The sequence below is a fragment of the Nerophis ophidion genome, linkage group LG05 (genome assembly GCF_033978795.1).
Source record: "Nerophis ophidion isolate RoL-2023_Sa linkage group LG05, RoL_Noph_v1.0, whole genome shotgun sequence".
Taxonomy (NCBI): Eukaryota; Metazoa; Chordata; class Actinopteri; order Syngnathiformes; family Syngnathidae; genus Nerophis; species Nerophis ophidion.
In genome coordinates, this window is record NC_084615.1 from 77,522,629 (window position 1) to 77,594,717 (window position 72,089).

Below are 72,089 nucleotides of genomic sequence, written 5' to 3' on the forward strand. Positions count from 1 at the left end.
CAAGAGATGAGAAACAAATTGGATGATATATAATTGTTTTTAGTGTATTTTACAGCTGATTTAAGACATGGGTCAAAACCGACCCGTTAACATAAGAGATGGTAACAGAAAGCTAACACAAGAGGAAGGTTAAACTGTTGGACAATTTCAACATTCATTTGTTCACAAAATAGTGACCCTCGCCCCATCCTTGTTTGTGAATGACTGAGCATTTCATGGAAGCTGCTTTTATGCCCAATCATGGCTCCCACCTGTTCCCAAATAGTTTGTTCACCTGTGGGATGTTACAAATAAGTGTTTGATGAGCATTCCTCAACTTTCTGAGTCGTTTTGCCACTTGTGCCAGCTTTCATGTTGGTGGCATCAAAGTCCAAATGAGCTAATGTTTGCAAAAAATTAAGTTTTCCAGTTCAAACGTTAAGTAGCTTGTCTTTGCAGTCTATTCGATTGAATATAGGTTGAAAAGGATCGGTAAATCATTGTATTCTGTTTTTATTCATGATTTATACAACGTGCCAACCTCACTGTTTTATTTTTTATTTTTATTTTTTTAACTTGGTGCCATGCGTTTAAAACCACTTTGCAGTTTCGGCCTCAGCAATGGTCCTTGAAAGAAAAGTCCTTGACTGTGTGGGTTTAAAGAGCCCGAGTACAAGAAAGGCTTGTTCAGTGCCCAGGCCTACGTCCTACGGGACCCTCAAGCCCCGTTGTGCCATAGTGGAGTCCCACTCAACTTTGTGCCAACAGAAGTAATCACGCGTGCTCTGTTTATGTTTGATCACATCCCCGGCGAGGGCTCTGCATTACAACAGCCATGTTTAACATGTGACTCCCACGCGGATCACTGGAGATGGGCTGCGATACATGCAAATCCTCAGTGAGGTCAACACGCAGCAATGATACCAAGGTAGGGGGGGGGGGGGTGTGTTTATACACTCCTTTGAGGCACACACTAAAAAGGCACACATTAAAAGCGTTACTAAAACGGCCTTCTTTCATCTCCGTGATATCGCTAAAATTCGCTCCATTTGTTCACTAAAGACGCTGAGATCATTATCCATGCGTTTGTTACGTCTCGTCTCGATTACTGTAACGTATTATTTTCGGGTCTCCCCATGTCTAGCATTAAAAGATTACAGTTGGTACAAAATGCGGCTGCTAGACTTTTGACAAGAACAAGAAAGTTTGATCATATTACGCCTGTACTGTATATACCTTTATATACATATATACATACATATATACCTATACTGTATATACCTTTATATACATATATACATACATATATACCTATACTGTATATACCTTTATATACATATATACATACATATATACCTATACTGTATATACCTTTATATACATATATACATACATATATACCTATACTGGCTCACCTGCACTGGCTTCCTGTGCACTTAAGATGTGACTTTAAGGTTTTACTACTTACGTATAAAATACTACACGGTCTAGCTCCATCCTATCTTGCCGATTGTATTGTACCCTATGTCCCGGCAAGAAATCTGCGTTCAAAGGACTCCGGCTTATTAGTGATTCCCAAAGCCCCAAAAAAGTCTGCGGGCTATAGAGCTTTTTCATTTCGGGCTCCAGTACTCTGGAATGCCCTCCCGGTAACAGTTCGAGATGCCACCTCAGTAGAAGCATTTAAGTCTCACCTTAAAACTCATTTGTATACTCTAGCCTTTAAATAGACTCCCTTTTTAGACCAGTTGATCTGCCGTTTCTTTTCTTTTTCTCCTATGTCCCACTCTCCCTTGTGGAGGGGGTCCGGTCCGATCCGGTGGCCATGTACTGCTTGCCTGTGTATCGGCTGGGGACATCTCTGCGCTGCTGATCCGCCTCCGCTTGGGACGGTTTCCTGCTGGCTCCGCTGTGAACGGGACTCTCGTTGCTGTGTTGGATCCGCTTTGGACTGGACTCTCGCGACTGTGTTGGATCCATTATGGATTGAACTTTCACAGTATCATGTTAGACCCGCTCGACATCCATTGCTTTCCTCCTCTCCAAGGTTCTCATAGTCATCATTGTCACCGACGTCCCACTGGGTGTGAGTTTTCCTTGCCCTTATGTGGGCCTACCGAGGATGTCGTAGTGGTTTGTGCAGCCCTTTGAGACACTAGTGGTTTAGGGCTATATAAGTAAACATTGATTGATTGATATATCTTCTCACCAATTGGATAAATACCAAACCCACAAATCCATTTACTGTCCTTTAATAGCAGTTTTATTACCGATACATGACCAAGTAAGATACCATTGTTCCAGCACACACACTTTTGTGTGTTTCACAAGGAAATTTGGTGAATTGGCACAAAAAGACAAAACTCAGTGGACAATACTACTTAAAGCTGAAAAAAGTATTAATAAATATTCAAGTGTGGCATGAAGGCCACATAAAAATGCAAAATAAAGAGGAATTCTTCTCATGAGATGTTCCAGCAGTAGGCCTGTGAGGACCTTTCAGTCCATGTGGGTGAAAAGACGCAGTGGTGTGTATTAGTGTCTTTGTAAAAAGGAGGAACGAACAACAAAAATAAGTCAAACCATTAAAACTCGAGACGTAGTCGTGAAAATGCTGCATGAGTAAACAGATGAAAGCCCGGAGAATAAGGCAAGCAAGCTCGCGTTGTATTTACACTTTTGCTACTATTTACAGTCTTCACCTTTGCCAGCAGTTGAGGTGGACTTTGTCTCCCTCTAGTGGTTTAAAGAAGCGTTACATGCTCACACAAGTGAACCCAATAAGACCATGGGCCAAACTCTCTAGCCAGACAGGAAAGAACAAAGGAGGAGGGGAAATTAAAAATGCAGTCACATCTGTGCAGTAGGAATTATTACCATGTAGTTCTCCACAAGGCAAATAAGAAATAAGAAGGGAAATCAAGCTTCAGAGCCTGCAATTAGATAAGCGCTGCAACTACAGGAGGCACACAAGTAGTTGAGAGAAGATCCTGCTCAGGACCGAACCAGAACTTTGCCCAGTTGGACTCCCTTAGCGGCTTAAAATGCATTAAAATTAAAGTAAACAGAGATGATTTTTTTTTTTAAGTCCTCTCAGTGACAGGATGATCAGGTTACTTCCTATAATACTAAAGATAAACTAAGAAATATTGGGAACGCCGACTGCACAGAGTAAGAGCTAAGCTAAATCTGAATCCAGACCGTGTGTGTGTGTGTGTGTGTGTTGACAGACTGTGAGAGGAGAGAGAGAGTCCAGGTCCAAGCGGACATGGACATAAACCTTCACGGCGGCATCTCCGCACTCGATGTGGTCTTTTTCTTTGGTGGCTTCTTCACCGTTTTGGACTGAGTCTTCTCAAGAGAGGAGCGGGACAGGAAATGTAAGAAATAAAAACAAGTGAAGAGGAACTGGTGAGGCAGAGAGACAATACAGCATATTGCGGTTTTTCTTTAGCACCATCTGCAGGTAAGACGTATAATACATCTAATCTATTTTTTTTTTTTTGCCATCAAGTTTCCCTTCTTTGTTCCTATTTTTCAAGGAACACATCTGGTCCTTACGGGCTACCTGGTGCCTGCGGGCACTGCGTTGGTGACCCCTGTGCTAGAAATACAAACCCCATTTCCATATGAGTTGGGAAATTGTGTTAGATGTAAATATAAACGGAATACAATGATTTGCAAATCCTTTTCAACCCATATCAGTTGAATGCACTACAAAGACAACATATTTGATGTTCAAACTCATAAACTTTATTTTTTTTTTTTGCAAATAATAATTAACTTTCATGGCTGCAACACGTGCCAAAGTAGTTGGGAAAGGGCATGTTCACCACTGTGTTACATCACCTTTTCTTTTAACAACACTCAATAAACGTTTGGGAACTGAGGAAACTAATTGTTGAAGCTTTGAAAGTGGAATTCTTTCCCATTCTTGTTTTATGTAGAGCTTCAGTCCTTCAACAGGGTCTCCGCTGTCGTATTTTACGCTTCATAATGCGCTTCACATTTTCCATGGGAGACAGGTCTGGACTGCAGGCGGATCAGGAAAGTACAGATTCTCTGAACCTTTTGATGATATTATGGAGCGTAGATGTTGAAATCCCTCAATTTCTTGCAACTGCACTTTGAGAAAGGTTGTTCTTAAACTGTTGGACTATTTGCTCACGCAGTTGTGGACAAAGGGGTGTACCTCGCCCCATCCTTTCTTGTGAAAGACTGAGCATTTTTTGGGGAGCTCCTTTTATACCCAATCATGGCACCCACCTGTTCCCAATTAGCCTGCACACCTGTGGGATGTTCCAAATAAGTGTTTGATGAGCATTGTTCAACTTTATCAGTATTTATTGCCACATTTCCCAACTTTCACAAACAAGGATGGGGCGAGGGTCACCAATTTGTGAACAAATGCGTGAGCAAATTGTCCAACAGTCTAAGAAAAATATTTCTCAACAAGCTATTGCAAGGAATTTAGGGATTTCCCCATCTATTTTCCGTAATATCATCAAAAGGTTCAGAGAATCAGGAGAAATCACAACACGTAACTTTGAATACCCGTTACCTTCTAACCCACAGGCAGTGATGCATCAAAAAGCAACAACAGTGTGTAAAGGATATCACCACATGGGCTCAGGAATACTTAAAACAATTACTGTCAGTAACTACAGTTTGTCGCTCCATCTGTAATAATATCATCAAAAGGTTCAGAGAATCAGGAGAAATCACAATACGTAACTTTGAATACCAGTTACCTTCTAACCCGCAGGCAGTGATGCATCAAAAAGCAACAACCGTGTGTAAAGGATATCACCACATGGGCTCAGGAACACTTAAAACAACTACTGTCAGTAACTACAGTTTGTCGCTACATCTGTAAGTGCAAGTTAAACCTCTACTATGCAAAGCGAAAGCCAATTATCAACAACACCCAGAAAAGTGTTGTGCATTATGAAGCGTAAAATATGACATCGAGGCCCCGGACTGTTGAACAACTTGAGCTGTACATCAAGCAAGAATGGGAAAGAATTCCACCTAACCCAAAAATTGGTCTCCTTAGGTCCCAAACGTTAACTGAGTGTTGTGAAAAGGAAAGGCCATGTAACACTTTGTCACGTGTTGCTGGCATCAAATTCTAAAGTTAATAATTATTTGAAAAAAAAAAATGTTTATCAGCTTGAACATCAAATATGTTGTCTTTGTAGCATATTCAACTGAATATGGGTTGAAAAGGATTTGCAAATCATTGTATTCTGTTTATATTTACATCTAACACAATTTCCAAACTCATATGGAAACGGGGTTTGTACATAAGTGTCATTATTTAAAAATATAACATTGTATAACACTGCAAAAATACAAATAAATAGTATCAAATGATTATAGTTTATTACTTCTAAATATCAAATTCCCAAAGCAGAATAAGCCTGTTAGAAATGATCCAGTAACAAACGTGTCCGCATCCTTCAATTTACTGCGCCATTCAATGAATTATTGTGCTCAAATGAATTACGGTTAGGGTTTTTCAGACCTACATTTGTTCTCTGACTAATTTCACTTGATTTAAAATAAATAAAAAAAAACATTCCACTCATGCCAACATTGTATCGATTTAATATCAGAATCAGCTTAAGACTACAATATTGGTATCGTACCGAAAGTAAACAAGTTGTATCAGGACACCTATATTTATTTGTTAAATATATCCTCTTAAATCTCCTGTCACTTTTTGGTGGCTTGAGGAGGTGATATTGGGAGCTGATTTGCAGGAAAACCTACTTAAACAACAACAATTTATGTCAGTAAACAGCTGGACAAGGATTTAAGTTCTTTTTAAACATTATTTTTAGGAAATGGCAGCCCAGTAGAGACGATGTTTAATACGGCGCTAATGTTGTGGTCAATTTAGCAGCAAACAGCATCAGAGGATATCAGAAACACCTTCATTACGTGAGTCTAAGACAGAGGTTCTTAACCTTGTTGGAGGTAGCGAACCCCTCCAGTTTCATATGCGGATTCACCGAACCCTTAGTGAAAAATAAAATGGTTTTTTTTTTTTTTTCAAATTCAAGACAAAGTTATATTTTTGGTAACTTTTTAGTATGGGGAACATATTCTAAGTAACGAAGACTTAATTTAGAGTTATTTGGTTAGAGAGTTAGGGTCAGGGTTAGAGGGTTAGGGTAAGGGTTAGAGGGTTAGGGTTATAATAAAGCCATGCCGAATAAGGCCTTAATAAGTACTTAATAATGACTAGTTAAGAGCCAATGTGTTAGTAATTTGCATGTTAACAAGCAAATAATTAATGGTGAATATGTTCCCCATATTAAAGTGTTACCATGTTTTTTTACTGGGGCACAAAATGAACCGTGCATGAACATCACCTTGTTCAAACAACAAAACCAAAACTCACAACAAATTACACACCTGCAAATCAGTGTGACTTCTGCTGTTGCCGTATCTGTAATACGCCGATAGGGAGAAGTTTTTATTTGCACGATGAGTCGGGCGTGTCTTGACCTCCGCGGAACCCCTGAGGCTGACTTACCCCTAGGGTTCCATCGAACCCAGGTTAAGAACCACTGGTCTAAGAGGAGCATTAGCATTTCATCCATCCATCCATCCATTTTCTACCGCTTATTCCCTTTCGGGGTCGCGGGGGGCGCTGGCGCCTATCTCAGCTACAATCGGGCGGAAGGCGGGGTACACCCTGGACAAGTCGCCACCTCATCACAGGGCCAACACAGATAGACAGACAACATTCACACTCACATTCACACACTAGGGACCATTTAGTGTTGCCAATCAACCTATCCCCAGGTGCATGTCTTTGGAGGTGGGAGGAAGCCGGAGTACCCGGAGGGAACCCACGCATTCACGGGGAGAACATGCAAACTCCACACAGAAAGATCCCGAGCCTGGATTTGAACCCAGGACTGCAGGACCTTCGTATTGTGAGGCAGACGCACTAACCCCTCTGCCACCGTGAAGCCCATCAGCATTTCAATATATGTGAAATCTCTGGAAAATTGGTAAAAATATGGGATTTTTGTACATCACAATAAAATAACAATATTACAGTAGTTTATGGATTTTAATAGTAATTTTTGATGGACGGCGTGGCGCAGTGGGAGAGTGGCCGTGTGCAACCCGAGGGTCCCTGGTTCAAATCCCACCTAGTACCGACCTCGTCACGTCCGTTGTGTCCTGAGCAAGACACTTCACCCTTGCTCCTGATGGTTGCTGGTTGGCGCCTTGCATGGCAGCTCCCTCCATCAGTGTGTGAATGTGTGTGTGAATGGGTAAATGTGGAAGTAGTGTCAAAGCGCTTTGAGTACCTTGAAGGTAGAACAGCGCTATACAAGTACAACCCATTTATCATTTATTTAATACATTGCAAGGCACCCGAGAACAGTGGTTCTCAAATGGGGGTATGCGTACCCCTGGGGGTACTTGAAGGTATGCCAAGGGGTATGTGAGATTTTTTTTAAATATTCTAAAAATAGCAACAATTCAAAAATTATTTATAAATATATTTATTGAATAATACTTCAACAAAATATGAATGTAAGTTCATAAAGTGTGAAAAGAAATGCAATAATGCAATATTCATTGTTGACAGCTAGATTTTTTTGTGGACATGTTCCATAAATATTGATGTTTAAGATGTCTTTTTTTGTGAAGAAATGTTTAGAGCTAATTTGATGAATCCAGATGGATCTCTATTACAATCCCCAAAGAGGGCACTTTAAGTTGATGATTACTTCTATGTGTAGAAATATTTATTTATAATTGAATCACTTGTTTATTTTTAGTTATTTTTATATATTTTTTCCCAAATAGTTCAAGAAAAACCACTAGAAATGAGCAATATTTTGCACTGTTATACAATTTAATAAATCAGAAACTGATGACATAGTGCTGTATTTTACTTCTTTATCTCTTTTTTTCAACCAAAAATGCTTTGCTCTGATTAGGGGGTACTTGAATTAAAACAAATGTTCATCACTGAAAAATGGTTGAGAACCACTGCTCTGGAATATTGGTTGGTAGGTTGAAGTTTATTCTGTGTACATGTATAGAGTTTCAATATGATACATCACTCTTATTTTTTTTTTAATCCTTTACAACATGTCCAAAAAGGAGTTGGGAAAAGCTACCCATTTCCCATTAGTGACACATGTCTTTATTTTTTTTGTCCTCAATTTGTAACGCAAATGTTTGCCATATGATTTATGAAGTAAATAAATGATAAATGGGTTGTACTTGTATAGCGCTTTTCTACCTTCAAGGTACTCAAAGCGCTTTGACACTACTTCCACATTCACCCATTCACACACACATTCACACACTGATGGAGGGAGCTGCCATGCAAGGCGCTAACCAGCACCCATCAGGAGCAAGGGTGAAGTGTTTTGCTCAAGGACACAACAGACGTGATGAGGTGGGGATTGAACCAGGGACCCTCACCATGAAAGCACTAAAACATACCGGTGTAGTGAGTTTACATTATTCACCCAAGGAACTTTAGTTATAAGAGAGTTCCGGTTGGACGGTTTTTCACGGGTGTTGTTGAATGCGGCATACATTTAAATACAATTAATTGTGGAATCCTTAATGTAAAAAAAATAAATTATTGCCCGATACCGATAAAAGAAAGAGGATATTGATATGTCAAAATGACAAACATCGGCACTGATTATCGGTCAACTCTTAGTCACAACAATACAATGACATAGAATAAAGCAATTTGGATGGCAAACAGTGTTGTGAATATGGTGAGTATCATAAAATAGAGCGTTAACAAAAATATAGCATCCTAATCCATTACTCTCTCCTGTTTCAGAAGTGAATACTCTTAGATGCACACACTCTCTCACACACACACACACACACACACACACACACACACACACACACACACACACACACGGGACCAGCCCCTCCTTAACCTGACACAAACAGCTCCTCAAACACCTATTTCCGTCTCCTATACCAGTATTGCTGAGGTTTGCTAGACGTTGGTGGTGTTCTTACATATTTTGGTTAAAAACATTTTTCAGGGCTATGTTCTGTATACATAAATGCATGCATACCTCCGTCTTCGCCGCAGCTTTCTTGGTCGTCTTGACAGTGGTGCTGCGCTTGGGGGCCCTTTCTACCCCGTCCTCATCCGAGTGTTCGGTCCTCGTGTCTGACTGGTCCGAGCTGTGTTGGGACAATGTCTCGTCTGCAAGGGACGCAGCTGCCGAAGAGCGAGCTGCGGATTCGGATAGAAAATTAAGAACAATAAAATTGGCTGATTTGATTTAGGTTTGAACGCATCGCACTAGACCAGGGGTGCCCATTACATCGATCGCGAGCTACCAGTCGATCGCGAGCTACCAGTCGATCTCCAGCCAGGCTTTTAAAAAAAATAGACCTAAAAATGAGTGATCATCAGTCTTCACCAAGACGTCACTTAAATGACATTCACGGTACCGGAGGGTCTTGTGAGATGACGCTAGCTGCTGCAAGATCATTATTATGAAAATATGACCGAGAGGAATGCGAGAAACACTTTTTATTTCAACAGACTCTCGCGCCGTACCTTCCGTCAAAACTCTAAAGGCCTACTGCACATTTCCTATCTTCACATTAAAAGCCCTGCTTCATGCGCTAACTAAATACAGAGTCTCGGAAAACTGGCGTGCACAAGCGATCCCTCAGAAAGCTGAGACTCTTTCCGAGACTCTTATTTTGTTAGCGCAGGAAGCATGAAGCAGGGCTTTTATTGTGAAGATAGGAAATGTGCAGTCGGCCTTTAGAGTTTTGACGGAAGGGACGGCGCGAAAGTCTGTTGAAATAAAAAGTGTTTCTCGCCTTCCTCTGTCATTTTTTCATAATAATGAACTGGCAGCAGCCAGCGTCATCTCACAAGACCCTCGGGTGCCGTGAATGTCAATCAAGCAAGCTACGGAATTTGCCGCCAATGTTTTTCTTGTAAAGTGTATGGAAGCTGGATGAATTAGATGCCAAAAACCAACCACTTTCATGTGGTATTGTACAGAAAGGACAACTTTTTTTCTCCTCCATTTGAAAATGTGGGCGTTATCATCATTACTGTCTGATTCCAATCAATGCAAGTCATCAGAATCAGGTAATACACCAACTTATATTCTTGTCTTTGTGAAAGAAAGACATCTATATGTGTTACACATGCTTGTATTATCATTAAACACATTTAACTTGTTTACAAAAATGTCTCTTTCATAAATAAATAAATATAAATGATATATATAAATGAGGTAGATCCCCTCGAGTTGGTCAATTGAAAAGTAGCTCGCCTGCAGAAAAAGTGTGGGCACCCCTGCACTAGATTAACTGCTTTGTGTGTATTAAAGCTACAACACACTCGCAGTACAGGGGAACCACGATTTATGAACCCTTATTGTACCAACTTGTCGTTTCACAATCCACAGGCTGAATAAAAATATGCTTTGGTGTACAAACTTTGTCTCTGTGCACGCTCTTTTACCCCCCCAGTGTGTGCCCGCCAGCACATTTCTAGTCAACGGGCTGTTAGGTACTGTGCTAATCCACTGGGCCAGAGTGACATCTGTCCAGCTTTAAAATTGGGTCTAATGCTTGACATACAGCGCGATTCTAATGACTTATTCTCACGCAGATGTGTATAGTTGCAAGAGCGGAGGCCATGTGTCTTACTCTGCCGTGCAGCGGTGCTCTTGGCCCGAGGCAGCGTGCTGGCCCCCGAGCTCATGTCGTCCACAGACTCCCGCCTCATGCGCCCGTCTGAAGAGTGCAGAGACAGCTCATCCTCTGCGTTGATGAGGGTCAGGTCTTGCATGCTAAAACTGCGCAGCTTGTCCGACAGCACACCCTGCCCCTGCACAGCACAGCAACAAACAAAGCACGCATGTTACATGTGTAGGGATGGGTGCCTTTCACACTTTAACGAAGAGGAATCAAAAGCGGTACTCAACGGTACCAATTTTACACTTTTCTGTGTGTAAATAAATGTTAGTTGTGTAATAATAAAATCTGTCTGTGAATGCTCTCATTCATCCCGTCATTGTAATCACAGGACATTAGATCGATCGCAACTGGACTGTTTGGTTTGTCTTAGAAGACGTTTCGCCTCTCATCCGAGTCGGCTTCATAAGTTCATGCTCATAGACTTAGATCGGTCAGATGTAGTCTAACGGCTGATACCAAAACCTCAAATATTTATACTCCAAAATAGAGATGTCCGATATTATCAGACAATAAATGCTTTAAAATGTAATATCAGAAATTATCAGTATCGGTTTCAAAAAGTTAAATTTATGAGTTTTTAAAACACCGCTGTAGAGAGCGCCATAATCCTTAAAGGCACTGCCTTTGCGTGCCGGCCCAATCACATAATATCTACGGCTTTTCATACACACAAGTGAATGCAAGGCTTACTTGGTCAACAGCCATACAGGTCACACTGAGGGTGGCCATATAAACAACTATAAAACTGTTGCAAATATGCACCGCACTGTGAAACCACACCAAACAAGAATGACAAACACATTTCGGGAGAACATCCGCACCGTAACACAACATAAACACCACAGAACAAATACCCAGAACACTACCTTTACCTTTACGTCTTACCTTTACTTATAAATGAAGTCTATGCGCAGCTCCTTCTGATCAAAAGCATCGATAACTTGTTTATAGAAGTCTTCCTTATCTTTCTTCAGTTTTAAAAGACTCTGTCTCAATGGAGATCTTCCTTTAGAAAACTGTTTTATTTTAGATATGTAATCCTCCATGTTAAAAGTGCAAGCGAGAGGAAAAAACAAACGATCGCTGCTCACTCTTGCTGCTTGTTGTCACTTCTTCTGCAGCCGAGTAGTTGCAAGAAGGACCACTAGCGCCCTCTACCACCAGGAGGCGGGAGTCTTTTAATGACTCATATTTGACACACGCAGCTACGGTATAATGAAACATAGCTGCTTACTGTTATTTTTAGCATATTCAATAGCTTGGACCTTAAATCCTATTGAATAACTTTTAATCTTCTTCCCTGAATGCAATTTCAAATTCTTGAAATCAGCCTCCTTCATTTTTAAAATGCTGACAGGTGAAGTGTCACTCGTGACGTGACGAGTTTGACCCTGCGGAAATTCTAGGCATATGCTAATTATTTGGCGAAACGAGTTTGACCCGGTGTTAATCCTGAGCCGACGGTAATGCTAAGCATGCGCTAATTATTTTGCAAAACGAGTTTAAACCGGCAGGCGCATACTATATACCCGGCGGCAATTCAAGGAAATACGGTATGCTGTTTTGTCCAACTCCTAGCTATGGTAATAAAATAATCTCTTAGCATTATAAGTATATCGCCAAATAAGCAGCTTTCTAACTGAATATTTCTAAATCCATACTTTTTTATGCTAGTATTAAATCTCATGAGATTGTAAGTGTGAACAGATGCAGTAGTTAGTGTGTGTACAAAATGCAAGTCTGTGCGGAGCAGACCTCACCTTGGTGGCTGCAGTGACCGCAGCGTTAGCAGCCAAGTTGAGACCCCTCTTTCCAAACCGCATCATGGTCTCATAGCTTCTGTCCTTGGCCTGTGCGATGTATTCATCGATCTCCTGCAAGAAGACAGGCAAAGAGAGGAAGCAAAAATGAGCCAGAAGGCAAAAAATGTGTGGAAACATCCTGTGAGACGCACCTTTTCCTTGTTGGACAGGGTTGGGTGGACAAATTTGCGATAGAGAACACTGGAGCCCTTGGTGTACGGAGACAGGAGCCAGATGACAAAAGCGATCTTCAGCTCAAAGTAAAAAGGAAACCTGTGCAATTTAAACATAAAAAGGCCTCAACAGCAGCACATGAGCATTTAAAAAGAGGATACAGTCTTCTAAAGGGGAACATTATCACCACACCTATGTAGGCCTCAATATTAGGGATGCACCGAAATGAAAATTTGTGGCCGAAGCCAAAGCCGAATAAAATTTAAATGCTTGGCCGAAGGCCGAATACCGAATAATGTTTTTATCATATAATGTTTTTATCTTTTAACCTTTTTGAACAAGTCGTGCATGATTTTATTTCAAGTGGCCTGGACTACTGCAATACACTTTATGCTGGCATTAGCCAAAAAGCTTTCTCCCGGTTGCAGTTAGTCCAGAACGCGGCAGCAGGACTTTTAACAGAGGCCAGGAAACGCCAGCATATAACCCCAATTCTTCAGAGTTTGCACTGGCTCCCTGTTCATTTTAGAATTGAATTTAAAACATTGCTGTTTGTTTTTAAATCTTTACATGGACTGGCACCTCAATATATCTCGGACCTCATCCAAATTTACATTCCTGCGCGCGCTCTGAGGTCCGAGAGCCAGCTCCAGCTCGTGGTGCCCAAGACCAGACTTAAGACCAGGGGAGACAGGACCTTCTCTGTGGTCGGCCCTAAGCTCTGGAACACTCTGCCCTTCCATGTTCAAACTGCTTCCACAGTGGAGTGTTTTAAGTCTCGTCTTAAGACCCACTTTTATTCTTTGGCTTTTAACACTACGTGAGTTGTGTGGTCCTCTGTGTTTTTTATACACTTTTATTTTTATTATACTGTTTTAATTGATTTTACCTTTTAAAATAGTTTTTAATCATATTTGTTTTATATTGTTTTTATTGGTTTTATTTTGTATTCATTTTTTGTTTTATTCAGTCATTGGTGGAGCATAATATTGTTTTTAACATGGCTGTGCAGCACTTTGGAAACTTTATTGTTGTTTAAATGTGCTATATAAATAAAGTGGATTGGATTGGATAATGAATGCAGTTTTTCACAATTTTTTTTACATTGCATAAATAGCCTAGAATAAATATTTAGACATGTTTTTCAAATAAAGTGTTTTTTTTAATATTCCAGTAGCCTTTGCTTTTCAAAAAAAGCACAAAGTTTTTCATTTATATTAGGCCTTCAAACAAAACATGCATTCCAAAAAAAAATAAAGTGCATTAAAGTGGATAAACCCACAACAAATTAATTATTGTCCTTTTGGCAAAAGTCTGCTTAGCCACAGTAGATATGCTAATAATGTAAACAGAAGGCTCAAGTAAATCTCAATTAGTGTGTGCTTGTAACCTCATACACTTATACAGGTACACAACATATCCCAACGTCACCGCGTCAAAAAACTCAATCCACCGAAGGCCGAATGTGGCTTTTTTTGCCATATTCGGCCGAATATATTCGGTTACAGATTAATCGGTGCATCCCTACTCAATATATATATTTATGTTGCAGAAAAAAGACCATATGTTTTATTAACCGATTTCCAAACTCTAAAAGGGTGAATTTGGCGATTTAAACGCCTTTCAATTGTTCGCCTGTCGGAGTGATGACTTTTTACCCGTGACGTCACATCGTGAAGCGACCCACCATTTTCTCAAACACATTACACACACCAAGTCAAATCAGCTCTGTTATTTTTCCATTTTTTCGACTGTTTTCCGGTACCTTGGAGACATCATGCCTCGTCGGTGTGTTGTCGGAGGGTGTAACAACACCAACAGAGACGGATTTAAGTTGCAACAGTGATCAAAAGATGCGAAAGTCCCTCGTTTGTTCTGCACACTTTACCGACGACAGCTATGCTACGACAGAGAAGGCAAGAATGTGTGGATATCCTGCGACACTCAAAGCAGATGCATTTCCAACGATAAAGTCAACGAAATCACAAAGGTGAGTTTTGTTGATGTTATTGACTTATGTGCTAATCAGACATATTTGGTCATGGCATGACTGCAAGCTAATCGATGCTAACATGCTATTTAGGCTAGTTGTATGTACATATTGCATCAGTATGCCTCATTTGTAGCTATATTTGCATCAAGCTTTTCCCTCCACCCACATTTAATGCCAAACAAACACATACCAATCGTTGGTTAGAAGGCGATCGCCGAATTCGTCCGCGCTTCCTCCCGTGCCGCTATAATATGTAACTATACCTATGTGATACTTGTTTATATAGACACATTTTGCATTTTAGACAGCAATATTGTTAAATTAAGTGCACTTTTTACATATGTCTTGCTTGTGTACTATTGCGTGCTTAGCAGTTGTGTAGCTCCTTGCTCCTAGTGGCCCACCGTGTTAACCTTCCGCAAATTACTATCACTACAATACAATATCAACCTTGTGTGCTTAAAGGTGAATAGTAGGGAAATAACGATAAACGGTACTAATGATATACAGCAGTACAACTCCCAACTAATTAGGTTTTGAATTGAAATAATCGTTAAACTGGTATTTATAAAAGCTACTTTATAAACTTACGGACCAGCGATGCTGCCCATTTACTGCAGAAGCAAGCGAACAAGACAATGGCAGGCGTGGCGCAGTGGGAGAGTGGCTGTGCACAACCCGAGGGTCTTCTTTAATTTCGTTTTCGGTACCTGCCTCTACAATCCAACCATCCGTTTCAATACATGCGTAATCTGTTGAATCGATTACGGCGCTGAAATCCGAGTCTGAATCCGAGCTACTATGCTATACCTTTCTGCGCTATCCGCCATGTTCGTTTCTGGTGGCTTCACACAGTGACGTCACAGGACAATAGACGGGTGGATACAGCGATGGTGTAAATCAGGCACTTTGAAGCCGTTTTTCGGGATATTGCGTGATGGGTAAAATTTTAAGAAAAACTTCGAAAAATACAATAAGCCACTGGGAATTGATTTTTATTGGTTTTAACCATTCAGAAATTGTGATAATGTTCCCCTTTAACAGTGCTACAAATATCCAGAAATCTAGGCAATGGAAACACACGTCAGTTAATATTATATAAGCGTTATTTATTTAAAGTGGACTGAGAATGTTGATGGGACCAACCTCGAGCGTCTCCTGACTCACCATGATAGGAACAAGTCTGTGGCCGTCTCTGCTGTAGAGAACAAGGCAAACACTATCCAGTACATCATCCACTTCACCTGAGTGCGAGGAAACACACACATATTACAAAATGCAACATACAAATGCTCACAGCAGCCAGTGAAACTGGTGCGGAGACACATTGAGATTAATAGGACGAGCGCGCACTAAATGCCACGTATGCTAGTCGTGCCAGTGTGCATCGGTACGCATGGTTTCACCTCCCAGGGACACAAAGGGAATGTAGGGCATCATTGCCAGACAACACAATGTAGTTAAATCAAGACAATAACAAATTAGCCTAAAACAAGACTAACATCATCAGTCTTTAGGAATGACAAATGGCACAAATTATCAGAATGCTCAGGCTAACCAGCAATATTAAGAAATAACGTGTCAGAGTTAGTTTGTGACGAACCCCAAGAAGCAGAGAAGGAGGCAGGCATTGAATGAGAAAACATGATTTAATCTAACACTAAAACACTAAGCGAGAACAAACAAAAGGGGTACAACAAAAGGCGCGCACGAGGCGGATAACAATCAAAAAGGCCTAGCGTGGAAGCTAGCAGAAAAACAGAAGTCGTTACTTGTTGCGTGAAAACAAATTGGAAGCAGGGAACAAAAAAACAGTAAGATACCGAAATACAGCTTACCGCTACGCTGCAATGACACGACACGACGGGAGCAACAATACAACGACAATAATCCAGCATTGTCTGGAGGAGAATACAGGTCTAAATAGGAGCAAGCTGATTGACACCAGGTGTGGCCAGGTGCCAATCTGCCGCAGCTGAGAGGAAAACGCGTTCAGGGAGAAAGACAGGAAACAGACAAAATAAGAGCGCTGACAGGAAATACTACACACACAGAGGAAACAAAGACAAATGCAGAGGAAAAAACTAAAACAAACCCAAACTGTCAGGGATAAGCCTGACACAATGACCTACATGTAGGTGTGTAAAAGTACGTGTATTTGTATTGAACCGTTTCGGTACGAGGGTGTACCGAACGAGTTTCTAATCTAAAGTCTTAACAAGCTGCTTTGCTTCTTCTGCCTCGGTCTCAGCACCCAGCATTGTCCCACCCACACAACCATCTGATTGGTTACATATATAGCGGTAACAGCCAATCAGCAGTGCGTATTCAGAGTGCATGTAGTAAATGCTTCAGGGTCGAGCAGATAGGTGTTTAGCAGGTGAGCATAAGGCAGCGTACTCTCCCCAAATGATAATAAACACCTCCCAGTCAACTACTACTAACATCACTATGAGCCCGTTGACCTTCTAGAAACTTTAACTGCAGCTCAGCTCGCTCGCAGTTCTGGCTTGAGGTGAAGGCTAATTAGCCTTTAGCGTAACAATAGCTCATTTTGCGGTGTGTGTGTGTTTGTGTTTTACGGACAGAAAAGCTTTGAATGGCAGGGTCCAAGCTATCACATGTTGATAAAAATATAACATTTACATAATACAAATAAACTACAGGCTTCCCAAATGCTGTAATAAATCAAGCATGATGAGTTGACTTGAAACTGTTTAATGTTGCACTTTTTATATGTAGAAGAAAAGTTTTGTCATTTTATTTATTCTGAGGAACAATTTGAGGCAGTTTAATGTGGATTAATGTGGGCAGAATTATTATAGTGTTCCCAATGTTAGAAGGATAAAGCCATTGTTTACAAATTTGGTAAATAAATAACGGAAAAATGTATATTTTGTTGTTTTCTTACTGTACCGAAAATGAACCGAATTGTGACCTCTGAACCGAGGTACGTACCGGACCGAAATTTTTGTGTAGCGTTACACCCCTACCTACATGTAGTTAAAATAACTATAAATTCAGTGAATAGGACACAGAACAAGATCGACCCGAAATAAAAACATCGGATCTAAAAATGGTGTCAGGCACACGTTCCTTCTGTTGCCGTCTGCTTGAGTAGAGCCGAGAAGGGGTTGCTATGGTAACCTGCCAGGAAGGATGACATTGTTTTCTCGTGCAAATCCAGGCGCCAAGCCAGGCAGAGAGCTGCTGCTCCAACCCCCCCTCGCTCCTTACTTATTCTCATCCTGTGCAGTGATGAGGTAAGCAGGGAGGACCCCATTTGTTTACGATTCTCAACTACATTCACCGAGCATTTGAACTTCTCTGCAGCACTGGTCGCCTAGGGAAGGTGCATATGGCCTAAAATCTACATTGTGATATATATTGCAGCCTCCTGCGATAATGATATATATTATTAAGTATGTAAATAAAGCCGCTGCCTGACCAGGGCTCAGAAAATCTGCAAAGACTCCTCCTACCCCCACCAAGGACTATTTTCACTGCTGGACTCTAGGAAGAGGTTCCGCAGACTCCGTAGCAGAACCTCCAGGTTCTGTAACAGCTTCTTCCCTCAGGCCGTAAGACTATTGAACGCATCATAATTAAATTATCCCCTTTAACTCCCCCCAAAATGGATTAACTCGCTGGAATAAAAAAGACAATATAACATACAACCATAAACATGGACGCATGTGGAAAAAGTGCAATGTATGTATCTGTACAGTAATCTATTAATTTATATCTGCACCTTATTGCTTTTTTTTAATTTTTTATCCTGCACTACCAAGAGCCAATGCAACGAAATTTCGTTCTTATTTGTACTGTAAAGTTCAAATTTGAATGACAATAAAAAGGAAGTCTAAGTGTAATAGAACATTTTCAAAACGGGTTAAAAGGCTCCTCATTTCAGATTAGGTATAACATGTGGAACATGCTATATGTTTAGAAAACAATCTGTCACTCTTAATTACTAAATCCGATGAAATCTTATACGTCTAGTCTCTTACATGAATGATCTACATAATATTCTTTGATATTTTACGGTAATGTGTTAATAACTTCACACATAAGTCGCGCCTGACTATAAGTCGCACCCCCTGTCAAACTATGAAAAAAACTGCGGTTTATAGTCCGAAAAATACGGTATTTGTATTCTGGAGTCATTTTACTGCTTTTCAGCACTTTGCGCATTTAAAAAAAAAAGTGCTATACAAATAAAGTTGCCTTGGCTGGGCTATAATACACTCAATTACCTTCATATTTTTGAAAAAGTGTAAAGATGAATACAATAGCAATTGTTATTTATTAGCTTGACAAGAACAGAATACAAAAAAGTGTTTTTTAAATTAGTATTAATTGAATTAAAAGCTCTCCATCAGTGTCTAAGCACGATTAAAGTTAAAATGTGGTCAGGTCAGGTGTACCTAAAGTTCTGTCTGAAGGTTTACATAATAGCTGATGTCTGTGGAAGTTTCCATTTAGTTCCAATGGAACTTGCTGAGCGGACATTTCCCAACACTGAGGGCGTGCAGATTCTAAGCACAAGTCTTTGTGGTATCGGGAGCTTACGTCATTTTAATACATTTCATATTGGTCTGAAGGCCCACACCCACTTGGACACAACATCTGTGGCCCTGTAGATTTGCTGGGAAAAAGGCCAACACAAGCCAGTGGTAAACACAGTCGACAGCATCCTGGGGCAAAACATACCCCGCCCCCAAAAAAAATAGAACAGCAGAGAAGGGTGAGGATGACGTGTTTGGATTTGGTGACCAGGGGTGATACTCACATATTCCTTCACATTCTTCGTTTTGACAGCCTTGTATGACGCGTACGCTGGGTAGAGCGTCCCGAAGGAGAGGCTGCGAAAAAACAAAACAAAAAAAAACCCCATCAAAATCAAGGGGAGCCTGGTTCAGTCAGGGGACCAGAAGAAATAAGAGCATAGCTTCTGGGTGTGGACTTTGAGAGTCAAACAAATGACTTCCTGCTTAACAAGTGAGTGAGCCATACCTTATCAGTACTACAAACACAAGTATCTTTCTATACTATCAGACTATTGTGCGGAGGTGGTGGCCAGCGGCTCGTAAAAACACACAGAGGCCTGATGCATGGAGACAGGAAGTGAGATTAGCCCTGTTGATTGGGAACATGCGGCGATTTTCGTGGTGTGCTTTCGAGCTCCGAGCGGTGATGAGACCGAGGCAGACGGACGAGTACGGGACAGCAGACAAACCAGTGCGACTCCAAGCTTGTCTGAGTCCTTTTTTCCACTGGATGATGACATACCATATTTCCTTGAATTACTGCCGGGTCACTTTAATCACTTTATATTCTCTACTGCTCACTAGTGTTACATATCTGAGTTACTGTGTAGAAATATGGGGAAATAATTACAAAAGTACATTTCATTCACTAACAGTGTTACAAAAAAGATCAGTTAGAATAATACATCATGTTGGGTATAGAGAACATACAAACCCTTTATTTATTGATTCAAATATACTGAAATTCCACGATTTAGTGGAATTGCAAACAGCTAAGATTATACACAAAGCAAACTATAACCTGCTTCCCAGGAATATACAACAATTCTTCTCAACAAAAGAAGAGAAATATAATCTTAGAGAAAAATGTAATTCAAAACATTTGTATGCACGTACAACACTTAAGACCTTCAGTATATCAGGATGTGGAATTAAATGATGGAATGGATTAAGCAAAGCAATCAAACAATGTACTAATATGATCCACTTCAAGAAACTCTTCAAACTGGAAGTGTTTACAAAGTACAAAAAAGAAGAACCATGATAAACATTCTTATTTTATTCACCCATTCATTCTCAAAATAATCCGATTTATCTCATCCTACCGAATAAAACTTACTTAAGCAATTATTTATTTATTTATTTATTTGTATGGTGATTACTTATTACTTATGGAGTATACATTGTGAATACATTGAGAACAGGAAGTGAACAAAAGTTTTAGCAAGTGTTATGTAAAGAAAAGGGGTAGGATTAAATAAGCTCTGCTTCTCCCTACTCCTTTTCGAACATGTTGAAAAGAGAAACTGGAAATTGTGATGTTGTATGCTTGCATGTTCCAAATAAACTCAAACTCAACTCAACTCAACTCAAACTCGCTTCGCAAAAATAGTTAGCTCATGCTTAGTATTACCGCCGGGTCAAACTCGTCACGTCACGAGTGACACTTGCCCTGTCATGATTTTCTAAATGGAGGAGGCTGATTTCAATACCGGTAATTTGAAATTGAATAAGGGGAAGAAGATGAATAGTTATTCTAATACCGGTATGCTAAAAAGAACAGTAAGCAGCTATGTTTTATTAATATACCGTAGCTGCGTGTGTCAAATATGAGTCATTAAATGACTCCCCTCACCTGGTGGTAGAGGGCGCTAGTGGTCCTTCTTGCGACTATTCGGCTGCAGAAGAAGTGACAACGAGTGACGTGATATGTGCTGGGAACGGTTAAGACACAGGGGGTGCACGACGGACCTTTTAGAATGTAACACCACTACTCCTATGCTGGCTATGTAAACAACCGGGCTGAAATAAAGCATGTTTCAGTCCTAAATAATCCAAATAACACTTCATGGTGGCAGCGGTGGGATAAAGAGATCGCCCACAGAGCAGAACGGGAGGGGGAGTTGTCCGAGGATAATTCTGTCGTCACCCGCACGTGAGGAGCCGAGCTAACTGATAGCAACGGTCTGATAGCAGTTTTCTAAACTGGACTTTCAATGGAAGCAGGAGGTAATAAAGGAAGATCTCCATCGAGACAGAGATACTTTTAAAATTGAAGAAAGATAAGGAAGACTTCTATAAACAAGTTATCGATACATTTGATCAGAAGGAGCTGGCATGGACTTCATTTATAAGTAAAGGTAAGACCAGAATAAGTTTTTTTTTATTAAATGTGCTTTTCATGATGGTATCCTTACATCACACTCAAATTTTTACTGCATGCCTTTGGTAAGTGCCGGAGTGAGAAGAGGTTTTAAAATAATTAGCGCATGCTTGCCTTTACCGCATGCCTTTGGCAAACACTGGAGTGAGAAGAGGTTTTAAATTGATTAGCACCCCGGCGGCAATTCAAGGAAACACGGTACTCTACTTGCTGTATTTGATGCATTTCCATTAGGAAAAGCAGGCACTACGAGGGTCTATTTCTAGTGGCGCCGATACTTGGCATTTTGACGTATATCATTATCGCCTTCTTTTATCGGTATTGGAGATATTTGTTTAAATATTTATAACTACAACAGAAAGAGCAGATGTTATGTAATAAGGGCGCAATATGTAATGCGATCAACGTTCACCTCGGGAAAGTGGGTGTTGCCTGGCTAGGATATTGCTAAAATGTTCAAGTAGGCTGGGCGATATATATCAATATACTAGATATATCGCGGGTTTGTCTCCGTGCAATATAGAAAATGACTATATCGTGATGTTCGAGTATATGTTCTCACACAGTTGCTTTTAAGCTGCGGGCATTACACTGCATGCGTCTCCCACTCTTTCTTGTCTCTCCTTCTCACAGAGACGTAAACAAGCGCACCTTCTTACAAACGTCACGCGTGCAACGTCACACACCCTCCTCGAGCATTGACGTAGCTACATGGGTAACATTAGCTGTGATGCTAACGGTGAGTTGCGAGTGGTAATACGAGAGAGAGAAGGTGCGAATCTGGTAACAAATGGAGGAAGAATTAATTCCCAAGAAAAACAGCACGGGATCCATCGTCTGGTGGTTGTTTGGCTTCAAGCGGGAAGATGTTGAACAATTATGCGGAAAAAGCGCTGCAACAAAAAGTAGCAGCACTGCTAATTTGTAGCATCATTTGAAAAGTTACCCGCTAGAGAATGAAGAGTGCTTAAAATTGCATGTCAACATCTCCGTTCGATGCCACACCAACAAAATGCCGAAGCAACAATTTCCAGATCAACACCGTATGAAAAAAAAAAAAATCAACAACAGAATGAGATAACGTCCGCAGGAACCTACCACAGAATGAAGGACAAACACTGTTTGATTTCCTATTATACAGCTCATTTTTATTTGACAGTTTTTGAAATATCTTGTGTGACATCATCCACAAAAGTGCACTTTATATGTTTTTAACTATTGTAGTGGCGTTCTGTACAAAAAGTGCACTTTAGTGTTGATTTGATGTCATCTTAGTGACATCATGCACAAAAGTGCACTAATACCTTGCTTTAAAATGTCTCTGACAATCTTGCACTTTGTTTTGAAATGACATGAATGTTTGTGCCACTGCTTAATAACTGTTTAATAAATACACTTTTGCTAAATTGACTTAATTGTGATTTCCCTCTCTGCATGAAAGTTTAAAAGTAGCATATATTAATGCAGTATGAACAAGAATGTTTTAATGTAGACAAATAGAATCATCATACTGCTGTGATTATATGCATCAAGTGTTCATTCAAGGCTAAGACAAAATATCGCGATAGACTGTATATCGTGTATCGTGATATGGCCCAAAAATATTGAGATATTAATAAAAGGCCACATCGCCCAGCCCTATGTTAAAGGTAAAGTACCAATAATTGTCACACATACTAGATGTGGTGAAATGTGTCTTCTGCGTTTGACTCATCCCCTTGTTCACCCCCTGGGAAGTGAGGGGAGCAGTGGGCAGCAGCGTTGGCCACACCTAGGAATCATTTTTGGTGATTTAACTCCAATTCCAACCCTGTGTGTAATAAACTTTAATACATTTTGTAATAATTTTACTTTCTTTAATGTTGTGATGAACATTTTGCACAATCAATTACATAAACTAAACCTTAGGAAAATGTTGTAATAGTTCTGACAGAACAAAAAAAAAATCACAATAATTATCTTAATTGATAGAGGGAAAAAAATATTTTTTATAAACTGCAGAACCCACATTTGTAACAAGTTATTACAAAATGTATTAAACCTTATTACAAAAGCATTCAAGATTTGTGATACAAAATGTGCAGATTATTGTATAATGATTAATTATATAAATAGGTGACAATATATTACATGTTTCCGCATAACATAATGTGCTGTTACAAGTCCTTTATTTTGTCACAGTCTTGTATTTCATAAAGTGTTGGTCATACACCAGGCCTGGGCAATTATTTTGACCCGGGGGGCCACATTTAGAGAAAAAAATGTGTCTGGGGGCCACCATATCTAGTTCTAAGAACACTAATACAAAACCTCAAAATAATGTCTAATTGAATACTAAAAACGTTATGACAGACCGCCTTAAAAAACCTAATGGAATTTTACTTTTTTCTATGAAGGATAAAACACTGAATATTGACAAAATATGAACGCCACACCCTCTTTCGATTGACACATTTTACAATCAAGCGAAACGCAACAAAAAGTGAAACATGAACACGAAGGGTACAAAATAAACCCACCTACAATCTGCTATACCTGATCCATCACTAAGCTTTAGAACTTTGTTGTGAAAATCTCCTTCCGCGTCTGTGGAAACGCTTCCCGCCCACACTGCTTGGTGCCTCGTCTGAGCTGCTGTGACGTAGATGACCGTAGTAACTGCTATATCATCCAAAAGCGCATATTCCAACCATTGAAAGACTTGGAATAGTTGAAGACTTACTGTCATTAAAAAAACATGAGTGCACATCATAATGACAGCTACACTTTCCATCTTAAACATCTAGACAAAATATTTGGGAATGTCCGGCGAGCCAGATTGAAAAGCTTAACGGGCCGCACGTGTCCCCCGGTCCTTTATTTGCCCAGGTCTGTCGTACACTGAGGGGGTTAGAGGGGCTGCGTCCATTGATTGATTGATTGATTGTAACTTTTATTAGTGGATTGCACAGTAGAGTATATATTCTGTACAATTGACCACTAAATGGTAACACCCCAATACGTTTTTCAACTTGTTGGAATTGAGGTCCACGTTAATCAATTCATGGTAAGGAGGAAGGGGAGTCATCTTACATGACGTCATGAATTAGAGTGGCTTCGAACGCGACCGTTTTGCCTGTTGGTTTTGGTTGTGATCGATAAGGATGTGTGGGAGGGTTAGGGTGTGGTTTTTTAATAAAGAGGTCTCGGATTAAAAAACTGCGATCGTTTGAGTGCCTCTTCTCTCAAGAGGGAGATGATGTATTTTTCATGTGTTGGTGCTCATAAGCAGGCTAAGAGGAGACTCTTACAACTAATTAAAGAGCCCCTCTAATGTTGACAGCATAGGCATTTATTTTATAGTTCTGGATCTGTAGTGATTTTAGGTTTGTTTTCTAACGAGTTTCAGCACATTTTGACACGCCCAATCTTAGCTGCACAATGTAGGCAGGCCTGCACCAACCAACTGACGTCCGCTACAGACGACTGGAGGCAATTTAATGCTGTATATTATGTGTTTTGGTAGCATCTTTATCTCGAATCATGTTGTTTCCGCACAGAATTTTAAGGAAATACCAAATATGCCTGCCAGATGCATTTTTGCAGGTTGAAATACTACAACTAAAGTAAGAAATCAGCCTACATTCAGTGGGGCAAAATAGTATTTAGTCAGCCAGCGATTGTGCAAGTTCTCCCACTTCAAATGATGATCATCATAGGTACACTTCAACTGTGAGAGACAGAATGTGAAAAAAACATCCAGGAATTCACATTGTAGGAATTTTGAAGAATTTATTTGTAAGTTATGGTGGAAAATAAGTATTTGGTCCACCATTCAAAGCTCTCACTGATGGAAGGAGGTTTTGGCTCAAAATCTCATTCTTTCCTTAACACGGATCAATAGTCCTGTCCCCTTAGCAGAAAAACAGCCCCAAAGCATGGGATATAAACTCAACTTGTCGTGTTTGGAGGAAGAAGAATACTGAGTTGCATCCCAAGAACACCAAACCTATTGTGAAGCATGGGGGTGGAAACATCATGCTTTGGGGTTGGTTTTCTGCTAAGGGGACAGGACGATTGATCCGTGTTAAGGAAAGAATGAACGGGGCCATGTATCGTGAGATTTTGAGCCAAAACCTCCTTCCATCAGTGAGAGCTTTGAATGGTGGACCAAATACTTATTTTCCACCATAATTTACAAATATATTTTTTTTAATTCCTACAATGTGAATTCCAGGATTTTCTTTCTGTGGGGCGGCATAGCTCGGTTGGTAGAGTGGCCGTGCCAGCAACTTGAGGGTTGCAGGTTCGATTCCCGCTTCCGCCATCCTAGTCACTGCCGTTGTGTCCTTGGGCAAGACACTTTACCCACCTGCTACTGGTTTGAATGTAACTTAGATATTGTGTTTCACTATGTAAAGCGCTTTGAGTCACTAGAGAAAAGCGCTATATAAATATAATTCACTTCACTTCTTAACGTTTTTAGCATTCAATCAGACATTATTGTGAGGTTTTGTATGAGTGCTCCTAAAAATCAGACATGCCAGCCCCCCAGACACATTTTTTTCTCAAAATTTGGCCCTCCGAGTCAAAATAATTGCCCAGGCCTGGTCTATGTGGTGGAATAGGCTCCAGCTTTAAGGATGATGTCACACATCGAGTCTCGCGATAGAAATGGGGAGTTGGTTAGCTCATGATTACCCACAAACTAATAGATATAATCGGAAATGACTGACAAATTCATTTTTAGGAGAAAAAAATACATAAGGAGAGCTTGTTAGTGAAATTGAAGCAATCTGGACGCTACTTTTGCATACATTTATAACCTAAACAGAAGAGCTCCCCATTCTCTGCCATTATTGTTTTGCCGTGTTTCATTCAGCATGGATTACACCATTATTTTGATGTGAAACCTAACCGAGGCAAGTAGAGATGAGGCGGTGATGTGCAGAGGAAAACCGGCGTCAGAAAGTGGACTACTCAGCTGCTGCCATCCGGAGCCCATCAAACGCTTCAGTTGTACAGTAAGTAGGTCTCCTGTCCTAATATGCATGAAGTCAAGTCACGTGTGTGGTCTCTTCAATGTGTGCGGCACACGGAGTCGGCAGATGTCTCACATCTCCACCCTCACAATGGATACCGCATTTTCCGGACTATAATGCGCACCTAAAATCCTTTTTTTTCCCTCAAAACTCGACAGTGCGCCTTATAACCCGGTGCGCCTAATGTAAGGAATAAATTTAGTTGAGCTTACTCACCTCGAAGCTATTTTATTTGGTACATGGTGTAACGATAAGTCTGACCAGTAGATGGCAGTCAAACATAAAAGATAAGTGTAGACTGCACTATGGTGGCAATATGACTCAAGTCAACAACACCAACATTTTATATGTTCCATTGAAAATATAGAACATTACAAACGGCGCTCAAAAATCTATCAAAATATTTTAGTATGACTTTGCTAAGCTTGATGTGCTTCAACATACCAGTATTATTATGGTGTGTGTACAAGGTAAGACATATCTGGCGTTTTGCTTCGCAATATTATGCAAAAGCAACTTTTCTTACCCTCTGGTACCTGCTGATCTGTATTTAGGATCTGCATAAATCCTGAAAAATTGCGCGGGTCCGCCTTTGTAGTTTGTAAAGACACCGTAGTTGATAAACTTATTTTTCTCTATGTTCGTGTTATGGGACATTCATCCTCCACTGCTGCAATTTCTAATATAAAGTAGTGTAAAGTTCTTACTTATGTCTGTCAATAAACTCACTATGAAAGCACTAAAACAAAGGTGCCCATTACGTCGATCGCGAGCTACCAGTCGACCGCGGGGGGTGTGTCAGTCGATCTCCAGCCAGGCTTTTAAAAAAAATAGACCTAAAAATGAGTGATCATCAATCTTCACCAAGACGTCACTTCAATGACATTCACGGTACCGGAGGGTCTTGTGAGATGACGCTGGCTGCTGCAAGATCATTATTATGAAAATATGACCGAGAGGAAGGCCAGAAACACTTTTTATTTCAACAGACTCTCGCGCCGTACCTTCCGTCAAAACTCTAAAGGCCGACTGCACATTTCCTATCTTCACAATAAAAGCCCTGCTTCATGCTGCCTGCGCTAACTAAATACAGAGTCTCAGAAAACTGGCGTGCACAAGCGATCCCTCAGAAAGCTGGCGTGCACATCACTTGTGCACGCCAGCTTTCCGAGACTCTTATTTTGTTAGCGCAGGCAGCATGAAGCAGGGCTTTTATTGTGAAGATAGGAAATGTGCAGTCGGCCTTTAGAGTTTTGACGGAAGGGACGGCGCGAAAGTCTGTTGAAATAAAAAGTGTTTCTCGCCTTCCTCTCTGTCATTTTTTCATAATAATGAACTGGCAGCAGCCAGCGTCATCTCACAAGACCCTCGGGTGCCGTGAATGTCAATCAAGCAAGCTACGGAATTTGCCGCCAATGTTTTTCTTGTAAAGTGTATGGAAGCTGGATGAATTAGATGCCAAAAACCAACCACTTTCATGTGGTATTGTACAGAAAGGACAACTTTTTTTCTCCTCCATTTGAAAATGTGGGCGTTATCATCATTACTGTCTGATTCCAATCAATGCAAGTCATCAGAATCAGGTAATACACCAACTTATATTCTTGTCTTTGTGAAAGAAAGACATCTATATGTGTTACACATGCTTGTATTATCATTAAACACATTTAACTTGTTTACAAAAATGTCTCTTTCATAAATAAATAAATATAAATGATATATATAAATGAGGTAGATCCCCTCGAGTTGGTCAATTGAAAAGTAGCTCGCCTGCAGAAAAAGTGTGGGCACCCCTGCACTAAAACATACCGGTGTAGTGAGTTTACATTATTCACCAAAGGAACTTAAGTTATTAGAGAGTTCCGGTCGGACGGTTTTTCACGGGACACATTTCCGGTGATGTTGTTTCCGGATAACGAGATGCTGCTCCGTTATCGATTGAAGTAAAGTCTGACTGTCATTAAAACAGTTAGCTCCATCTTTTGACACTTTTTCCACTCCTGTCCTTGCACGCTACACCGCTACAACAAAGATGACGAGGAGGAGACACTACCGAAGGTGAGCCACGTAAATAAAACCGCCCACAAAACGGCGCATTCTGAAGCGACTTGAAGATGATCTGTAAAACATCATCTATGCAACATTTTGACCAAAGAACCACCACTACATGTTATGTAGACCACAACTTAACGTTTTACATTTACAAAAAATAATAATAATATGACTCCTTTAATGCGCCCTTTAATCCGGTGCACCTTGTATCTGAAATTTTTTTTAAAAAAATAGACCGTTCATCAGCAGTGCGCCTTATAAACCAGTACGCCCTACTTATTTCTACCTTCGGTGTTGGGGGTAGAACTTGGTGAATGTGTTCATTCTCTTGCGTAACCACAGGAGGATAATTCATTCTAGGCATGATATTAAAGCGCCGTGCACAATTGCTGCAAGAGCAATGCAGCCGAGGATAGCTTTCAGTAGAAAAGGGCGAGGTGTGGTGACAGTCAAACAGGAGACCTAAAACTAATGTATACATTTCATCATGTTTAAAAGATGCTTAATTTGATGGGTCAAGCTGTTGCAAGTCATGATGGATGACACACCTCCATCATCAATGTTGCTTCGTCATCATGTTACCATGTGGTGGTGGGTTAGGTTTCATATGGACAAAATTAAGTAATTTGAGTATTATCTATTGCGACTTTTGTGTAAATATTGGAGAAAAGACTAACAATCAGACAAGATAGCTAACAATTCAAGTCAGGTGATGACGTCACTGGCTAGCATTTAGCTCCCAGGCTGCTAGCAGGCAAGATCAATTAGTGAGGTTATTTTTAGCTTTTTAGTAATAAATGGCGGCTTTTCCGTGTTTTTTTTTCTCCATCGGTTGCGTAGGAGTGAATATGTTGGACAGATGACAGTGATGCTTTCAAATAACCGTAAGTCTTCAACAATACAAAGTATTTCAATGGTGGGAATCTGCACTTTTGCATGATATACTTGTTACTATGGTAATCTAGTTGTTTACTATGGTAATCTAATTGGTTACTATGGTAATCTAATTAGTTAATATGATAATGTAAGTCACAGGATGTCAGACGAGGCACCAATCTGTGTGCGTGGGGAGCGTTTCCAAAGCGGCCAGCCTGAAATGTGGGTGTCGGGGACACCCAGAAGAAGATTTTTGCAACAAAGTTCTAAAGATTAGTGATATAACAGATTTTAAGTCGTTTTTTTTGTTTTGTTTACATTCATATTTGGCTGTTTCTTGCATTTTTGCTGCCTTTCACTTGATTGTAAAATATGTCGATCGAGAGGGGATGTGACGTTCATATGTTGTCAATATTCAGTGTTTTATCGTTCATAGTTAATATTGTACATTCTGGGTGTCTCGTTCGGTAAAAATTCCGTTTTTAAAGCGATCTGTCATAGCGTTTTTTAACAAAGTGAGGTGACAGTCAAAAAAGGAGACCTAAAACTAATTTATTCATTTCATCATCCATCCATCCAATCCATTTTCTACCCCGATTCCCACCTGGACAACAATATTGGGGGTGTGCCTTAAAGGCACTGCCTCAAGCGTCCTCTAAAACCTTTCGTCACGTCCGCTTTTCCCACGTAGAAACAGCGTGCCGGCCTAGTCACATGATATATGTGGCTTTTACACACACACACACACACACACACAAGCTAATGCAATGCAAGCTTGGTCAACAGCCATACAGGTCACACTGAGGGTGGCCGTACAAACAACTTTAAGACTGTTACAAATATGCGCCACACTGTGAACAAACCCTAAACGAGAACGACAAGCAAATTTCGGGAGAACATCCGCACTGGAACACAACAAACACAACCGAACAAATACACAAAACCCCTTGCGGCACTACCACTCCCTGGATGCTACAGTATAACAATTTATTATTAGCCTGTGGGAAAAGTTTATTTTGACGTTTACCGAGAAGGCTGCAAATAGAAAAGAGGCATTCAATTTCTATTGAAATTTGATTTGATATGCCATTGCTATTTTTTAAATTATTAGTATTATTTGAAACAGGATTTTGCATGTCACTATAAAGTTATATAAGTCTCGCTTGTTTAATATTCAATGCAATACCTGTTTGGGTCCCCATTAAAAGGTTAATTTGTTCAACCTTGGCCCGCGGCTTTGTTCAGTTCAAAATTTTGGCCCACTCTGTATTTGAGTTTGACACCCCTGCACTAACCCCTCTGCCACCGTGAACTCTATATATATATATATATATATATATATATATATAGATATGTATTAGGGTCGGGCAAATTAACGCGTTAATTACGAGTTAACTCATCAATCTATTAACGCCGACAATTATTTTATCGCACATTTGCGTATGTTGTTTACATGCTTTTATTTTGTTAACGCCTTTTCTTAACAAGATGGCGTCGCCCGGATGTTCTTCGGCGTCGAGGGGCTCTTGGTAAAGATGGAACATTTGGCAAAAATACCGGACGATTCTGCAAATTTCATGGCCGGCTTACAGCGTGGTCACTCCGGGATCACTTACGACCGCCAGACAATTCTGGATGTGGATAGATCGGGCCGTTTTGGACTGAATGAGGCGTGCTTGCTAGAGCGGCTAGCTAGCATGGGAATACTTTGCCGGCTACATCCAGCGGCCTGTGAAGCAGCGGAGTATATGTGTTGTCTGTCTATTTATGAATAATGCAGACCAGGAGTGTTGGCTGAGTTCTTAACGTTTGCTTTCAGAGCGTGCATATCACAACATACAAGATGCCGTCATGGCGACACAACCTATACATGCTCCTCACTCCTGTTGCATGCTGGGTAGGGTAGTTCTTTTTTCCCCTGCCTCATAACATCACAATATAGTACCATGTATATGATGCCTTCAGTTTATCAAAGCACCAAGCAAACAATCGGAAAATTCCCATCATATCAATTCCTAGATATGGTCATAATTATTTTAAGTGCACTACGCAGAATAAACACAACATTATTAATATTGCTAGTAAGGATAATTTGATCAAAAATTCCCTAAAACAGCCCACTACCTATAATATAGGTTTTTTAAACATAATAAAAAAAATGTTTCTGCTGTTACCTCAGAAATTGCCTGTTCAGATGTTATGATTGTGGCTCAGAGATTTGTATGTAGATTATATTTATTTTCCATAACAAACAGGATAACTTAAATACCCTGGCAGTGGCAATAAGCTTAAATGTTTGTATTTACATTTTTGGAGTTGATTTTCATCAAATATGCTATTTAACTGCTACTGTTTAACAAGGACTGATTTAAATTGTGTTTGCACAACAAATGTTTTGGCGCTTTTGTTCATGTGGGAGAATATTCCAATAAAGGTGCACTACACACTACTTTTGAATTCATTATTGGGCTTTGCGTATACAATGCAGTTAATCGCGTTTAATCGGAGAAATAGGACGATTAACTTCGATTAACATTTTTAATCGTTGCCCAGCCCTAATATACATATATATATATATATATATGTGTGTGTGTGTAAGAAGTACTTGAATATATACGGACAAGCGGTAGGAAATGGATGGATGGCTGTTTAAAAGATGCTTAATTTGATGGGTCAAGCTGCTGCAAGTCATGATGGATGACACACCTCCTTCATCAATGTTGCCTCGTCATCATGTTCCCATGTGGTCCGGTTAGGGTTAGGTTTCATGCGGACAATTTAAGTCATCATGAGTTGTATCTATTGCGACTTTTGTGTAAATATTGGACAAAAGCGAGCTAACAACTCCAGTCGGGTGATGACGTCACTGGCTAGATGTTAGCTCCCGGGCTGCTAGCATGCAACATCAATTAGTGAGGTTATTTTTAGCCTTTTAGTAATAAATGGCGGCTTTTCCGTGTTTTTTTTTTTGCCCCACCGTTTGCGTAGGAGTGAAAGTGTCGCGGCGTCAGACGGACAGATGCCGAAAGAAGACGCGGGAAGCCAAAGAGCCCCGCTACTCACACAACCACCCGGGAGATCATCCACGACACCATCTTGACGCCGCCTGTCTCCGCCCCGAGGATCACTGCAGGCGGGCTGGAGCCCAGCTAGTCCCCCATGCCGCTCCTGGACGCGGCTGCTTGGTCAAGCGAGGTGCAGGGAGGAGTGGAAGGTGGGAGTCAGGTGCGGTGTTGTGAGGCTCCAGCAAGCCGAGGATGTGCTGCAGTCTGTGGGTTGGAGCTGCCGGGACGTCCGCGCCTTAAAGGGCCAGCAGCACTGTTTTCTGGTCCCGCAGCACTGCTTTCTGGTCCCGCAGCACTGCTTTCTGGTCCTGCTGCCGCTCAGCCGCAACCACACATGACTGGAATCTTATGTCTAGTTCCAGCTTGGATTCTTAAGTCATGGGGTTGGCAAACCTAAAATGTTACAAGGGCCAAATTGAACCAAAAAAAAATTGTCTGGAGCTGACAAAAAATTATAAGCCTTAAATAAGTGTCGATATCAGCCACACTAGCCTACTATCAAAATAACTCTAAAAGCCTAATTTAAGTGTTATAATGAAGGCAAAACATGATGTGTCTATATCCGCTATCCTACTATCAGAATAACTTTCAAAGCCTAATTTAAGTCTTATAATGAAGACAACACATGATGTAAGTGTCTATGTTAGCTACATTAGCCTACAATCATCCATCCATCATCTTCCGCTTATCTGAGGTCGGGTCGCGGGGGCAGCAGCCTAAGCAGGGAAGCCCAGACTTCCCTCTCCCCAGCCACTTCGCCTAGCTCTTCCCGGGGGATCCCGAGGCGTTCCCAGGCCAGCCGGGAGACATAGTCTTCCCAACGTGTCCTGGGTCTTCCCTGTGGCCTCCTACGTGCCCTAAACACCTCCCTAGGGAGGCGTTCGGGTGGCATCCTGACCAGATGCCCGAACCACCTCATCTGGCTCCTCTCCATGTGGAGGAGCAGCGGCTTTACTTTGAGTTCCTCCCGGATGACAGAGCTTAGAGCTTCTCACCCTATCTCTAAGGGAGAGACCCAAACTCATTTGGGCCGCTTGTACCCGTGATCTTATCCTTTCGGTCATGACCCAAAGCTCATGACCATAGGTGAGGATGGGAACGTAGATCGACTGGTAAATTGAGAGCTTTGCCTTCCGGCTCAGCTCCTTCTTCACCACAAGCCTACAATCAAAATAACTTTAAAAGCCTAGCTTAAGTATTATAGTAAAGGCAACACATGATGTGTCTATATTAGCCTACTATCAACATAACTTTAAAAGCCTAATTTAGGTGTTGTAATGAAGGCAACACATGATGTGCGATATCAGCTCAATTAGCCTACTATCAAAAATAACTTTTAAAAGCCTAATTTAAGTGTTGTAATAAAGGCAACACATGATGTGTCTATATTAGCCTTCCATCAAAATAACTTTAAAAGCCTAATTTAAGTGTTATAATGAAGGCAACACATGATGGGGCGGCGTGGCGCGGTGGGAGAGTGGCCGTGCGCAACTCGAGGGTCCCTGGTTCAATCCCCACCTAGTACCAACCTCGTCACGTCCGTTGTGTCCTGAGCAAGACACTTCACCCTTGCTCCTGATGGCTGCTGGTTGGCGCCTTGCATGGCAGCTCCCTCCATCAGTGTGTGAATGGGTGTGTGAATGGGTAAATGTGGAAGTAGTGTCAAAGCGCTTTGAGTACCTTGAAGGTAGAAAAGCGCTATACAAGTACAACCCATTTATTTATCATTATGTGTCTATATTAGCCTTCCATCAAAATAACTTTAAAAGCCTAATTTAAGTCTTATAATGAAAGCAACACATGATATGTGTATATATTAGCTTACTATCAAAATAACTTTAAAAGCCTAATTTAAGTGTTGTAATGAAGGCAACACATGATGTAAGTGTCTATGTTAGCTACATTAGCCTACAATCAAAATAACTTTAAAAGCCTAGCTTAAGTATTATAGTAAAGGCAACACATATGTGTATCTATTAGCCTACTATCAACATAACTTTAAAAGCCTAATTTAGGTGTTGTAATGAAGGCAAAACATGATGTGTCTATATAAGCCTACCATCAAAAAAATTTTAAATCCTAATTTAAGTGTTACAATGAAGGCAACACATGACGTAAGTGTCTATATTAGCCTACGATCAAAATAACTTTAAAAGCCTAATTTAGGTGTTGTAATGAAGGCAACACATGATGTGCGATATCAGCTCAATTAGCCTACTATCAAAATAACTTTTAAAAGCCTAATTTAAGTGTTGTAATAAAGGCAACACATGATGTGTCTATATTAGCCTTCCATCAAAATAACTTTAAAAGCCTAATTTAAGTGTTTTAATGAAGGCAACACATGATGTGTCTATATTAGCCTTCCATCAAAATAACTTTAAAAGCCTAATTCAAGTGTTTTAATGAAGGCAACACATGATGTGTCTATATTAGCCTTCCATCAAAATAACTTTAAAAGCCTAATTTAAGTGTTATAATGAAAGCAACACATGATGCAAGTGTCTATATAAACCATATTAGCCTTCCATCAAAATTACTTTAGAAGCACAATTTAAGTGCTATAATGAATGCAACACATGATGTAAGTGTCCATATCGGCTCCATTAGCCTACTAACAAAATAACTTTAAAAGCCTAATTTAAGTGTTACAATGAAGGCAACACATGACGTAAGTGTTTATATTAGCCTACGATCAAAATAACTTTAAAAGCCTAATTTAAGTGTCGTAATGAAGGCAACACATGATGTAAGTATCTATATTAGCCTACAATCAAAATAACTTTAAAAGCCTAATTTAAGTGTCAAAATGAAGGCAATACATGTGTCTATATTACCCTTCGATCAAAATAACTTTAAAAGCCTAATTTAAGTGTTGTAATAAAGGCAACACATGATGTGTCTATATTAGCCTTCCATCAAAATAACTTTAAAAGCCTAATTTAAGTGTTATAATGAAAGCAACACATGATGCAAGTGTCTATATAAACCATATTAGCCTACTATCAAAATTACTTTAAAAGCATAATTTAAGTGCTATAATGAATGCAACACATGATGTAAGTGTCCATATCGGCTCCATTAGCCTACTAACAAAATAACTTTAAAAGCCTAATTTAAGTGTTACAATGAAGGCAACACATGACGTAAGTGTCTATATTAGCCTACGATCAAAATAACTTTAAAAGCCTAATTTAAGTGTCATAATGAAGGCAACACATGATGTAAGTGTCTATATCAGCCTACGATCAAAATAACTTTAAAAGCCTAATTTAAGTGTCATAATGAAGGCAACACATGATGTAAGTATCTATATTAGCCTACGATCAAAATAACTTTAAAAGCCTAATTTAAGTGTCATAATGAAGGCAACACATGTGTCTATATTACCCTTCGATCAAAATAACTTTAAAAGCCTAATTTAAGTGTTACAATGAAGGCAACACATGATGTAAGTGTCTATATTACCCTACGATCAAAATAACTTTAAAAGCCTAATTTAAGTGTCATAATGAAGGCAACACATGATGTAAGTATCTATATTAGCCTACGATCAAAATAACTTTAAAAGCCTAATTTAAGTGTCATAATGAAGGCAACACATGATGTAAGTATCTATATTAGCCTACGATCAAAATAACTTTAAAAGCCTAATTTAAGTGTCATAATGAAGGCAACACATGTGTCTATATTACCCTACGATCAAAATAACTTTAAAAGCCTAATTTAAGTGTCATAATGAAGGCAACACATGATGTAAGTATCTATATTAGCCTACGATCAAAATAACTTTAAAAGCCTAATTTAAGTGTCATAATGAAGGCAACACATGATGTAAGTATCTATATTAGCCTACGATTAAAATAACTTTAAAAGCCTAATTTAAGTGTCATAATGAAGGCAACACATGATGTAAGTATCTATATTAGCCTACGATCAAAATAACTTTAAAAGCCTAATTTAAGTGTCATAATGAAGGCAACACATGTGTCTATATTACCCTTCGATCAAAATAACTTTAAAAGCCTAATTTAAGTGTTACAATGAAGGCAACACATGATGTAAGTGTCTATATTACCCTACGATCAAAATAACTTTAAAAGCCTAATTTAAGTGTCATAATGAAGGCAACACATGATGTAAGTATCTATATTAGCCTACGATCAAAATAACTTTAAAAGCCTAATTTAAGTGTCATAATGAAGGCAACACATGATGTAAGTATCTATATTAGCCTACGATCAAAATAACTTTAAAAGCCTAATTTAAGTGTCATAATGAAGGCAACACATGTGTCTATATTACCCTACGATCAAAATAACTTTAAAAGCCTAATTTAAGTGTCATAATGAAGGCAACACATGATGTAAGTATCTATATTAGCCTACGATCAAAATAACTTTAAAAGCCTAATTTAAGTGTCATAATGAAGGCAACACATGATGTAAGTATCTATATTAGCCTACGATTAAAATAACTTTAAAAGCCTAATTTAAGTGTCATAATGAAGGCAACACATGATGTGTCTATATTAGCCTACGATCAAAATAACTTTAAAAGCCTAATTTAAGTGTCATAATGAAGGCAACACATGATGTAAGTGTCTATATTAGCCTACGATCAAAATAACTTTAAAAGCCTAATTTAAGTGTCATAATGAAGGCAACACATGATGTGTCTATATTACCCTTCGATCAAAATAACTTTAAAAGCCTAATTTAAGTGTTACAATGAAGGCAACACATGACGTAAGTGTCTATATTAGCCTACGATCAAAATAACTTTAAAAGCCTAATTTAAGTGTCATAATGAAGGCAACACATGATGTAAGTGTCTATATCAGCTACATTAGCCTACTATCAAAATAACTTTAAAAGCCTAATTTAATCATAATGGCAGCTACAGTTTCCATCTTAAAGATCTAAAAAAATGTATTTGTGAATATCTGGCGGGCCAGAATGAAAAGCTTAACGGGCGGCATGTGTCCCCCGGGCCTTCATTTGCCCAGGTCTGGCCTAGACTCTTACTAGATGACTTTGTGATGCATTATTAACCAGTGTCATGATTTGACCTCAATTCATTTGGTCACATTTCTGCACTCCTGAATGCTGTAACCCACGCCCCTTTTACACATGCTGCTTTGGAGATGTACACTGAAAACTAGGCCACGCGCCATCCAGTGTCTTATTTTAGTGAGCAAATCAATTTGCCAGATATACTTCATCTATGAAGCTGTTGTGCACGGTACAATTCGTTTCGGTTCGATTCCTGGGGGGGTGACGTTTCTTTCCATGTTTTTAATAACACTGGGTGCCAGTTCTATGATTAACTACATTCCTACAAATAATAGCAGCTGTGATAAATGTATGAATTGTTTAAAACTGGTTTTGTTTATTACAATTCAAGCCATACATTTAATAAAGTCAAATACAAATAAGGCAACAAGAGAAGTATCCCAAACTTATTTTTTCTAAAGTAAATCTGTACAGCAAACATAGGTGTCAAGGGTGTCAAAGTCAAGGATCGCAGGCCCTATAATGAATTATCTACGGCCCCTGGGATGATATTTGATTAGTATTAGAACCGGCCCCCAGGAAACATCTCTGTCATTGCAAACATGGTTTCTGTACAAAATATTCTAAGTCGTTTTCCTGATGTATCAAATACAATGCAATAAAATACTGATTGACTTAAGAATCATACTATGTGATTTTCTGGATTTTTGGTTTAGATTCTGTCACTCACCGTTGAAGAGTTCCTATGAAGATTAGACTTCAACATGCTTTGTAAGAGGGAACACTTGAAACATCTGCAATGCATCTAATAATTGTTCGCCTCACTGTGTATATATACATATATATGTATGTATGTGTATATATATATATATATATATATATATATATATATTATATATATGTAGGTGTATATATATATATATATATATATATACACATTTATACATACATTAAATATACACACACACATATATATATATATAAATAATCACACACATATGTATGTGTATATGTGTGTATACATATATACACACAGAGGGAACACTAGAAAAATCTGCAATGCATCAAATAATTGTTCGCCTCACTGTGTATATATACATATATATATATACACACATTCATGTATATACACATATATATATATATATACACACATATATATATATATATACACACACATATACATACACACATTATATATACATATATATATAAATAATCACACACATATATGTATGTGTATATATGTGTGTATACATATATACACAGAGGGAACACTAGAAAAATCTGCAATGCATCAAATAATTGTTCGCTTCACTGTGTATATATACATATACATACATATATATATTATATATATATGTAGGTGTATATATGTATATGTATACACACACACATTATACAGAAATATATATATATATATATACACATTAATGTATATATATATATATATATATATATATACACATACATATATTATATATGTAGGTGTATATATGTATATATATACACACATTATACAGAAATATATATATATATAATCACACACATATGTATGTGAATGTGTTATATACATATATACACACATATATGTGTGTATATATGTATATATGGTGTGTGTGTGTGTGTGTGTATATATATATATATATTTTTTTTTTTTTTTCATGGTTTAGGGGCGCCTTTTGGTGGTTAAGGAACGTAATTACACCAAAAAAAATGTTTTAATAGGCAAGCCTGAGTTCCATTGGGTCTTCATGTGTAAAGCATAGTAATATATCAAAATTAGTCTGTTAAAGAGGTCTTAAGAGAAAATGTATCTACTTTATGATTCCAACATCGTTGCAATCCAAAGCATAATTCATTGTTTTTGTTTAATCTAAAGTTGCAAGAAATATTTCAATAATGAATAAAGCAGAACATGTTCACTGCTCACTACTGTAAACATATCGGAGTTGTTGTCCAGAAATGTGGGGAAATACCTACAACAGTACATTACGTTCAATAATCTTGTAACAAAAAGGGTTAATTGGGATAATACACTATGCTGGATGTGCAATAGAGAACATATGTATTGAATTAAGAATATCAAAATTTAATTTGGTAAATTTGCTAAATAATGTACAAGGCATACTATAACCAAGAATGAACAATTATTCAAGATACTAAATATAACCTTATAGAAAAATATAACATAAAACATTTGTATGCACACACACTACACACTATTATAATCTTACTATGTGGAATTGAATTATGGAATGGATTAAGTAAATGTATTAATATGATCCACTTACACTGCAAGTGTTTACAAAGTACAAAGAATATTGACAATTGTATTGAACTCCACAGGTTGTAATGTTTGAAATGTGTACTTACATAGTGCAGGGAGTGAACTATGTCATTGCTGTGGAATGGAAAAGAGGAAGGATTAAATAAGAGTTGCTTTTTCCTACTCCTTTTTGACATGCTGAAAAGAAAATGTAAATAATAGACGCATCATTTTGCAACTGTATATACAGTACAGGCCAAAAGTTTGGACACCTCATTTTAATGTGTTTCCTTTATTTTTATGACTATTTACATTGTAGATTGTCACTGAAGGCATCAAAACTATGGATGAGCACATGTGGAGTTATGTACTTAAAAAAAAAAAGGTAAAATAACTGAAAACACGTTTTGTATTCTAGTTTCTTCACTATATGTATGTGTATATATACATATGTGTGTGTGTGTGTGTGTGTAAAAAAAAAAAAAAAAAAAGGTGAAATTGATGAAAACACGTTTTATATTCCAGTTTCTTCAACGTAGCCCACCCTTTGCTCCGATTACTGCTTTGCACACTCGAGGCATTCTCTCAATGAGCTTCAAGCACACCTGTGAAGTGAAAACCATTTCAGGTGACTACCTCTTGAAGATCATCAAGAGAATTCCAAGAGTGTGCAACAAAAAAATCAGCGCAAAGGGTGGCTATTTTGAAGAAACTGGAATATAAATCATGTTTTCAGCAATTTCACCTTTTTTTTTTTTGTTTAGTACATAACTCCACGTGTTCAAAGTTTTGATGCCTTTAGTGACAATCTACAAAGTAAATAATCATTAAAATAAAGAAAACGCAATGAATGAGAAGGTGTGTCCAAACTTTTGGCCTGTACTGTATGTTAAAAAAAAAACAATCTGAATTTAAGAAAAAGTAAAAAAAATTGTATAAGACTTCCTGGCCTAATTTCAGACTTTCAAACTGAAAACAACAATCTGAATTTAAGAAAAATTTAAAAATTGTAAAAGACTTTCTGGCCTAATTTCAGACTTTCAAACTGAACAATCAAAATCAACACATGGCTTGTTTTTGGTGCCTAAGGGTTGAACAAATAACATTTTACAAAACAATTACACAAAAAACACGCCTTTTTCTTACCTTTATTGTGAAAAATCAAACGTACTGCTAAGATCAATTAATATATTGATACAATGTTAATGACCAGTAGTTCTGTTCAGCTGCAAATGTGATTTTAGAACAATGTTGCAAATCTGCAGTTCAGCCTATGAAACAAAGTAACCCCCCCCAAAAAATGTTTTTTCTATGAAATCCACCCGTGTATTGATTAACAGGTGTATAATAAAAGAAAAAACTTGTTATTTTGAAAGTGAAACTAAAAATACAAAACTTTGGTCTGCTTCCCTTCACTGGCTGCTTCACACTTTTCAGCCGCTTAGGGTAGAAGCACTGGAAAACACTCCAAAAACTGCAAGAACAAAAAGAAAAAAATTCTACAAAAACAGGTTAACCTTGAGTCTATTGAAGAAATACGTCAACGTCATTAAAATAGAAACATGAGCCTGGAAGAGACATTTCAGTTTCGTATATGGTCGCTAAACATCTGCTGCCAAGGCACGCCAGCTTATACCTCCGTTACTCACATACATACGTATACAATGGGAACGACAAACACAATGACCTTAAATACAATTATTCAAAGCAAATTCTTTTTGAAATAAAAATGGGAAAACTAGACAAGTTTGAGCGTACTGTGTGACAGCGATAAAGGACTTCCTTCAAAATGGCGCCCACAAGTCCAAAACCCAGTTGAATCCTTTCCATACATTTGACATGCTCTAAGCCCATATATAAACACCGCACTTGATACCTGTACTCTGCACCTTATACGTGTGTGTGTGTGTGTGTGTGTGTGTGTGTGTGTGTGTGTGTGTGTGTGTGTGTGTGTGTGTGTGTGTGTGTGTGTGTGTAATAGTGTCTGCATGTAAAGAAATGGTCTGAGGACAGGATTAGTGCCTATGGGCGTGCTAGTTTGGGTTCATGGGCCTTCAGCGTGCCGACAGCGTCCTTCACAGCGTGATAGATGATGTTTTTCACCTACAAACAGAAGAAAGCAAGCTGTAAGCAAATGGAGAGTAAAATATCACATAATTTTAGTGGTGACATTTGCTTGTAAACATTGAAGGAGAGAGATTTTGTCTTGTTTTTGTCTTTTTCAGTGTCCTTTTGTTTTGTGGCAAAATTCCGATACTTGTGAAGTTGTTTGTGTGCATGTGCAGGTTTTTTTTTAGGTGTTTCGTTAGGGATATCCATCCATTTTCTACCGCTTATTCCCTTTTGGGGTCGCGGGGGGTGCTGGCGCCTATCTCAGCTACAATCGGGCGGAAGGCGGGGTACACCCTGGACAAGTCGCCACCTCATCACAGGGCCAACACAGATAGACAGACAACATGCACACTCACATTCACACACTAGGGCCAATTTAGTGTTGCCAATCAACCTATCCCCAGGTGCATGTCTTTGGAGGTGGGAGGAAGTACCCGGAGGGAACCCACGCATTCACGGGGAGAACATGCAAACTCCACACAGAAAGATCCCGAGCCTGGATTTGAACCCAGGACTGCAGGACCTTCGTATTGTGAGGCAGACGCACTAACCCCTCTGCCACCGTGAAGCCCTCGTTAGGGATATTTAAGAGTTAAACAATGGTGGATTTGACAAACATCCAGCAGGTGCACCTCCACGATCGTCTAAGACTAGCCACCCGAGGAACAGTCTCACCCGGACAGGTGCTGCAACAATTGGTTTAGCTAACCAAATACTTTTTGCACAAACTGAGGAACAGTCTCACCCGGACAGGTGCTGCAACAATTGGTTTAGATAACCAAATACTTTTTGCACAAACTGAGGAACAGTCTCACCCGGACAGGTGCTGCAACAATTGGTTTAGATAACCAAATACTTTTTGCACAAACTGAGAAAAAGTCTCACCCGGACAGGTGCTGCAACAATTGGTTTAGATAACCAAATACTTTTTGCACAAACTGAGAAAAAGTCTCACCCGGACAGGTGCTGCAACGATTGGTTTAGATAACCAAATACTTTTTGCACAAACTGTGTAATGGCCATAGCATCAATGTGTATATATATATAAAAAGTTAATTGCCAGTCACAATTAACTTGTGTTCACCCGGGAACTTTATCACAAATAAGAATATTGTGATAAAGTCCTTTATTTTCTGTAATGCAACTAAAAATATGAACATGTCATACATTCTGGATTCATTACATATCAATTGAAATATTGCAAGCCTTTTGTTATTTTTATATTGCTGAATATGGCATACAGCTTAAGAAAACTCAAAAATCCATCTAAAAAAATTAGAAACTGAAAAATTTAACTGCACCCTGTGAACAGCCTGCTCTTTTAGACATGCATTTTTATGTTTGACCCTCCTGATGGAGGGTGTCAATAATGGTCCTCTGGACAGCAGTACTCCTCATACTTGTGATTTAGTTTACTGAACCCAGCTGAGTGTTTTAATGGCTCAGGGAAAAACTTGCAGGTGTTTCGAGTTAATTAGACGATTCAAGTGATTAGTTAAATAGCCTGCTAGTATACTTTTTCATGATATTATAATATTTTGAGATAGGATATTTGAGTTTTCTTTAGATGTATGCCATAATCAGCAATATTAAAACGACAGAAGGCTTGCAATATTTCAGTTGATGTGTAATGAATCCAGAATATATGATATTTTCATGTTTTAGTTGCATTACAGAAAATAAAAGGACTTTATCACAATATTCAAATATTCTGAGATAGTCCTGTACATACATATTATGTCATCCATTTACCTAATATTAATGAACTGTTACAGGGGTATTCAATAATCATGCTAATACTAAAGATGTAAATTAATGGAATGTGGGGATATAAAAGGCATCCGGCAGAAGCGGAAATTAACGTCACACACCACCTGGAGCACCTGTCAGCCACAGCGTTTTTGCTACGGAGCCACTGCGTGGAAGTATCCTCATATTTTTGACTGTTTTTGTGGACTTACCATCGGCCTGTGGAGAACTGGGACGAACAGAGACGCTTACCAGGAGGACTTTGAGTTGGACTGCGCGGTATCGTGAGCACGTTGTGGCTACCAAACATTTGATCGCTTGCCCGTGCGTGCGTGCCGCTATGTGCATGTCACGTATGTAACTTTGGGGAAATATATGTGCTGTATGAACTTTGGGGAGGTGAACGACACTTTGGGCTGTGGGATTGAGTGTGTTGTGCAGGTGTTTGAGTTGCATTGGCGGGTTATATGGACGGGAAGGGGGAGGTGTTTGTTATGCGGGATTAACTTGTGGCGTATTAAATATAAGCCTGATCGTGTTGTGGCTAATAGATATATATGTCTTGTGTTTATTTATTGTTTGCGTCGTTCCCTGCTGAATACCAGGTCCCACCCGTGACTCCTTAATTTGCGTAGTGGCAGCGACACCTGGAGAACTTGGGTGCGTTTGTTCCAACTGTGAGAAACAGTCTCAGGGAAGCTCATCTGCATGCTGGTCATCCGGCCTTTGTCGTCGTAACCGGCTTGAGTGAGCAAATGCTCACATCCAGACGTGTGTGGCACGTTGGAAAAAAGTGTTCTCTTTACAGATGAATCCCATTTTTTTCTTTCAGAGCAGATGGCCCACGTGTGGGAGAGCGGTTTGCTGATGTCGACGTAGTGGCCAGTGGTGGGGGTGGGTTTATAAAATTAAAGTTCCAGTTATTGTCACTGTTACGTTCCACATAGTGGTTTGTTTTTTTTCTTCTTTTGTTTGAACAGGTCACACTCAATCATGATTGCTGCCAATCAACCGGTTCCTGTTCCCAGCTGCTCATCATTTCACCTGTTAATCAGCCAGCCAATCCCGTCCACCAATCATCCTCCTGACCTGCTTAAAACCACCTGCTCACCACTGGATTGGAGAATTCTTTTTCTGACATCCTGTGTGGAGCTTTGAGGGACGCTACTTTGTCTTTGGCGCTACTTTGTTTTGTAATCATTTTTTTAAGCCACCTGATTTTTCAACCTTTGTAAGTATCTGCGGCCTAGTCTCGGGAAAGGTTAGACAGAGGCCTCTATACACTACACACGTAGGATTTGTGTGTGTATAGAGACACCAGGCTTAGTGGTGGCTGTCACCCTTGCATGTTTTGAACCCGTCTTTGGTTAGAGTAGTTAGGTAGGTTTTTGGTTTACTCTAATTAAATAGCTTTAGTTAGTCAGCTTACCTTTCTTTTCTAGAGGTGTATTTTGGTATGTTTCTTTCATTTCTCTGACAGCAACTGTATTCCCAAGCTAGGCTAGTGTTGTCTTTGTTGTAACCCCCCCTAGTTTTTTTTTTTTTTCAATTCTTGGCTTTGGTCTCTTTAATTTACTAATCATTTGATTTATACACTTTTATGTTGCGTTCCCCTAGGATCCCTAGACTTCGAGCCATCTGGGAACGTAACAGTCACACACACACTTGGTGTGGCGAAATTCACCCTTGATCACCCCCGGGAATCATTTTTGGTGATTTAACCCCCAATTCCAACCCTTGATGATAAGTTTCTAGCGGGGATGTAATGGGTCTCATTTTTTATAGTCTTTGGTATGACTCGGCTTCACGGTGGCAGAGAGTTTAGTGCGTCTGCCTCACAATAAGAAGTTCCTGCAGTCCTGGGTTCAAATCCAGGCTCGGGATCTTTCTGTGTGGAGTTTGCATGTTCTCCCCGTGAATGCGTGGGTTCTCTCCGGGTACATCGGCTTCCTCCCACTTCCAAAGACATGCACCTGGGGATAGGTTGATTGGCAACACTAAATTGGCCCTAGTGTGTGAATGTGAGTGTGAATGTTGTCTGTGTTGGCCCTGTGATGAGGTGGCAACTTGTCCAGGGTGTACCCCGCCTTCCGCCCGATTGTAGCTGAGATAGGCGCCAGCGCCCCCCGCGACCCCAAAAGGGAATAAGCGGTAGAAAATGCATGGATGGATGGTATGACTCAGCCAGGGTTTGAAATCACAACCTACCGATCTCCAACCACTGAGTTATGCCTATGATATGTTATTGCTATTTTATTGATGGCATTGAATGCACAAAGATACCTTGACGAAATACTGAAGCCTATTGGTGTGCCATTTACCTGAGACCATCACCTCATGGTGCAGCGTGACAATGCACGACCCCATGTTGCAAGGATGTGTATACAATTCCTGGAAACTGAAAACATAGCAGTTCTTGTAAGGCCAGCAGACTCACCGGACATGACACCCACGTTTGGGAGGCTGTGAGATCTGCATATATGACAGCGTGTTCCAGTTCCAGCCAATATCCAGCAACCTCACATAGCCATTAAAGAGTGGACCAACGTTCCACAGACCACAATCAACAACCTGATCAACGAACTCCATTCAAAAGGAGATGAGTTACACTGCATGAGGAAAATGGTGGTCACACCAGATACTGACAGCTTTTCTGACCCTTCCACACCCCCAACAAAGCAAAACTGCATATTTCAGAGTGGCCTTTAATTGTGGGCAGAGTAAGGCACAACTGTGCAATAATCATGCTGTTTAATCAGCTTCTTGATATGCCACACCTGTGAGGCCGGATGGATTATTTTGTGCTCACCAACACAGATTTATACAGATTTGTGAACAATATTTGAGAGGAATAGGTCTTTTGAAAAAATTTTAGATCTTTGAGTTCAACTCATGAAAAACGGGAGCAAAGACAAAAGTGTTGCGTTTTTATATTTGTTCAGTATATAATAACCCATAAGGTAGCTTTGAAGCAGTATCTCAAGTCGCCATCTGATGTCACTGTATCGCACCGTGTTTGTGCGGCATCAAAACACATCTTGCTTAAATGTGTTTGTTTGCTTTGTCTCTTGAGTGTACAAACTCAACAATCGAGAATCACCCTTGCTCACTGGGTCTTTTTATTTATTTTGTACACACGCGGATACATTGGTCTTTTTATTTATTTTGCACAAAACAGTCAATATTGCCTCTGTCTGTGTTACAACACAAACAATTCCTGTTGTTACCACCCACCTAACATACTAATGGACTGTATTGATGTATATGATATATCATGTAAAAAGGTCTGTTCTCTGTACATCAGGGCCATACCTACATATTGCGAGTTGAATGTTAGTGTAATAAATAGAAACAGCGATGGATCTGTGTGCTCTTTAGAAGACGACGTAACTGCGGTAGCAAACATTGTTGACTTGTTTAAAAGTCTTAAAAAGCAGGCGTTGATCAAAGACTTTCCTGCTGTGAGATGTTACTGATGTGCCGATGAACAGGTCCATTCTCATACAAAAGGCAAATCAAAAGGAATCATAATGACTTTTTTTGTAAATGTAAAACATTTCCTTGTGGTCTACATAATATGTAATGGTAGTTATTTGGTCAAAATGTTGCATAGATTGTGTTTTACTTTCTGACCTTACGCTAGAACTTTAGGCTACTTTTGGCAACAGCAGAGGACAAATGTACCATAACAAAAAGATAGAAAATGAGAAGAAACTTATCAACTACGGTGTTTGGCACGAATTAGAATGGCGCAAGCGTGCAAATTTTAAGGACTTAAGATCTTAAATACACATCTGCAGGTACCAGAAGGTGAGAAGTTAGTTAGTTTCCCTATACAATATAATGCCCCAATACCCTTCGAGTGCAATACGTCCGTTATTTATTACTTCGGTACTCCTGTCTTGCTCCGTATATTGTACAGTATTTGTATTTTGTACTTCTATAGTGTTTTGTATATTGTACAGAATTGCTTATTATTTTTATTGGATAGTAGTCTGTTTATTTCAATTGTTAGTTTTTCCTTTATTACTACCTCTTATGTCATTTATTTCACCCCATATTTGTTCCCACTACCGCACCTTAAGTTGGAGTCTTTAATCTCGTTATATGCAAATATAATGACAATAAAGTTCATTCTATTCTATTCTAGTTTTGCATTATTTTGCAAAACAAAATGGCAGATAATAATGTTTCCTAATAGGTGCCATTTTGTGGTCTTTATACACACACACCATAATAATACTGGATGTTGCATCAAGGCCCGTCTGACTACAGTACTCTTAATGCTCCAACATTCCATCAAGCAGTACAACTTCACAGCTTACCAAATTCGTACGAAAATATTTTGCCAGATTTTTGAGCGCCGTTCCTAATGTTCTATATTCTCAATGGAACATTTGAAGTTTTGGTGTTGTTTACTGGCGTCTTCTTGCAGTCTCTTATCTGAGACTGCCCTCTGCTGGTCACACTTATTACACTATGTACCAAATAAAATAACTTTGAGGTCGGTAAGCACTACAATAATAATTCTGTACATTACGCGCACTGGGTAATAAGGAGCACTGTCGATTTTTTGAGTAAATGAAAGGATTTTAAGTGCACCTTATAGTCCGAAAAATACAGTAGTACCGATGAATACGGCATCGATAGAAAATATTGATATTGGTATCAGTTTGGATAAAATCCTCATGATATACATCCAAAGTTATGAGGCAAGATTAATTACAAGAATATTACTTGCATAATGTCACTGCCGAGCAATACAATTAGCCCCGTAATAAGGCAACGATAGCTTCTTTTTTTTCCAGTGTGGATACTAGTGTGTGGTGAATTGTATTTATATAGCGCTTTTTCTCTAGTGACTCAAAGCGCTTTACATAGTGAAACCCAATATCTAAGTTACATTTAAACCAGTGTGGGTGGCACTGGGAGCAGGTGGGTAAAGTGTCTTGCCCAAGGACACAACGGCAATGACTAGGATGGCGGAAGCGGGAATCGAACCTGCAACCCTCAAGTTGCTGGCACGGCCACTCTACCAACCGAGCTAAACCGCCCCTAAATGAAGTTTAACATGTCTGAGCCAGGTGTTAATTTTCTTTCCTTGCAAAGTTTTTACAAGACATTGGTTAGGGTGGCAAGTAGGATGTCTTCCTCTGATAAGTAAATAAGTCCGACCAACGGCATGGTCATCGCCATGTTTGTATATACTGTGAGGTTCGGTGATCTTTGTGGCAGTTTGAAACATTCCATAAGGTAGGCGTGCGTGATTTGTTCACCTTAACCCACAGGTGGGAAAGTTTGGAAAGTCTCGCCTCATTGGAGTGTTTCTAAAAAAAAATTGTTTAAAGTTATCGGATTATCGTTGCAATGTCATAATTCCTAATATTGACCAGGTTATTGGGCACCTCTAGTGATATTGGAACTTGAACAGCAACGTAAATGAAAACTGAATGTGTTAAATCAGGACCTGCAGTGTAAATCAAACCTCTGAGTTAGCATGACTATATGGTTACGTACTAACCTGTAGCTTGTCTTCATGGTTCGTATGAGTCGTGGAAAGGTGTCTGAACTCTTGGGTCAGTCTGAAACAGTGTCTCACATGTTCTGGAGATACAAAGTCCTCAGCCACCTTGATGCAACTGTACAGGTTGTGTACCTGAGAAGAACAACAAATAAACAATGATCACACTGCAAAAACTGAAATCTAAGTAAGATTAAATATCTCAAATAAGGGTGATATTTGCTGATTTTCTGTCTGATAAGATAATTCTTATCACTAAGCAGATTTTATGCTAGAGTGCTTTACTTGTTTTAAGGGTTTCGGTGCTAAATGATCTCAGTAAGATATTACGACCTATATTGAGTAAAACATGCTTGAAACTAGAATATCAACTGTTGCAAAGCTGTCAACACTCACAAGTATAAAACTTTTTTTAAAGTTAATAATTTCTTATTTCAAGCGTGAAAAAAAAAAATCATGACTTTGACACAATTGTGTCTCATATTAAAACAGATGACAGCCAAATGGACTTGGCTGTTTTATTTTCAATGAAACAATAGGAAATAAGTACTCATATAGTAGTTCAGTTGTTATTAGTAGTGAGCATGTACTTATTTTAAGGTATTTTTGGGTTCATTGAGGTTAGCTAATTGTACTTGTTTTGGAAAGTCTTGACAAGCCAAATCTTATATTTCTATTGGCAGATAATTTTGCTTAGTTCAAATAAAATACCCCTCATTTTTGCATTTTTTTTTCTTATTTTGGAACACTGGCTTTTTGCAGTGCAGTTAAAACATGTTTTCTGGCATCGCATCCTGTTCTTCTCCATTTAACTAACCTGGTGTGGAGCTCCAGCGGGTATAAAAACCGCATCGCCTAGGAACTGCACAATGGCCCAGCCCTGGACACCATATTCTTCATAAAGTCTGCGACGGAGGATCTGGTCCAAGTACCAGCTCTGGTCATGGATTGGGTCGTGGTCTAGAGGGTTCTCCTGACCCTGTTCCTCTCCCACCTTGGCAGAGAACAGGTGTCAACAGCACAACCCTGATATCTACAGGCACTGCAACTTTTATAGTAAAAAGTAAAAAAAAGTATACAATGGCTGCTCACCTTGCGGAGCAATTCTCTGATCTTCTCAGCGTCCTTGGCCGCATAGATGTGCCAGAGAGCTCCCGGTTTCTCATTTGCTTCGTACACCCTTCTCTTGGTCATTTCATCCACATCTCCCTCCTCAATAGTGGTCATGACCTCTGGAGGACGAAACAAACACCAAAACAGACATACAGGGAGGGGGAGGATATCAGAGAAGTTTCCAACATGTCAGTATATGCGCAGCGTGGCTCAGATGGTAATGACCATCCAGAAACTTGAGGGTTCCTGGTACGAATCCAGCTTCCGCCATCCTTGTCATTGCTGTTGTGTCCTGGATTAAGACAGTTTCACCACCTTCACCAGTGCCACACACACTATTGTATGTATGTGAATGAATGTTTGGAGGTAGTCGACAGGCCACGTTTCTGTCAGTCTACCGCAGAACAGCTGTGGCCAAAAATGTAGCTAACCACCAAATTGTGTGAATGTGAAGTGAATAGAGATGCGTGGTTTGCGGTCACAACCGCGGAGTCCGCAGATAAACCGCGGGTCGGGCGGGAGACATGATGAATAAATAGATTTTAAATAGATTCGGGCGGGTGGCGGTTGAACCAATTCGGAAATATATATTGTAATAATCCCAGGAATGTAGGCTCATAAAACTTCTTCGTTTGTCTTGTCTTTATTGCACAAGATGTAATACAACCACACAACAGCTCTCATGTCTTTAACGTTTTTCCCAGGACAACTCGAACTCTCACTTCCTGTTGACGTCACTTCCCTATCTCTCCAAGAAGTCCCGCCCCCCAGCCAAAGTCATTGGCTAACACCCCGTAGCCAGCCGCTACATTATACATAGTTAAATGTTATGTTGAAGAGGTTCATTTAGACTACTGACGTGTATTTATAACAGGTTGATTTATATAGGCTAGTAGGTAAAGTGTTGTACCTGACAACACTTGATGGTACAATCCATATAACACGTCACAGACAACGTCACGCTAACATCACGTGACACCTCTGATGAAGGCTGCAGAAGCAAGGTAGCCCAAACTTGTCAGGTACAACACTTTACCTTACTAGCCTATAGAAATCAACCATTTATAAATAGTTCAATGTTGTTACCCACATACGAAAAACGAGCAGCACTCTTTGAAACAGTATGTGGGCATACTTTTATTTTGAAGTGTCTCGTTTGGTCTGTCGACGGATGTAAGGAAGCTACTTCCGGGTATGGCCAACGAGGTATTTGTCATTTGTTGGTATTTTACTTGGTAAAATGTTTGATCCAGATGCTGTGCATGTTATTATTTTTACGTTTGTAACCTGCTTTATTTATTACAGTTTTCACGGTGAATTTGAAGGGAAAGTAAGCCTTCAAATAGATCAGTTCAAGAAAGCCATTGTGTCTGTGCTATTTGGAGGGAGTTACACTTTCTAACCTCACTAATGCCTTGCATCGTCTATATTAGATATATAACAACGGGCGGGTGGGTGGGGCTTTGATAAAATATTGGTTCGGGTGGATTGCGGATGGATGACGACTTTAGTGATGCGGTTGCGGATGATATAATTGCCTATCCGCGCATCTTGAAGTGAAAGAATGATGGGTTTTTAGTTCTCACTGTAAAGCATTTTCAGCGTCTATAAAAGTGCCTTATAAATATAATGCATAATTATTATTAGTACCCTTTTATTATCAAGCTGTTGACATTAGGTACTCTTTTGGTGTTGTCTAGCTGTTGACATTCAGTACCGTATCTCACCAAAATACACGCCTTACATTTCAGCGACCGTAACAGTACGTCTTCTCAAGGAAGTGGAATAGAAATGATAAGGTTATACTTTAGTCAGTGTATACCCTGTACTCATTGAGGGAAACATTATTCCAGCATGCATTGCGAGTATGAAGCAGAGCTCTGCTGTAGTAAATATTACAGTTACAGTAAATATTCATACCTGCGTTAGCAGCTGCTTCGACAAAACCTGTGTGGAGTTATATTCAGAAGACAATAAATCTGTACTGCTATACAAGTTGTACACTTACTATTGTATTTCTATTGTATTATCCCTTGATGATATAATACAATGGTTGCTGAAATCAGAATCCGCTTTATTGACCAAGTATGTTTAACACACAAGGAATTTGACGTGGTCGACTGTGCTCTTTATTCAATGCAAGAAAAAAAAAAAACGCAACAACTATGACTGCACCATCCGGCCATCCGATGAAATGTGAGAAGTGTACACTTTATTAATAGAGTCGGGGAAAAAGTGTACATGTCTCAAAAGAGGGTGAAGACCGTACACTACTGCAAATGTCATTTGTATGTGTGAACAGATAAGAATTCTGTCAAAAATAAGAGTGGAACATTTAACCTCATTATGTTCAATGTGTTTAGGAGAGTAATATTTAGCAATATTAAACACAAATGTTATTCACACTACCCAATCGCATTTACCAGCACAATAATCACATTCACAGCCTCAGATTGGCTCGACGGGAAAAAAAGCAGGTTGTGACCTGGCTTGTTTGATTAACAGTGAATTTGTGTTTTAGAAAGACAAGTCTGTATGTCTATGATAATAGAGACGTGTTTTAATATAAGCAAAACCTCACTGAATGTTTGTTTCTCCTTGTGTGTTATGTATGGCGGGTAGATGTCACCTCAACTTTGGACAAGGACAGAGAAGGAAAAATCTACCAGAGAAGAAGGAAGCTAACTCTAGATGCCCTTCATTCATACTGTTTTCCCACAGTGATTACAGCTAAGCGGACCACATCACCTTTGCAGGAACTGAACATACTAACAAAAGATCTTAAGAGTTACACATCATGTGGCTTTTTGCACAAAAAACATTTGGAAAAAGATGTACAAAAGGACTAGAGTACATTTTCAATCAATAATTGGAATTATTGACAAAGCTTTTAGTTACATAGAAGAAAGATGAGAGTCACATTGCCATGCCCCCCAGCCCATTACATAGATAACCGCAGAGAGAGTTGAGCAGTGAAAAGGGGGAGTTAGTCAGAAAGAAGGGCATGCTACTTAAATACAACTGAAAGTCTACAAACCTTTGCGTCCATTGATATCTGCCTCTGTGAAGGAGAAATGTTGCCATAATGAAAAGGACATATACCTGAATTTTATTTTGAAGGGTCCTTTGTAAGCCAGTGTTTAGGAATGGCAATGAAACACAGTCAATTATTGTTTTTGATATTGTGTTAATACCAGTGTAAATATGTAGGATACTTGGCCGTCATTTATATAATGTTAAGGAACTGAAAGAGCTTTCACAATTTTGTGGGGAAGATGTTTAATGTCTGTGGGGACTTTTTGAACAAAGTTGTTACGATAATTGAGAAGACAGGATCAACGCAATCATTGACTTTTTGTCCACTGATCCAGGAAAACATTTATGTGGTCCGAGGTCACTGGGTTCTATTTTACCCCAAATATATTTTTATGGGGTTGAGGTCAAGACCTTGCCGTGTGCACTAGGGAACAGTCAAGCAGGACCAGAAAAGGACATTCCCGAAACTCTTACCACAAAGTTGCAAGCTTGGAAATGTCCAAAATGTCTGGGTCTTATCAATAATTATGATTGTAAGTAGTCTAGATGAACATTGACTAGATAATATTTAATTGTATCCTAAAAAAGGTCTTGAGAGACAAAAGCTGTTCTTGAGTTGTGGCAGTTATAATTTTGTTGTGTCATGACTGACAAATACACCAATGAAAAAAAGGAAAATGTGCAGGTCAACTGACCTTTTTCCTGGTCTCCTTCTCCTTGAGGTATACCAACATAAACCATGACGTTGACAGCATCAGAGACGTCAAGATGGAGGTTGGTGGTGCCCACCTTTCTGTCTTCGCTCGAGATCAGCCCTGAGGAAAACGACACCCAAGAAAAAGCAAAACGATAAGACAAAACAGCAAATGTTTATGGAGTAGATGACTAATAGTCAAGCCGTTCTCACCATAAGCGTTGTACATCTTGGGTCCGAGGTCTGGTCGCACAAAAAAGTTAGGAAGGCGAGCGGCAAGGTTTAACCGGCCATCTCTTTTAGTGTACTCAGGCAAGGGAAGGTTGTCCATTAAATCATCAAACCTGGGACACCCATGAAAGAAAATGTATCAATAAATAAAAAAATACTATGCGCAATTATTAAAGGGGCTGTTTGCAACATTTACACAGATACCAACTTTCCAATATTTGACATAATATATCCCACCCTCTTAGAGCTTCCCATACGCGATGCCTTAATTATACATGCATATATATGCACATATAAACATCATATATATATACATATACATATATATATATATATATTAGGGATGCACCGATTAATCGGTAACCGAATATATTCGGCCGAATATGGCAAAAAAAGCCACATTCGGCCTTCGGTGGATTGAGTTAAAAACAAGGCCGAATAGTGGCGTGTGACGCAATTTTTTGACGCGGTGACGCAATCAACCAACGTGCAGTGACGTTGGGATATGTTGTGTACCTGTATAAGTGTATGAGGTTACAAGCACACACTTATTGAGATTTAGTGGGGCCTCTGTTTACATTATTAGCATGTTGTGTAGGCTACCTGTATAAGTGTATGAGGTTACAAGCACACACTTAATTGAGATTTACTTGAGCCTTCTGTTTACATTATCAGCATATCTACTGTGGCTAAGCAGACTTTTGCCAAAAGGACAATAATTCATTTGTTGTGGGTTTATCCACTTTAATGCACTTTATTTTTTTTTGCAATGCATGTTTTGTTTGAAGACCTAATATAAATGAAAAACTTTGTGCTTTTTTTGAAAAGCAAAGGCTACTGGAATATTAAAAAAATGTCAATATTCAATAAAAAAAAATACTTTATTTGAAAAACATGTCTAAATATTTATTCAAGGCAATTTATGCAATATAAAAAAAATTGTGAAAAACTGCATTCATTATTCGGTATTCGGCCAAGCGTTTAAATTTTATTCGGCTTCGGCCACAAATTTTCATTTCGGTGCATCCCTAATATATATATATATATACACACACACACACACAGTGGGGCAAAAAAGTATTTAGTCAGCCAGCGATTGTGCAAGTTCTCCCACTTAAAATGATGACAGAGGTCTGTAATTTTCATCATAGGTACACTTCAACTGTGAAAGACAGAATGTGGCAAAAAAATCAAGGAATTCACATTGTAGGAATTTTAAATAATTTATTTGTAAATTATGGTGGAAAAAAAGTATTTGGTCAACCATTCAAAGCTCTCACTGATGGGAGGTTTTGGCTCAAAATCTCACGATACATGGCCACATTCATTCTTTCTTTAACACAGATCAGTCGTCCTGTCCCCTTAGCAGAAAAACAGCCCCAAAGCATGATGTTTCCACCCCCATGCTTCACAGTAGGTATGGTGTTCTTGGGATGCAACTCAATATTCTTCTTCCTACAAACACGACGAATTGAGTTTATACCAAAAAGTTCTATTTTGGTTTCATCTGACCACATGACATTCTCCCAATCCTCTGCTGTATCATCCATGTATCCATTTTGGTATAAACTCAACTTGTCGTGTTTGGAGGAAGATGAATACTGAGTTGCATCCCAAGAACACCATACCTACTGTGAAGCATGGGGGTGGAAACATCATGCTTTGGGGCTGTTTTTCTGCTAAGGGGGACAGGACGATTGATCCATGTTAAGGAAAGAATGAATGGGGCCATGTATCGTGAGATTTTGAGCCAAAATCTCCTTCCATCAGTAAGAGCTTTGAATGGTTGACCAAATACTTATTTTCCACCATAATTTACAAATGTATTCTTTGAAATTCCTACAATGTGAATTCCTGGATTTTTTTTACATTCTGTCTCACAGTTGAAGTGTACCTATGATGAAAATTTAAAAAAACTGTCATCATTTTAAGTGAGAGAACTTGCACAATCGGTGGCTGACTAACTACTTTTTTGCCCCATTGTGTATATATATATATATATATATGTATACATACATACATACATACATATATATACACACACATACATACATACATACATACATATATATAGGGTTTCCCACACATTCATTTATTTGTGGCGGCCTGCCACGAAAGAAATACGGCCGCCACAAATAGACCGCTCATAAAAGCAATGGGACTCTGTCTGTGAATGGAGCTTGTAGCTACAACTCTGGTGCAGTAGGTGGCGGTAGCCTACTATGCATTGTAACTTCGCCTATGTAATTATATTCCAAATCCGCACTTTTCTTGGTCATCGCTATCACGGCCGACCACATATACATATATATATATATATATATATATATATATATATATATATGAACACATGCATATATATAATATAATTATGTATTCATAATGTGTATATATTTATAATTTACAATTATTTATGAAACAGACATTTTTTGTTAAAATGTTAAAATACAAGCATGTTTAACACAGATTCCTTTCTTTCATATAGACAAAAAAATATAAGTTTGTGTATTACGTGATTATGATGACTTACATTGATTGGAATCAGACAGGATTCACATTCTCATAATTCCCACAACTTCGGATTTACAAAAAGTCCTCTTTTCTGTTTAATACCACATGAAAGTGGTTTGTTTTTAGCTTCTCATATGTCCAGCTCCAATTCTCGTATTTACAATAAATACATTGATGGCAAACTCTGTAGCTTGCTAGCTTATGCACACTAGCTTTTTGAGACTCTTATTTTGCTTGCGCAGGCAGGATTGAGCAGCACTTTAATTGTGAGGACAGGAAGTGTGCGGTCGATCAGGCTTTTGACAGCAGGTATGGCGCGAGAGTGTTGGAGTAAAAGGTATTTCTCGCTTTCTTGCCAGTTGTTTTTTTCTTAATACTGAGCTTTACAGCAGCCAGCGTTATCTCACAAAATCCTCGAAAGTGACGTCATAGTGAAGATTGATGATCGCAAACCTACTCAGTGGCCTAGTGGTTAGAGTGTCTACCCTGAGATAGGTAGGTCGAGTCACATTAAAGACTATAAAAATGGGACCCAATACCAACCTGCTTGGCACACAGCATCAAAGGTTGTAATTGGGGGTTAAATCACCAAAATGATTCCCGGACGCGGCACCGTTGCTGCCCACTGCTCCCCTCAACTCCGAGGGGATGGGTCAAATACGGAGAATAATTTCGCAACAACTAGTGTGTGTGTGACAATCATTGGTAGTTTTTTTGTACATTTTTGAGTCTATTTTTTTAATGCTTGACATCGACCTTATGGGCCTGTTCCATCATTACAACAATACGACTGCAAGTTGTTTGTTGCTTCTCTTGGACTATTTTAGTATATGTGCATGCTAGTGTTGTCCCAATACCAATATTTTGGTGCGTGTACCAAAATGTATTTTGATACTTTTCTAAAACAATGGGACCACAAAAAATGGCATTATTGGCTTCATTTTAACAAAACGTCTTACCGTACATTAAACATATGTTTCTTATTGCAATCCAAGAACAACTTTGGCCTTAATTAAAATAGTGATCATACTCGACAACTTCTCTTTTAGTTGCAAGTAAACAAAGGCTCCTTATTTGTCTGCTGACGTATGCAGTAACATTGTGTCATTTCTCATTGTATTATTTTGTCCAAATTATGAGGACAAGCTGTACAAATTGATAATTAATTCACTTGTTCATATCTGGTTATTTTCTGTTTCAAAATGTTATATTTAAGCTTCTGTTAAAATGTAATAATCACTTATTTTTCTGTTGTTTGGATACTTTACATTAGTTTTTGATAATACCACAAAGTTAGATATCGACCAGATACGCTATTGAAGTTGATATCATCACAGTGGATGTTAGGTGTAAATCCATCCATGGTTTTTGTTTACATTCAGGCATGCTAGCGTTTGTTAGCGATGGCGCCGGTGAGCTGTTGTATCATCCTACGGTGTCTAGTGAAGCATGTTTAGCTATTCCTCATCCAGCAGGGATGATATTTGTAAGAAACTCACTTTTATCGTCGCCATGGAGGGGAGGATTAGTGATTTAGAAGTCCCTAAAACATTGCCGACTAGCTAGCCGTGTCTTAAAGCACCACTGCATTACAGGGTTATAGCTTCACCTTTATCATTAGTTTTTAGGCCAAACTGCGTCCACTCTCCCTTTTTGGTCTACACACCTTGTCTGCTTGAAAGTACTCCGTGATAGTGTGCTACCGAACAAGCTCTTCTGTTCGTGAACCCATCATTGCTTGACGGTGAGCCGTCATGCCCGTTAAAAAAAAAAGAAGAAAAAATAGGAAATCGGTACTTTTCGAACAGAGCATAGCACCATTTTTGATTCATTAGTACCCCAATACTATACTAGTACTGGTGTACCGTACAACCCTAGTGCATCCACTCTCTGCGCGTACTGGCGAGAACGAGTGAGTGACTGCTGTAAACACCAATCGTTTTATTCAAGCCGGTAAAATTTTTCTGCATTCGGGCCACCCCAGTAGGGACAAGCGGTAGAAAATGAATGAGATTAATAGACAATTGTCAAACCAATGTGTTCTGTTAAACCACCAATGGTAACATGAGCTCGCTGGTGGTGCTCATGTATATATTTTGCTTTAAAAAATGTTACAATGAGGAAGTTGCAAACAGCACCTTTAAGGTATAACTTTATGAAGATTTTTGTTTCCATGTACTCACCGTGAGCGCATCATGTCCCTGAAGTCTTCTCCTGGTGGCCAGTCCTTTAGTTTCAACACCATAGGCTGGCCTTCACTATCCCGCAGTCGCTCTGCAGTTCAAAAAATAGCAATAGTTTTAAATGGAGAGCAATGCAAAAAGAAGAAAGGAAAACATGTAGACATAATATGCAAACAAGCATTAGGGGACTCACTGGAAATGATCTGGAAGCCATCCCAGAAGTCTCGCACTTTCACATCAGAAATGATGGCACAGTTTCTGCAGTTGACTAAATCTACATCCTGGTCTCCAAACTCCTCGCTGAAGGCCTCAGGGCGCCACAGCTCAGTTCTCAGTCGTTTGTGTATCCCTGACACCAACACAGGCTAAGGCACAGGGGAAAAGCAATTGCAAATGTGAAAATAAAAAACTCAGTCTGCGATACATCATGAAGACATACTGCATGATACAATAGTGATTCTTACTTGTCCTTGCTTCCAGCACTCTCTAAAGATCTTCCAGTTGTTGGTATTGCTCGGGTCCTGGAGACATAGGAGGCGCCCATCACACAGCCAGGAGTGTGAGGTATGTGGTTCCAAAACACTGAGGCCCATTACGCCATCTTTACGGGCTCCCAGCACACCAAGCTCGCTTCCCTCAGAGGTTCCTGTACGACGGCCTTCTGCCTTCTTGGTCTCCACTACTGAGGCAATAATGTGGTCCAAAAAGTTGGGAAGGCTGCTCTTTAGCTTGTCACCCTGAGAAGAGACATGTACAAATATCATGTTTTTGGTCTCTTTGCTTCACCAGTAATTGACAGTAACAAACATGCATCATGTACCAATACACACATCAGAAATAGTTAATTTTAAATTAAAATCAAAACAGGTTTCATGGACGCCAATTGTATTCAATAAGGCTACAGATTTAGTCACTCAAACATTTTTGGGCTCTGGCACCGCCTTATTTCCTAGCAAAAATGGTAAGTTTCGACATGCATGCAAAAGAGCATTAGGAGGGAAAAAGGGTTGTGGTCGTGTGAGCGCCGTGGTTAACGCAGCTGAGCTGACTGAGAACTCAAATAAATGCCCTGTCAGATATCAAAATATATTAATGCCAGGGAGTCAATGTTATTATTAAATGAATTACGAAAGAAAATTGGGCTCCAGCAAAAAGAGAACTTCTCGTGTCGGACAATTGTAGTGTAATAATGTTCAATGTCGATACTGGGTTATTACTATCTACTTCACTATTTTTATAAATACTATCAAATTTGTATAAAATAAATACTGTTATCATATTTGTATATATTCTATCTGCTGAAGTATTTCTGTTTTAGATACAATATGGATTAAAAAAAGGGCTGATACCAATATACATCAAAATACCAAGTATCGGCGCCGATAATCGGTCGGTCCCAAGCCACAACACTTACAGCGAGCTTCATAGCAAAATCATGAGGGGTTGATATTTCTGCTGTTTCAAACACACACACAAATCTTGCATCCACATACTACAAAATCGTAGTTTATACATACGCCTCCAGAGGTAAAGACCGACGGGAATGGTACCCCACTCTCTCCAGATCCCTGGGAAAGCTTGCCGGGTCCGGAGTTGAGCAAGTCCCGGAGACTTGAGCCTTCAGGTTTGGACTGGGTCACACTGGAGCCCAGCAAAAGGCTGTTGAAAAGCTTGGGGCTAGAAGCAGAAGGCCTTGATAGGCAACTTAAGGAGTCCAGTCCAAAAGGAGGCCGACTTTCTCGATTCATTATGGCACGAAGAGAACCAGAGTCTGAATGGTAAAAAGACATTAGTGTGACACTTGAACACTAAAGCACACATACTGCTCATGTGGTGTTCATTGTATTTTTTTCTCCTTACCTTTTGTGTCATCCTTGGATTTCTGTGCTGCCAAGTCTGCCAGCCAGTGCAGGGCGGAGCTGTTGCCCTCTCCTGATGACCGGGACTCCTTAGCTGAGGACTGTGCGAGGTTACTGAGGGAGCTGTTGCCATCTCCTGATGGCCGCATCTCCTTAGTGGAGGACTGTGCGAGGTTACTGAGGGACAATGTACCACTGGTCGAGTTACTAATACTGGTACTAGTGCAACCCACACTATCCCCTCCTCCGCCACTGGAGGATATTGGGGATTGTGTACTTTCAGTTTTGATAGTTGATGCTTCGCCTTCTGACTTCAGAGTGGCGCTCGAGACAGAGGATGCAGCCCCGAGGATGCCACCACTGTTTGTTGTCGACTGCTGATAAAAGTAAACTATGTGTAAGAACACATGAGCACATTAACAAAAAGATTATGACCTTATGTTGTACCTGTGAAATTCCATTGGGGGTGCTATTGCGGACAAAAGATTTAGTATGTCGACTGGTGCACGGACAGTTGGCTTTAATACCCCACTTTCCTCTTGCTGAGTGAACCATGTCCCCTATGTTGTAAAGAGCTAAAAGGAAAAAAATGATTGCACTTGAAGTGACATAGTTCAGTGCTAATGTATAATAGACGCACGTTACCTGTCCCCGGTATAATCTGTGTCGGCATGAGGATCTGTGGGTCATGAGGTTGGCCCTTTGCACACTTCAACCAAGAGAACACCTCATCTTCCGGACCTTCATCTAAATCTGTAAAAAAAAAAAAAAAACACCATGAAAGTTTTTGGGCTGTTTTCCTTGATAAACATTGCACAATTAAGCATTAGGATGATTTACCCTCCATCGGTCTGTTCCTGCGAAGCCGATAACAGTCGAGACACACTCCAAAGCCACACTTGCGGCACACCCAGTGGATGTTGAACAAAGTGGTCTCACACACATCACACATTTCCCTCACCCCTCGCACGGCACGTTTCCATGCTACTTTCTCTGTGAAACAGGCCCCAAAAAAATTTTGAATTATTTTAGTTAAATACTTGTTACGTCCTGAAATTATATACGGGATGTTTGTACGTACGGTGAGGTTCCACCATCATCATGGCCTCTTTCTCGGACATGACCAGCTGGCAGAATTGATCACCCACATTAGCCAGGATATATTTGGATGTATCAAGGTCGAGACCTTCTTGCACGGTGGGCGCAGGTAGCCAGAGACCCATAGCCATTGAGTCGCTCTGTTGGGGGCTTAGAAACCCTTCAACACGCAACATGCCTTTACGGGTGAACGCCAACCTGGGTATAGTCAACAAAAAAAAAAGTCAAACAAAGATTGGAAATACTGTTACCGTGTAACCATTACAATGGTACAAAGTAAATCTACTACTCTCATACCTTCGAAAGTGAAAGAAACGACAAGCCACGTTTGGATCGTCCTCATCCTCGCTGTCGTCATCTGTAGTGCGATACTTGCGATAGCGCTCCAGGCGGCACTCGCGGCACTTGTGCAAGTGTGGGGCCACGTTGATACACGAGCCGTCCTGAAGGAAAGACTCGCCAGACTGCTTTAGACGCCGCACTTTACTTTGGTCTTTTAGCACAGACTGTCCCACTGTAAATGAAAATGAACTGTTATAACCTATTTTATCTGCATTAATTCTCCTGACAAACAATAATCTACCTTTGAAAGGCTTATTGCGTGGACGGCTTTTCGCAACGCCTTGGACTTTAATTTTCTGCAGCATGCCCCCGCCCTTCGCTGGGTATGCCATTATTCCAATGGATGGGCCTTTGTCTGGACCATCTTCATTCTCACTCAGGTCTGACAGGTCGCTGTTACTGCTCAAATCTGAGTCACGTTTGGTGGACTGGGCTCTTTCCTCCAAGGAAAACTTCTGGCTTGGGTTAAGGTCGAAAGACACAGGCAGCTCATTCATCCTAGCAGAGCCAGCGATTCCAAAAACAGAGCTACCCGAGGTGGATGACGGCATCTCCCCGACTGCCTTTTCGTCCTTTATCAGAATGCCTTCGTTCTGTGACATTTGAGTTGTGGTCGGTGCTGAAGAGGTTGAAGAGCTAGGTGAGGCAGTGGATGAGAGTGCTGAGAATGAGGAAGCTGTAATTCCCTTAGGTGGCTCTGCCATAGCGAAAAGGTTTGGCTTGTTGTCCGAACCAGGCTCAGCACCAGAAAGTCCAGCAAACAACAAATGCGCGTTTTTGTCCCCATAGGCCAAGAATGGATTAGGTGGCTCTTTGGCGCCTTGCAGAAAAAGGTTCTGATGGCTCTCTAACGGTTTAAAACTAGACTGCATTACTACACCTGCTGTAGATGTGCCATTATTACAATTCTTTAAAAGATTTTGTTGTCCAGATGGTGTTGCCATACCACCAATGGAAGAACCCCTTCCTGTAGCCGCGCTAACCATGCCAGGGAAGGCTGACGACGAGACCATCACACCATTTCCTGTTGGATGGGTTTCAGGCGTTTTGGCCTGCTCTAGTTTTTTCATCCCCTCTGCAGAGGACTTGAAAACGTTTGGGGCCTCCTTACTTAAGGTTTCAGACACCGCAGAAAAATAATTTGTGTCCTTGGACTGGCTTTGTGCAGCTGCTAAGCCTGGGTTGGTGTCTGAATTCTTGGTCATGCATTGGAAAAAAAGGTTTTGCTCTTGCTGAGATTGAGTTTCACTCTTATCTCTGCCAAAGCCAAAGCCAAATTGTCTGGAAGTGTCCTTGGAGGTTGTAGAAGCAGCTGTAGTGCCGTTGGTTTGTGAGGTAACCTCTCCAAATACAGGACTTGCAGGCACAGCGGGTAGACGGAAACTAGACACAGTCTTCGATCCCTAAGACACAGAAAGGGGCATTTTAAATACAGTTTGATGATCAGTTTGTAAGCTTGCATTCAAAACAATATCAACATTGTATAGTACTAACATTATGGGTATGTTTGTGAAGTTTTACAAATTAATTCATTAAAATGAAACCAGTACTATCAGACAGGTCTTGTTAAGACAATTTCTGTGATATAAGTTTAATTTTCCTGTGATAAATACAAGGAAATGTATAACTTTTTGTACCGGGTGAAAATGCACTAATTTATAGTCAACCTCTTCAATACAAAGTGAATTGGGCTCAGATCCTACGTATAACCTTTTCGTTAAAAATGTAATCTCTTAATATTTACCCCATTTTAAAAAAGGTTGGTATCGTTGGAAAGCTTGTTAAACAAAGAAACGGAAAAATGAAGTTTCACAGTTAAAGTCTATTTTTAGATTGATCAAATTCATGAAATTATTGTAGGAACTTAGTGACGGAAAATCTCAGTAAACAAGTCACATCACAGCGACTAGGTAGAAGAAAAGTTGGTGAGTCTAAAAAAAATCTGTGTGCTAATCTATCAATTTAAAATATATTTGGCATATTCATTGATAGATGTATTAATTTTACTTGAAAATGAATTCCATTTAAATTTTTACTCACTGTAAATCTTCTGCAGGGGAGTTTTATCAAGTGTAAACGTGCCAAATATGGTCTGCACCTTGTGTCGCGAATACTTGTCCAAATTCCCAACCAATAATTTCAATGTTCTGTCATTAGTATAAGTGTATAGTGGTGAGGGAAACAACACGAATGCAGTGGAGTAGCGACAAAAAGACAGCCAGGGCGAATATACACGCCCTGAAAGGAAACTGTTGAATGTTTTGGCCCAAAAGTCATCTGACACATGGAACCTTATCAGGGATTCATAACCATATTCATACCCAAGGTAAATTGTTTTCACATTTTAGCTTATCTGAAAAAAATATCTAATTGAGTACTGTTAGCAATACATGATTGAACCCCAAGAAACACTAGAACCAGGGTCCTTGCTTCCTGTGTGTGTAAGCAAGTGGTCCCGTTCTCTGCCCACCAAGACAAAGATTGTGAAAGACTGAAAAGAGGGCTCACTGCGTTAAATGATAAATGGGTTGTACTTGTATAGCGCTTTTCTACCTTCAAGGTACTCAAAGCGCTTTGACACTACTTCCACATTTACCCATTCACACACTCATTCACACACTGATGGAGGGAGCTGCCATGCAAGGCGCCAACCAGCACCCATAAGGAGCAAGCGTTCAGTTAATTCGACTGTTAAATAAACACGCTAAGGGGCTAAGAGCAATGCACAGAGTGAGACCTCTTTCTACCCGTTTGAAGCAAGGGACTAAGAAAAGAAAGACAGTAATATATCGATCTCGGGTAAGTATCGTTCAATTAAGGGACTTATTGACTATTGGACCAGGCCTAGTCACCGTCAAAACTTTTTCCAAAGAGCACGTAGTTTGTTATGATGGTTATTAGCGTAGTGACTGCTTCCACTGCAGCACACAAACTTGCTGTTTTCTTTAGCACTGATTGGCGAGACGCGAGGACGCAAGACTCAACAATTCTGATTGGCCAACATTTTTTGTCACTCAAAGGCCAGTGATGGCGGACTTCCATCCATCCATCCATCATCTTCCGCTTATCCGAGGTCGGGTCGCGGGGGCAGCAGCCTAAGCAGGGAAGCCCAGACTTCCCTCTCTCCAGCCACTTCGTCTAGCTCTTCCCGGGGGATCCCGAGGCGTTCCCAGGCCAGCCGGGAGACATAGTCTTCCCAACGTGTCCTGGGTCTTCCCCGTGGCCTCCTACCGGTTGGACGTGCCCTAAACACCTCCCTAGGGAGGCGTTCGGGTGGCATGCTGACCAGATGCCCGAACTACCTCATCTGGCTCCTCTCGATGTTATGGATGGATGGCGGACTTAAAAATAAAATAAAAAAAAGACACCCTGCTCTTGAGGTTTGGTTATCGCACTAATTTAAACCTCAATGACGGTTTGATGTTGATTAATCGTCCAGCCCTAGTGACTTGTGACCTACTATCAAATTTACTGGTCAACTAACAGGATTATGATGCGTACACCCATTCAGTGGATCTACTTTAACCACCATCTTTTAAGTTTATCTTGAAATATTTTAAGGTATGTGCTACTTAACAAAAAATACTACTTTGATCAGAAATATTTATATAGAAATTAACCATTATGGTCAACTGGCTGCTACAAAAATAAAAAAATAACCATTAAACGTTTGTCGATTTAAAAGCAAGGACAGGCAAAGCCCTGACAAAAAGATATGTATTTTTTTTTACAAAAACAAAAATAATGGCTGTTTAGCAAGCTGCACAGAAGTATAAAGATACAATTGCGCTGTCAGACTTTGGCTATAATGACAGTTATAGCAATGTTTTTACACAACTTATCTCTGTTGTTAACTAGCTAGAAAACAACCCAATTATCTTCCCGAGGAGAGTTGGAGGCTGCATCCTTCTGATCTCTGACTTGCTTCCGCTTTTAGTGATTCAGCTGTACAGCCAGGAAAAGTAAAAAATGCCTTATAAATGGAGCAAGTTTGTCATGTCTTTGGCGTGTTTAGGGTGAAACACCCACAGTGTTTTTCTCTTCCTGTTGCTGCTGATAACCGGTTGTACTGAATCACGCATGTTTGTTTTAATTCAAAACGCGAAAGATGACGTCATTGATAATAAAATTGACACATTTTGTCAAAAAATGGTTGTGCTTTCAGTGTGTATGCAGAACTCAGTTTGTGACAGGCCCACAGGACAGCGTATAACACGCAACATGGTAGAGCTGGGCGATATATTGATATATCGCAGGTTTGTATTGATATATCGCAGGTTTGTCTGCGATATAGAAAATGACTATATCATAATATTCGATTATATGTTCTCACATAGTTGCTTTTAGCCGCGGGCATTACATTACTGGCGTTTCTCACTCCTTCTCGTCTTTCCTTCTCACAGAGACGTAAAACAAGCCCGCCTTCCTACTTCCATCACATATCTTTGCGCGTCTGGCGTCATACGCTCTCACCGAGCAGAGAGGTAGCAGCATGGCTAACGTTAGCTGAGGCAGGTCGTGCAAGCAGAGCTTGTGACAATACACGATAGAGAAGGTGCGAAACTGATCACAAATGGAGGAAAAACAATAAATGCCCAAAATAAAGAGCAGGGGATCCATTATCTGGCGGTGGTTTGGCTTCAAGTGGGAAGATATTCAGCAGACAACAGCAATATGTAAAGTATGCAGCAGAAGTGTTACTACAAAAAAGTAGCAACACTATTAATTTGTTCTTTCATTTAAAAAGTCACCCGTGAGAAAATGAAGAGTATTTAATAAATACAGTTTTGGTCAATTGACTTAGTTTGCATGTTCTCCCCGTGAATGCGTGGGTTCCCTCCGGGTACTCCGGCTTCCTCCCACTTCCAAAGACATGCACCTGGGGATAGGTTGATTGGCAACACTAAATTGGCCCTAGTGTGTGAATGTGAGTGTGAATGTTGTCTGTCTATCTGTGTTGGCCCTGCGATGAGATGGCGACTTGTCCAGGGTGTACCCCGCCTTCCGCCCGATTGTAGCTGAGATAGGCGCCAGCGCCCCCCGCAACCCCGTAAGGGACAAGCGGTAGAAAATGGATGGATGGATGGACTTAGTTGTGATTTCCCTCTCTGCATGAAAGTTTAAAAGCAGTATATATTAATGCAGTATGAAGGAGAATGTTTTAATGCAAACACATTGAATCATCATACTGCTGTGATTATATGCATCAAGTGTTCATTCAACGCTAAGGAAAAATATCGAGATATATATCGTATATTGCATAAAAATATTGCGATATTAATAAAAGCCAATATTGCCCAGCCCTACAAGATGGTGTTGCTATGTGGATATTAGATGTGAATAAGCATGAAACCGTGTCTTTAAATTATATTAGCGCCAACAAAAAAAGCTAAGAATTAGGTTATCAAGAAACCTCACTTAATAAATCATAGGACTGGCAAAATACAAATCTGCAAAACTGAGTAGCAAGTGCTTGCCTGCTTGCTTGACCGTCAGACATGTGTCTATGACAGGGGTGCCCACACTCTTTCTGCACGCAAGCCACTTTTCAATTGACCAAGTCGAGGGGCTCTACCTCATTCATATGTACAATTTATATGTATTTTGGAAAAATACTTTTTTGTTAACAAGTTAATGGTGTTTAATGATAATACAAGCTTGTTTAACAGATTCCATTCTGTCATGAAGACCAGAATACAAGTTGGTGTATTACCTGATTCTGATGACTTTCATTGATTAGAATCACACAACAGTGCTGTTAACATCAGCAATTTGAAATGGAGGAGAAAAAAGTCCTTTCTGTCCAATACCACTTGAAAGTGGTTGGTTTTTGGCATCTTATTTGTCCAGCTTGCATACTCGTTTTTATAAACTATACAAGAAATACATTGGCGGCAAACTCCGTAGCTTGCTAGCCTGTGCACGCCAACTTTCTGAGACTCTCATTTTGTTAGCGCAGGCAAGATAAACCAGCACTTTTATTGTGAAGATAGGGATTGTGGATTTGGTCTTTAGAGTTAAAAGATAGGGATTGTGCATTTGGTTTTTAGAGTTATGACCACAGGTACAGTGCAAGAGTATTTAAATAAAAAGTATTTCTCACCTACCTGTCGGTCATTTTTTCTTAATAATGAGCTTGTAGCAGCCAAAGTCATCTCACAAGACCCCTGGGTGCCGTGAATGTCAATCAAGTGAGAAAAGTGACGTCTTGGTAAAGATTGATGATCGCTAATTTCTGGGTCTATTTTTTTTAATGCCTGGCTGGCGATCGACTGACACACTGCGCGATCGACCAGTAGCTCGTGATCGACGTAACCCAAAAGTTCAAGTTAACATATGTTTCACATTCAACTAAACGGGTTATTGATACAAACCAAGAGTAAAGTACCGGAAAGGCAGTAACACATTCAACAATTCTCTTTCAGTCAGAGATAACAACACCAGTAGCAGTCTAGCACCACCTAGCGCCACCCGCAATGTATTCGTACAAAAAAGGCCCTCTCACGCCTTACTTACAACTATTTGGATGAATAAGCTTTAATAAAACCAGTTTTGAGGCACAATAGCACCCTGTAAATAATCTTATAGTAACAAATGCTTCATATAGAACAGTACAGAAGGCACTGAGACTACAGGTTGTCTTCTTACCTCAGTCTGGGTTCCCCAAGCGGGTGCCTTGGGAATGAAGCCCACAGAAGCAGACAGCGCCACGCTCGGGCTGCTGTCTGGTGAAGACCAAGATATGGTGACTGGTCCAGGGGAAACTAGAGCAGCAGTTTTAGAAAAAGACTGGGAAGCCTCTTCTCTGGCTGGCTGGGGGTTCAGGGTAATCTTGGGCACCGGGGCTCCCGGGACCAGGCTTGGCATCTGGCCAAAAGGGGGGAACGATGAGGCAGAGAAGGGAGAGGGTGCTGGTTTAAGGGGAGGAGGAATGGGCGTATGAGAAACAGAAGTGGTTGAGTCCGCTGCCCCTTGTGTGGACAGTGTCCGTCCATTTTCTTTTACGTGGGTGTAATAACACGCCTGGGCAACATTTGATTGATCCATCTGGACGGAATTAGTGTGGGCCGACAACACTTTGCCTTGAAGAAATGTTCCCTCTGAGGAGCTTCCGTTTTTGGTTGTGCTGCTGACTTTTTCACTGGAGTCTCCTACCCGCACGTCTGTCCCTTCTGTCAAGATGTTGTTGGAATCGTCACAGTTGTGTCCATCCGCTCCCGATTCTGCTGCTCCTTTGAAACGCTTCAGGTTTGTGTCTTCTTCCTCAGAGGCAGTCCTTCGCCTGCGACTATTGTCCCCTTTCAGTGTCTCACTGTCAATCTTTCGTCTGCCATTCTTACCAAGCTGGGAAAAAAACAATGGCTGGAGATAAGTTTAATTGAGGAGTCAACGGTATTAAAACTTCAAATATAAACAAAACTATCCATCCATCCATCCATCTTCTTCCGCTCATCCGAGGTCGGGTCGCGGGGGCAACAGCCTAAGCAGGGAAACCAAGACTTCCCTCTCCCCAGCCACTTCGTCTAGCTCTTCCCGGGGGATCCCGAGGCGTTCCCAGGCCAGCCGGGAGACATAGTCTTCCCAACGTGTCCTGGGTCTTCCCCGTGGCCTCCTACCGATTGGACGTGCCCTAAACACCTCCCTAGGGAGGCGTTCGGGTGGCATCCTGACCAGATGCCCGAACCACCTCATCTGGCTCCTCTCGATATGGAGGAGCAGCGGGTTTACTTTGAGTTCCTCCCGGATGGCAGAGCTTCTCACCCTATCTCTAAGGGAGAGACCCGCCACACGGCGGAGGAAACTCATTTGGGCCGCTTGTACCCGTGATCTTATCCTTTCGGTCATGACCCAAAGCTCATGACCATAGGTGAGGATGGGAACGTAGATCGACCGGTAAATTGAGAGCTTTGCCTTCCGACTCAGCTCTTTCTTCACCACAACGGATCGGTACAACGTCCGCATTACTGAAGACGCCGCACCGATCCGCCTGTCGATCTCACGATCCACTCTTCCCTCACTCGTGAACAAGACTCCTAGGTACTTGAACTCCTCCACTTGGGGCAGGGTCTCCTCCCCAACCCGGAAATGAACAAAACTAGGTGAGGACAAAATGATTGATACATTATTTCAGGGAAACAATGTGATAATTATCAATTTGTGGGAATTTTCAACTTCATCAATCCCACCCCTAAAAACAAAGTGATTCAATGCACATAAATCACTTAAAGTATCAAAATATTTTCAGAAATCGTTACCTCTTCCTCAGCCAGCATGACTTGTATCACACGAGGGTCCACCATTTGTTTTTCTTTACTCTAGAGCACAAGTAGTGTTTACTGTTAATTTATAACCCTTCAACAATACTAGGTGAAATGTAAATTTAAAATGTAATGATTACCGTATCCATCATGATTTCCATAATGTGTGAGACTGGGTCATGTTGGGAGACAATACCTGGGGCCCAGCATTCCTCAAACTCCGGTTTATAGACACGTACCTTTCGTCCTTGAATTGTGTATGAACCTGAGCAAAGGACAGTGGTGGCACGTTACATTCGAGCACATCTCTGTGGCAATAGTGGAGCAGAATGAATGCCACAAAAACATTTTAATGATTACTAATGATTGTCACACAAGTGCACTTGGTATTTGAACATATACAAATACCCAAAAGCTTTTATTGCTCTTTCACACGTCACGGAAGAGAGCAGGCACAAGAGTCAAACATACGTTTAACCAGTTTTTCCAACTATATTTAGGCTTACCCTTTCTCAGTATCTCCTGTAGGTCTAAGTCACTTCGCCAGCTGGAGATGGCAGCCTGCAAAGAGGGCTGCTCCAACAACAATGGATGTCTTATGTCTTTATCAACCTGCACAATATCACAAAACATTAGTACTACAGCAGAAAGAAACAAACACCAAATCACATGGAATATGATTTTTTTCATTGTTTTAGTAATTAAGCTATTTTACATTTAAAACTGAAGGCAACTATTCTGCAGGCATATGAAACAACTAACAATTTCAAAAACAAACCCACCTCAAACCTGTGGATGGACTTTTTATCAGGGAGAAACTCAAGGTCGTTGTTTCCAAAATATTGCACAGGAAGTACAGATCCTAAACCCACTCTGTCCACAAGTGATTGGAAAGTCTGTGGAAGAAAAAAAAAAATTTGACCGTTTTGACATTTAAAAATGCATTGGACTTAGGACATGCTTGTGTAATTGTGAGTTAAAAAAAAACAAAAAACAAAATAATTATTCGTTTTTATTTTAGAAATACAAATTATTTTTTGGTCACAAACAAGATGGACGGGGCCAGGGTCTCGTAGCATCCAGCCATCCATCCATTTCTACCGCTTGTCCCTTTTGAGGTCACGGGGGGCGCTGGTGCTTATCTCAGCTACAATCGGGCGGAAGGCGGTCGTACACCCTGGACAAGTCGCCACCTCATCGCAGCGCCAACACAGATAGACAGACAACAATCACACCCACATTCACACACTAGGGCCAATTTAGTGTTGCCAATCAACCTATCCCCAGGTGCATGTCTTTGGAAGTGGGAGGAAGCCGGAGGGAACCCACGCAGTCGCGGGGAGAACATGCAAACTCCACACAGAAAGATCCCGAGCCCGGGATTGAACCCAGGACTACTCAGGACTTTCGTATTGTGAGGCAGATGCACTAACTCCTCTGCCACTGTGCTG

The 72,089-nt window shown here is 40.0% G+C and overlaps 2 protein-coding genes across 4 annotated transcripts in view; both read right to left on the reverse strand.

Annotated features, from left to right (window-relative positions):
* Nucleotides 1-2,215: 2,215 nt before the first annotated feature.
* On the reverse strand, nt 2,216-32,909 carry reep2 (receptor accessory protein 2). Its single transcript, XM_061902064.1, has 8 exons — nt 32,646-32,909; nt 19,493-19,565; nt 15,868-15,944; nt 12,686-12,806; nt 12,492-12,605; nt 10,681-10,861; nt 9,072-9,235; nt 2,216-3,330 (listed from the first exon to the last, which is right to left on the reverse strand). Exons 1-8 carry the CDS (start codon nt 32,675-32,677, stop codon nt 3,262-3,264), a joined length of 831 nt encoding a protein of 276 aa, XP_061758048.1. The 5' UTR covers nt 32,678-32,909; the 3' UTR covers nt 2,216-3,261.
* Nucleotides 32,910-41,065: 8,156 nt separating this feature from the next.
* Nucleotides 41,066-72,089, reverse strand: part of kdm3b (lysine (K)-specific demethylase 3B) — a 45,284-nt gene continuing 14,260 nt past the window's right edge. Inside the window, exons 3-25 of one of the 3 annotated variants that reach the window (XM_061902066.1) lie at nt 71,421-71,534; nt 71,145-71,250; nt 70,779-70,903; nt 70,636-70,695; nt 69,029-69,724; nt 62,622-63,783; nt 62,336-62,552; nt 62,022-62,236; nt 61,781-61,933; nt 61,586-61,693; nt 61,388-61,515; nt 60,942-61,314; nt 60,599-60,852; nt 59,546-59,818; nt 59,275-59,446; nt 59,082-59,172; nt 54,370-54,500; nt 54,158-54,277; nt 53,464-53,487; nt 50,406-50,545; nt 50,131-50,307; nt 49,314-49,448; nt 41,066-42,034 (exon numbers count right to left, since the gene is read on the reverse strand). In XM_061902066.1, coding sequence (XP_061758050.1) covers nt 41,954-42,034; nt 49,314-49,448; nt 50,131-50,307; nt 50,406-50,545; nt 53,464-53,487; nt 54,158-54,277; nt 54,370-54,500; nt 59,082-59,172; nt 59,275-59,446; nt 59,546-59,818; nt 60,599-60,852; nt 60,942-61,314; nt 61,388-61,515; nt 61,586-61,693; nt 61,781-61,933; nt 62,022-62,236; nt 62,336-62,552; nt 62,622-63,783; nt 69,029-69,724; nt 70,636-70,695; nt 70,779-70,903; nt 71,145-71,250; nt 71,421-71,534 — 5,055 coding nt within the window. In that variant the 3' untranslated portion in view covers nt 41,066-41,953. Of the gene's footprint in view, nt 42,035-49,313; nt 49,449-50,130; nt 50,308-50,405; nt 50,546-53,463; nt 53,488-54,157; nt 54,278-54,369; nt 54,501-59,081; nt 59,173-59,274; nt 59,447-59,545; nt 59,819-60,598; nt 60,853-60,941; nt 61,318-61,387; nt 61,516-61,585; nt 61,694-61,780; nt 61,934-62,021; nt 62,237-62,335; nt 62,553-62,621; nt 63,784-69,028; nt 69,725-70,635; nt 70,696-70,778; nt 70,904-71,144; nt 71,251-71,420; nt 71,535-72,089 lie in introns of all 3 variants that reach the window. The other 2 variants (XM_061902065.1, XM_061902067.1) reach the window with 2 other exon arrangements.

Coding starts and splice junctions, on each gene's coding strand:
- reep2 (XM_061902064.1), bottom strand. CDS start 32,677: ATGGTGTCGTGGATGATCTCCCGGGTGGTTGT. Junction 15,945..19,492: donor CGAAGAATGTGAAGGAATAT/GTGAGTATCACC, acceptor CCTCGCACTCAG/GTGAAGTGGATGATGTACTG. Junction 12,807..15,867: donor ACAGACTTGTTCCTATCATG/GTGAGTCAGGAG, acceptor TAAATTGCACAG/GTTTCCTTTTTACTTTGAGC.